Source organism: Rhinichthys klamathensis, unplaced genomic scaffold (assembly GCF_029890125.1).
Source record: "Rhinichthys klamathensis goyatoka isolate OS25496 unplaced genomic scaffold, OSU_Roscu_1.1 h1tg000046l_1, whole genome shotgun sequence".
NCBI classification, from domain to species: Eukaryota; Metazoa; Chordata; class Actinopteri; order Cypriniformes; family Leuciscidae; genus Rhinichthys; species Rhinichthys klamathensis.
This window is the reverse complement of record NW_026606593.1, coordinates 662,441-734,529: the sequence shown is the minus strand read 5'-3', so window position 1 is coordinate 734,529 and position 72,089 is coordinate 662,441. Positions and strand designations below refer to the sequence as shown.

The 72,089-nt window shown below is 40.5% G+C and overlaps 2 protein-coding genes and 1 non-coding gene across 3 annotated transcripts; 2 read left to right on the top strand and 1 right to left on the bottom strand.

The window, feature by feature from the left end:
- Nucleotides 1-16,789: 16,789 nt before the first annotated feature.
- Nucleotides 16,790-19,732, bottom strand: LOC130082423 (zinc finger BED domain-containing protein 4-like). Its single transcript, XM_056247276.1, has 3 exons — nucleotides 19,046-19,732; nucleotides 17,300-18,264; nucleotides 16,790-17,065 (listed from the first exon to the last, which is right to left on the bottom strand). The coding sequence occupies exons 1-3, from the start codon at nucleotides 19,698-19,700 to the stop codon at nucleotides 16,790-16,792; spliced, it is 1,896 nt and encodes a 631-aa protein (XP_056103251.1). The 5' UTR covers nucleotides 19,701-19,732.
- A 20,926-nt stretch (nucleotides 19,733-40,658) lies between these two features.
- LOC130082422 (uncharacterized) lies at nucleotides 40,659-43,955 on the top strand. The gene is made up of 7 exons (XM_056247275.1): nucleotides 40,659-40,978; nucleotides 41,086-41,884; nucleotides 41,996-42,217; nucleotides 42,312-42,577; nucleotides 42,663-42,919; nucleotides 42,998-43,246; nucleotides 43,328-43,955. The coding sequence occupies exons 1-7, from the start codon at nucleotides 40,847-40,849 to the stop codon at nucleotides 43,935-43,937; spliced, it is 2,535 nt and encodes an 844-aa protein (XP_056103250.1). The 5' UTR covers nucleotides 40,659-40,846; the 3' UTR covers nucleotides 43,938-43,955.
- An 18,182-nt stretch (nucleotides 43,956-62,137) lies between these two features.
- Nucleotides 62,138-62,244, top strand: LOC130082552 (U6 spliceosomal RNA). The gene has a single exon (XR_008806781.1). It is a non-coding gene; the product is annotated as a U6 spliceosomal RNA (small nuclear RNA).
- Nucleotides 62,245-72,089: the final 9,845 nt, after the last annotated feature.

The following is a 72,089-nucleotide window of genomic DNA, read 5'->3' as shown; positions in this document are numbered from 1 at the left end:
GCCATCCCCCGCAGAATGCACAGAACTTCGCCCCGTCTGCGGGGGAGGGCGTTTAACACGAGACAAAGAGCTCCTCTCTGTGTCCCACCCATGGTCCCACCGAGACGTCCTATCCTATCGCAGCTAGTAGAGACAGTATAATCTGAGCCGTAGACTCTATGCAAAAGAAGCCTATCACATTTACAGTCACATTTGTTATAAGTGAGTAGAATAAGTGGTTTATCAACTTGCAACCACTAAACCACATCCCTTGGGGTCCTGACAGGCTTCTTTTGCACATGGTCTACTGCTCAAATCTGATATCCGCGTTTCTCACACAATAGGCTCAGAGACCAGGAAACTGTGGCAGTGAAAACACCGTGAAATGTCTAAGAATCACAAAACTCAGAGCAGCCACTAGAAAGATTTGGTCTGACGTCAGGCTCAACGGGGTTGTGCAACATACTTCCGTATTCAGGTCAAATAGGTTGCACCGCTTCCGGTTCAGGTCTTTTGTATGTGTTTCTATTACTTTAAAGATGCCTTTAAAGGAGCTACGAGGATGAGCATAACCGATGTCCATCGCATTTGCAGATTACATTCGGATATTAAAATTGAATAATACGCCAACACTAAAAATAACTAGCTAGGTTAGCTTAACTTAAAAGTCCATAAAAATCCATCACAGATATGCCAATGATGATGGTTAAATCAAAGGGGAGAAAGTACATGTTATGTAGAATATGACTAAAAATGAGCAATAGGGCCCACCAATCCCTGTCTAAACTTATTTGAAAAAGTAATGGGCCCGGAGCCATATATAGTCAGGGTAACCTGAGAGATACAATACAAATTGTTTCAAGTTTCAAATTCTGCTGTAAAGCAGCTTTAACAAGCCAATAGTGTCATTATACAGCTCAAGTGTGTTCTGTGTTTATTTGGTTCTGTTTAATAACGGTAAAGATAATCAATTGTGCATACATACTGTGTATACAATGTATTTGTGCACATACATGTACGTGTGAGTGCCGTGACAAACCCCTGTGTGCTCCACTGCTCACTGAACAAGCAAAAGACACAAGATAGTAGTGTTTTACATTTGATTTGTCATATCCATGTGTAGTTTGGTGTGTATAACGGTTTGTGTGCAGAGTTAGAGTTACTATGCAAAAACACCATTTTTAGAAGAGTTAAAATAGTTTTGAATGAAGTGTTTGCTTTTGCATTAGTGTGTGATATTTTGTGTGTAGAGTTTTGAGAAAAGGAGCCATAGTTTCAGAAATTCAAAAAGCATTTAAAAAAAATAAAATATAAAAAAAACTGTAGATAACACTCAAAAGACACTCACTTGCCGCCATCTAGTGGTGTAATGGTTTTCCAAGTTTTGCCATCACAGGGAATAAATTACGTTTTAAAATATTTTAAAACAGAAAAAACAAGTTATTATAAGTTGTAACAACATTTTACAATTACTGTTTCACAGTATTTTTGATCAAATAAATGCATCCTTGGAATAAAATGTCAAAAAGGCAACAACAAAAAAGTCAAAAAGTCACTCACTTGCACTGACCAAAAAGACACTCACTTGTCGCCATCTAGTGGCATAATTAAGTTTTCCCACTGTCTTAAAAATAACTCACCCTGAGAAATATTCAGTTTTACAAAAAAATAACAATTTACCACTTAGTGGTAAATTATACCGGTACCGATTCTGATGTTATACGAATAATGAATTTGCAAAGACCTTTAAACCGTTTTCAACATTTAGCACTAGTCATATTAAAGAAGACCATTGGCATTATTTGAGGTACGATCAGTCGGCGCTTTTTATTGTGTGATACTTTTACATCTTTTTTAAAGCTTTGTTCACTGCCAGTTTTCACTGGTAATTGTTCACTGCAATTATATTGACGAACGCGAGCAGGAAATTAACAAACAAAAAAAATCTCCTTTTGTTATTGATTGGAGAAACGAAGCTTTTCGAAGCGTTCGTAACGCCACACGCTGGTGTCTAACTATTTGTAACTAATTGTGTCTGTTAAGAGACGATTAACTGCTATTATTACTTTTAATTATACTAATGTCTACTTAAAACGTCTACAAATGTATAAAACTGATCAGAGATCAGGTAAACCCCATAGACACTTGTTCAATGTTTCGCCGCTGGGGGGCGATGATCAGCATGATTCATGAGTAGCCCCAGAGTGCAGTCTGGACGATGGGGCGGGGCGACACTTTTGGGCGGGGCGACACGTGTCGCTCCGCCCACACCTGATTTTATTGGCTTATAATACAGCACTCTTATTGGCGTAGATGCTTAAGGCATGAGCATGCGCATTCCATTATGTACGAGTCTGTGGTAGGAGTTTATGGATGAACTACGACGCTGTTTGGCCATAGCCTACTACAGAAATATTAAGTTATAACCATGGCGATTTCCTATTTCAGTAACGATCAATTGGATAATGTTTTGATGAATTTACGAATCAAGTTAGATGAAGTTCCTGTCAAAATGTATTCGTATAGCGCTCAATTCACATCGTTTCAAAGCAGCTTTACAAAAAGTAATATTGTAAGCTTTATAGGCTATAATATTGAGCAGTTTTAGGGCTAGGCGATATCACGAAATAGCCTATGTTGCTGATGATACACTGTTTGAGATTTAGCCTAGATACTATTGTATTTATTAATTTACCCTGGAGATAAAGTCAGTGCCACTTTTAGTGAGCAATGATCATGACGGCATGAAATTACTGGCATAGAAGGAGAGATAATTTCTATAGGCTGATTTAGGCTAGACAATATTTTTCCGCATTTCATGCAGGGCTCCGGAATTTTACATCATTCGTAAATGCTTCTTCGTTTTTCCATTAGGATCAGTGAATAAACACAAACTCGGGATTTTACACAAATGATGATAAAGCAAAACCACGGTGACAAATAAGACAATGATAGGCTTAGGCTACCAAATAGCATACAAGCCCTGGCCATTGGGGTTTGTGCGTAGGCTACAAAAGGAATAAAAACCGTGCACTGCTGAAATGTGAAAAAAAATATATATATATTTATTTACTAAAACAGATTTATTATGTCGATCTAGGCTATAGCAAATATTATTATTTATGTGCTCAAGAGCGTATTTAAGCAATATGCCTACATGTTTATCACTTCTCTGCTGGGTATTTTATTTATTTTATTATAGGCCTTATAATTGCACAGATTTACAGCAGTGTTTTTTTTATGGTTATGCAGCTAGCCTATATGTGAGTGTTAATATTTAAAACCATTTTTATCCCGTAGCCTATACTACGCAGATTAAAACATGGACACGTAATGCGGGGGTGGATAAATAAATTATAGGATTTTTATAATGTCGCAGTCACAGATAGTTGTAGCTAGCCTACATGTTAACCAGTTGACACTTATTAGAAAACATGAATTTTTTAAAACTATAACATAGGGCTTTACAGAACCATATAGGCCCTCATTTTATTAACAGGTAAACAACAATGAAACATGAGTTTGCCATTAAACATTTTATTTTGCACTTTGTAGCCTACCAAATAATGCACGCATTGGACAACATCTCGTTAAAAAATGAAACAAAAACGGTCGTGCTTTAAAAATTAAAATCAGCTGCTATTAGGCTACATTCTTATAGTGAATTATCATCCTTTGCGTAAAATCCCGAGTTTGTGCTGATCCACCGATCCTGATAGAAGTATAAAGAAGCCAAGTGAATGACGCGCTATAATGTAAAACATCTCACTGAAGTAGGCCTACAGGTGCTGTGTCACCAAGCGTTCGTTTTTAAACAATAACTTAATCAATTCTGTGTCTTAAGTACAATAAAACAGCAATAGATCTTAACTAAAATTACCATGGTAAACCGATAAGATAGCCATACGATTAAAGTATTTAATAGTTCTTTAATACGGCCAAATCATTCATAAAATCGTACTTAAAGGAATGCGCATGCTCAGACCTGAATCGTCTACACCAATAAGATTGCGGTATTATAAACCAATAAAATTGGGGGTGGGCGGAGCGACACGTGTCGCCCTGCCCAAAAGTGTCGCCCCGCCCCATCGTCCAGACTGCACTCTGGGGTACTACTGATTCATGGGTTCACATCGCCCCCCAGCGGTGAACATTGAAATGTTCGAAACAGTTATATGAAATCGCCCACGGGGAGGAGTCGGATCCAGATCCAACTCCTCCCACCTTACATTTACCTAAACCTAGTAGGGCTGTGAATCTTTGGGTAGGCAGCGAATCGATTCGATTCACGATTCATAGGTTTTCACGATTCAATTCGATTCAAGAACGATTTTTGCACATTCAGAAAGATTCGATTCAACGCGATTCACATTAAAATTCGATGCGATTCGATTAATTCGATTCTTAATTTTTTATATGCATTCATAGGATTATTTAAATGCTTCCCCCAATGGGTCTTAGTCAGGGTGTGAATTATACAGCTGCCTTCGGGGGTCAGAGTGGGAACCAAAAAAAAAACAACAACAACGACATTTTGTCTATTGTTAACGTTAGTTCATGTTAGTTTTTAATGAATCTATTATTATAAAAAATATTTCCAAAGCCTATAAATTAGCATTTGTAAAAATGTAAACCAAGATTTAAAAAGGCTTTAAAAGTATAGTTAGTTCATCATGCTAACTATTTTGTAGGAACACAACCTTAAAGTGTTCCTGGTACATTAAACATCCCTCCATTGTGAGACTAAAATACCATGAACTTTCCCAACTAAACCTTAACTAACGTTTCCTCATGGAATAGCTACTCTTTGTTCTCTTTATCCGACTGAACATTTTCCTTGTGATTCTGAAAGAAAAAACGCGCCGGCTGTCTACTTGTGCTATATTAACGATTACGAATGCAACTTTAATGCGCATCTGATTGATGGATTAACCACGCGCTCTTATTTCAGTGTAATTAATGTTGTAGTTATTTCATCAGTTCAGTTTAACGACATTAAGTTACATTTCATTCATCATTCATGATTAATCGGAAGCGTGTGCATTTTAGACACCTATTATACGTTTTCTCTTTCCATGTAATAAATGCGCACCCTTGAATAAGTGGGGTTTTACTTTAACTGCTCAGGACGGGTATGACCCATTTCTGTAAAACTTCAGTATCTTATCTTAAAGAAAATAACGGTGACGTTTCCACGCAACGAACGCGTTGTTTCATAGCAGTGCCCGCGCAATGATATGGCAGCTTTATCAATGGCTTGCTTTCTCGATAGAGAGCTGTCATCTGCTCATGTGAACACCAATGTCTGTCCTGAGGAGAGCTCAAACATGGACTGCTCAAAAATCTGTAGATGAGAGCTATATGGGACCGAGCGCGAGCGAAATCCAGTGAAAGATGGTAAGAGTGCAGCGAGTATGTGAGAGCTGTGAGGACGCGAAATGACGCCGCACAACGCCTCATTAATTCGCGCATGTAGTCATTTAATGTTTATATGTTTTAAAGCACTGAATCGATATAGAATCGCAAATTATTCGATTCTTAGCATTTTAAATCGAATATTGACCGAAATAAACGATTCACTATTCGAAATACATGTTTCAAGATCGATGCATATGCATCGTCAGGATTTGTAATCGATGCATCGAGAAAACGAATGAATCGTTACACCCCTAAAACCTAGGGCTGTGTTGAAAAAATCGATTCACCAATTCTGAATCGATTTTCATATTAATTTCTAAAGATCGATCCGTAACTCAGAGGATCGATTTAATAATAGGAACTTTAACTTGCCGGGAGATCCCTGTATGCGCATTGAAAGGCTTTCACTCAGCGCGCACACTGTTACAACAACGGGCTTTGAGTGAGTCATTCGTTCATTCAACGAACACGTTCAAAAAAGCTGATTCATTAAAAGAGATGTAATGAAACAAGGTGTTAATTATTTTTAACTTTGAGTTCCACTTTTCAAGGCTCAGCTGAGCAGCAATGCGTCGCATGGGTAACGCTGAAGCTGATGCTTCACTTATTAGAGACCAATATGGCATTGATTCAATTAATGTATTTATGGTAAATACCCGTGACGTGAACGCTAAAAGGATGATATGACAAATATTTCGCTTTCCTTTGACACGGCAACCTTTTTCACGAATACATATGACTTCAAAGACAGACGCAGGTAATCGCACGCGCTCTGCCGATCTCTCTCATTCACTGTCTGTGCGAAGCCTCTGTAGGCTACACATCACCACGATAAACGGTCTTGTTTGTTATCATTATGAACTTGTTTAACATTCAATACACATGCATGAAGTTCAAAACAAGCAGTTAAATGTCTATAATAGCCTAATAGTATCAATATGTTGCATAACTACAGTCCTGTAGTTCAGGTAACAGCTGGAAAAAAACTCATATCTAAATCTCGAAAATCGGATCGGATCGAATCGAATAATGATAATCGATTCAAGATCTTGAGAATCGGAATCGAATCGATTCTTGAAATTTGAATTGAAACCCAGCTCTACTAAAACCTAGCCATCTCTGCCCCCTGATCCCTAAACCCACCCCTAATCCTACCCATCTCCACCCCTTGGATCTTGATCTTGATCTCATGTACTGCATTGAGGTGCTACTGTGACTTGGGCAGTTTGATACACGCTCCGAACCACTGATTCGAAACAAAAGATTCGTAAATGTTTCGAAGCTTCATGAAGCAGTGATTCAAAATCGACCATCACTACCTGTAGGACGCGAGTGAAGCCTGCAAGGAAAGTAAAGGAGGAATCGAAGGAAAGCTTATACATTGGAATACTTGATCACTCGAGCGTCACTTCACAGCGTCATCAGCAGCGCTCAAAGAATCTGCCCTTGTGTTGTTGCTATGTAGTTATTTAAGAAATTCATAACAAATAATAATAAAGCAAGATACCCTGTAAAAAATAATAAAGCAAGATACCCTGTCTAAATATGTGAGATGTGTGGTTTATTTAAACTGCAAAGGTAAAGTATAAATAAAAATTATTGTGACAGATGTGAAGGGGGAGGAAAATTTATATGTGCGTCAGGTTTCTCGACAAGAAGGACTTCCGCATAGGACTCGCTCATAACTCCTCTGGACGCATCCTCACCAAAGAGTATAGAAGTACTCTTGGTACTTCTATACTCTTTGGGTGCTTCTCATTTCTTATTTGTGCATCCTCGTTTCCTTTCCTCGCTTCCTTTCCTGGCGTCTCAGCTCCACCCCCTGCAGGATGCGAGGGAAGGCTGCAAGGAAAGAAAATGAGGACGGAGGAATCGAAGGAAAGTTTTTTTATACATTGGAATACTTGATCACTCGAGCGTCACTTCACTGCGTCATCAGCAGCGCTCAAAGTATCTGCCCTTATGTTGATGAAGTTTGGCTATTTAAGAAATTCATAATAAATAATAATAAAGCAAGATACCTTGTTGAAATATGTGAGTTGTGTGGTTTATGTAAACTGCAATGGTAAAGTATAAATTAAAATGATTGTGACCGACGTGAAGGGGGAGGAGAATTGATACGTGCGTCACGTTTCGTCGATAAAACACTTCCGCAAAGCATACAACTGTGCATCCTCGCTCATAGCTCCTCTGGAAGCTCCTCACTCCTCGATCCTCGCCTCCTCACGGTGCAATTAGAGAATTGAGATGTCCTTCAAGATGGCTGAGCTCGATCGGTTTCCAGGCCATAAGGATGGAGGACGGAGGAGTGAGGAAAAGAGGAGGGATATTGAGAAGGAGCCGATTTTCGGTTCCACATAGTTCCGTATGTTCCACGTTCCCAGCGTTGCTTGCCATTGGTCGCAGCGAAGTACCACTTTAAAAAAGTGCATCCCTATATGGTCATGACGTGAGGTTTGTCATTGGTCCTTCTCGAAAGTTCCACTAAGCCTGCATCCTGATTGGCCCGTGGGCGGGGGCCAATGCAGTATATGTACAGTAAATAATGTACAATATTTTGAACATTTTGACCAGATTTTATCAACTGATTTTAAAAAAATAATTTGTTTAAAAAAATGTTTGTGCTTCAAACGTGCATAAAGTAAGAGGTAAGGGCGAACACCTGTTTGCATTTTTATTTTTCGTATTCACACGTACTCCAAAATGTCATGGTTGAAATATGATCATGAATATTAATATGAATCAATGGCTTTGTCGTGTTGATTTATGTTCTTGATCTATAGTTACTGTGTTAAAAACCATGGTTAATTTTCCGCAGTTCTGCGTGGTTTTGTAAGATTTTTTGTGCCTCAAATTAATATTTTCAAAAAATTAAAGCATAATGCCTTTTACTTAGTAGCCTAGTTAAGCAATGGTAAGTTCGTGGTTACAGTACTGTTGCCGTACTGTGTTATTTTAATACACAATAGTTAATACACTCTCAATAGTTACTTTAGTAAAACTATGATTCATTTTTGGAAGGCTGTGTGGTTGTCTATGTGCCTCTTATTATTTGATTATTATTTGCATTAAAGTATTCAAATCGATTCACATTTATTTGTGTAGCGCTTTTCACTATACACATCGTGAAACGCAGCTTTACAGAAAATGCAAGTGTCTAGATTACAAGATATTTTATTTATATATATATACAAGATATTATCTGTTATCAGAGGTGACTGTCATAATAATGTCCATGTCAAAAATGTACAGTTATTATCAATACATTGTATTATCAATGTAGAATAATACAAATCATGCAGTTAGCAAACATCATGTATTCATTTAGGCAGAAGCAATGAGCTTTCTAAAGCAATTATTACAGGTTTTGATCATTCATAATGATTACAATATAAAGAATATTTGACAGTTTTGATTTGATTGTCATTTGTGTGTGTCTTGTAGAAAATGGATTTCAATCCTCAGTTTCAAAGAGAGCCCACTGGTGAGCTCACCCTTAAGCCCTCTTCTGAGGCAGCGGCCCTCGAGAAATCCTACTCCGGGCCGCTCATGGCCTGCTATAAGGGTGAAGGAGGAGGCCATCGCTCGTGTGTCAGCACAAGGAGGTGACGCATCAAGTCACCAGCTCGTGCTGAGCGAGAGCGCCCTGCAGTTCGGCCAGTACCGGGGTAAATCCTTAAAATGGTTGCTATCCAATGATATTGGATATGCATCCATGGTGCTGGCCGTCCATCAACGGGAGCTTGAGGGAGGAGACACCACCCAGTCTGCCATCCTGGGGAACAAGGATGCCTTGCATCAGCGAGCGGCGGGTTCGAGAGGGCACTGGCACACCAGCCCAGGAAGACCTGATGCGAGTAGGCTTCGGCAAATTTGCCAGCATGTCCTTCAAGGACCTTTATGTGGCAGTGGATCGGGACAGAAAAGGGTATGGTTTACATGTCTAACAGAGGATGCAATCAGTTAAGAATTTGGTGTGTTGGGGCTTGATTTAATTGTGTGTGTGTCCCTCCTTTTCAGCTTCACCAAGTGTGTTAGGAAACAGGAAGCCAGACCGGGTACCAAAAATGGATGCTCTGCAGGTCTACATAAGGAGAAGAGATGCTGAGAGGATGGCATCAGCGCCTCCAGGCATGAATCTCACTTATCTTCATTTGTTTGTTTTTGGATTTCATCTTGTAATTCAGCTGACTTGAGCTAAATAATGACACTTATGTCAGTGAGGCGGGTGCTGAATTTACACGGCTGGTATTTTCTGGCAACAGAATACCTGGAGTATTTCAGCGCTTCCACAGGAAGCTGGCCGCGTGGTCCTATGACATCCTGGACCAGCTGGATCCGGCTCAACGCAGGATGTTCCCAGCCATCCTCACTTACCGGTGAGTCATGAAAAAATTATTCTACCTATCTGAAAGTGCCTATGCGTAGTTCTTACCTAATGTTCAAACATTTTTTAAGCGGTTTCTTAAACGAAACAAAAGTGGGGCTACCTCTAATTTCCGTTGGCATACTGTTGCAATTTGTGCAGCCTTTAGGACGTTTTGTGCAAAAGTTGACTTTCTAAATTGTACTTCACAATCCCCCCCGAGTAATTGACCTAGTCCTAGTCTCGCTGTTTCTCTTTTTGATAAAATCCCCCAGGGGTGGTGGTGGGGCCGTTCCATTCATTGATCTATATACAGGTCCTTCTAAAAAAAATTAGCATATTGTGATAAAGTTCATTATTTTCCATAATGTATTGATAAAAATTAAACTTTCATATATTTTAGATTCATTGCACACCAACTGAAATATTTCAGGTCTTTTATTGTTTTAATACTGATGATTTTGGCATACAGCTCATGGAAACCCAAAATTCCTATCTCAAAAAATTTGCATATCATGAAAAGGGTCTCTAAACTAATCATCTGAATCAACTAATTAACTCTAAACACCTGCAAAAGATTCTTGAGGCTTTTAAAAACTCCCAGCCTGTTTCATTACTCAAAACCGCAATCATGGGTAAGACTGCTGACCTGACTGCTGTCCAGAAGGCCATCATTGACACCCCAGGGTTTCCGCGGGGTTGTAAAAGGTAGTGAAAGGTAGTAAATTAAATTATGCCAAATTAAGGCCAGTAAAAAGTAGTAAACGTCATCTGACGAGGTAGTAAATTTTCGAACCCCCATCCAACTAGGCCAATGAGTTTCAATTTGTGTTAAGTGCAGGACTTTGTTCTAAAATTCGCGTGGATTTATTTATATGTTGCGAGTAGGACCTGAGCGATATCATGTGACGTGGTGTTTGTTCGTTCGCGCGCGCTGAAACAAACTGGGTACCCGGCTGGCCTGGCTTGCTGCCCAACCTGTTCGCGATTTCGCTTCTATTTCAGTCATCAGTCGGCCGCCAAAGCCATATTTGATCGGTGAGTAGCCTAATGTAGACGACTGACTGCTGCGTTTGTGACAGGGTGCATGTTAACTGAAAGAAGGAACAGAGAGAGAGCCCCGGCTGCGCGCGCCCACTCAATTCACTCTTGCTCTCTCTCCCTCGCTCATATTACTCAAAATCAATTGACACGACGGAAGTTTCTCGTGGCGCAATTGGAAATTTATTTCCCGCTGTGTGTGAATTGTGATAAAAAAACGTTGCCTTATCTTCTCTGAAAAGCGTTCCCCACATTCAGCTGACATAACCACACTTTCAATAAACGGAAAAATCTATCCTAAAAAAAAACTATTTGTTGACACAAATTTTGTGCGATGTCCTAACTGATGAGATAACCACACAATGCGTACACGTCCGCTAATGACGCGTCACTTTAATGAATGGTTAAAACAACTGATCTGTCCCCACGGGACTTCTGAATCGGTAACACAATATGGTTCCATTTATTAAAATCTAGTTAACTACATTAGTTAACATGAACTATTATAAAACTGCACGTCTACATCATTAATTAATCTTTCTTAATGTCAATTTCACCATATAGCCTACATTATTGAAATCAAAAGTTGTATTTGTTAACATTAGTTAATGCACTGTGAAGTAACATGAACAAACAATTCATGTATGTTGTAAACTACGTAGTATTTTCAGGTTATTTATATTATAATGTGTAGAAACATTGCCTAAAAAAATAATTTAGTTTAGTGAGGTGAAACCCGAAAAAAAGTGCAAAGCAAGTTATCTTCTAGCAGCAATTTTTATTTATTTAATTACAACAACAAAAAATGTATCTGGCAGCTAATTCTATTAAATTTTACAGTAGGCTATATGGTAGAAAATTAGACTTAAAGGTGCTCTACGTAACTTTTAGCGGCCTCTAGTGGTGAAGTTTCAGATTGCAACCAAATTTTACAAGAGCGCTCGTGCTCGAACTCATAGACAATACCGTCTATTCAGGGCTCCAGACTGCGACCAAATGGTTGCATTTTGCGACTAAAATTTGAGAGTGTGCGACTGAATTTTACATCCAGTCGCACATGTGCGACCAGTAAATTTGCCTCACGTTAAACGCATGATTAAGCGTGGAAGGGTCGGGTCAATGAATCCGGAATGAGTGAGTGTGACAAGAATAGAGAGCGCGCGTGTCTGTGGGAAGGAGACGGAGACAAATATCACAAGCTGCGTCTGAGCAATGAGCGATCTATCGACGTTACCAAGCAGCGAATGCAAACAAAATGAAAGTGGAACGAAAATACGCTACTCATTTATGCTTCACGGACCGTTAATTATTCCGGACCAATAATAGACAGAGCAGCGCATAGCCTTTCTTATGTATATCAATGGAGCAGCGCCCCGAACCATTGACAGTAAAATAAAGACCCGAACTTGCCAGTCGCGGGCCGATCTCGCTCACGCGACACTGTTAGGAGATCCAGTGAAGAAATCCATTGAATTCGCCTCAGAATTAATAACATCATCGCTACGAGATCCAGTGAGAAACATTCCGATTCCGCGCAGAGTTCTGTTATAAACCATAGATATCAGATCAAACAGTGCTGACGTGGAAACCAGGAGAAAAACTTATAGAAGGCTTTCAGTCCACAAATCAGCAATATTCACCATGGATTTAGGCTAATGTAGTAAGTAACTAACCATAAATATGATAATGTGACAGAAATAGTCAAACGCAGCCTACACATCTTTTCTAGCACTTCAAAACTATAATATCATATTTAAATGCTTTTTTTAATTTCTTTTTTGTGATGACCAACACATTTTTTGTTCATCCTTCAAAGATTGTCCTAAAACTAAAAATTTTAAGATGTTGGATAACTCTTATTTAAACACTTATTTAAAAAAAAAATACCATTGTAAACAGTAGGATGTTTATTGGCTATGTTCACTCCTTAATATACATTTTTTCACTCCTTTTGTTTTTTAATTAATATTAAGACATTATGAATGATAATAATAACAAAAGTTAATTTCATCTACACCCTAAATTAAGCTTAGTGATTTATTGTCAGCCCCAGTGCTACCAGAATTTTTCTTTTTGTAGAACTCAGTGTGAGTTCTCATTTGAGGTTATGCTGCCCTCAAATTTGAGTCTGGAGCCCTGTGAACTTAAAATAAAACTGCATATCGTAATATCTGTACGTTAAGTCTCTTTATTATTAAAGAATTTGTCAGTATTACAGTTATTTTGGGGGAAATTTGAATAATTGCATTGCAAGCTGATTTAAGGTGTGCCCCTAAATTTTCTGCTTGTGCTCCTAAAATTCAGTCAGGGGCAACAGCGCTCCTAGTAAAAAAAGTTAGTCTGGAGCCCTGCGTCTATTACGCAAATATCTCGGAGAATACTAGACGGATTCGGCGAGCACTGAGCTCGTTGGGACCATCTAGTCGAGCTGAAAAGAACCATATAAGTTCCATAGTTTTTGGTGGTGTTTTCGCGGAGATATTAGCAGAAAACCATCGGGCGCGCTGCAAAATTCCGGACGCCGGTGACGTCACGATCTCAGAAGAAAATCGCTCGTATCTCTGGAACGCAAAGACCCAGAGAGCTCAAATTCGGGGGAGGAGGTCCCAGGGGAACCCTTGCCCCAACGCTAGAGTGGCGGGCCTCGGGGATGCCCCCTACCGGATCGCCGTTCGCTGGGACCCCCGATTTCGAACGGCTATAACTCGGGGAGCCGGGCGAGTTGGACCTCGGGGATGGGCTCGTTCGAAAGGCCCCGTCCAGCACTACGAACGATTAGAGTCTTGGGAATATTGATCAAAGATTGACTGAGATATAAGCCGAAAAACGTGCGCCTTTAACCGGACGTAACTCCCTGACCGTCTACAATAGACTGTATATAAGGAGAGAGGCTCGGGAGCGCGCATGCATGTCACATCCGTTGGATTTCGCGGTAAATCCGACCCGGAGACTTCACATAGAAATAGGAATACTGGCCTTCAGAGGTAATAGCAAAACTCTACAAGTGGATCATTTTAATGTGTGATTACAACCCCTTCACACACAGGCAATAAAAAAAGGATTCATTTTAGTAGAAAAGTTACATAGAGCACCTTTAAATAAACTTTTAAAATAAACTTTTTAATGCTTCGTTTTTATTCTACTTTTTGATATTGATATGATTATACCAAAACAATTATCAGGTCCAGCAAAGAAGAAAGCTATGAAATCAAGTGGTAAAATCAAAGCTTAAAAAAAAAAAAAAAACGGGCAAGAAAGGATAAGTGTCTGTCGGCCACCACCGAAGACATGGCTGTTAAGTGTCATTTGTTTTTAAGTGCCATGGTTATTATTCACCTAATTAGGGCTAAGGGTTAACGTAATGGTTAGGATAACTCAAGGGCTAGGGTTTAAGGGGTCATATAATGCCATTTTTGTACAAGTTAATATGAATCTTTAGGGTCTAAATGAAAACTTTGTAATATACTTTTATTAAAAATTCTCATTAGTATTTTAAGAAAACACTAATTTTACCAGCTCAAAAATAGCTCTGTTTTCAGCACGCCGTTTCAGTGCACATGCCTTTAAATGATAATGAGCTTTGGTCACCCCGCCTCTCTGCGTACACAGTTTTTAATAACACAATAACCATAACACGTTGTTCATTATAAACGTGGGATTGTGAATTATATTGAGAACATTGTAACGTTACATAGAGTACATGTCGTGTTGGTAGTAAAAAATATTGTGGAGGTAGTAAAAAAGGTATTAAAAGGTAGTAAATTCATCTCTATGATTCCTGCATGTACCCTGCACCCTCAAGCAAGAGGGTAGGACACAGAAAGAAATTTCTGAACAAATAGGCTGTTCCCAGAGTGCTGTATCAAGGCACCTCAGTGGGAAGTCTGTGGGAAGGAAAAAGTGTGGCAAAAAAACGCTGCACAACGAGAAGAGGTGACCGGACCCTGAGGAAGATTGTGGAGAAGGACCAATTCCAGACCTTGGGGAACCTGCGGAAGCAGTGGACTGAGTCTGGAGTAGAAACATCCAGAGCCACCGTGCACAGGCGTGTGCAGGAAATGGGCTACAGGTGCCGCATTCCCCAGGTCAAGCCACTTTTGAACCAGAAACAGTGGCAGAAGCGCCTGACCTGGGCTACAGAGAAGCAGCACTGGACTGTTGCTCAGTTTTGCATGTCATTCGGAAATCAAGGTGCCAGAGTCTGGAGGAAGACTGGGGAGAAGGAAATGCCCAAATGCCTGAAGTCCAGTGTCAAGTACCCACAGTCAGTGATGGTCTGGGGTGCCATGTCAGCTGCTGGTGTTGGTCCACTGTGTTTTATCAAGGGCAGGGTCAATGCAGCTAGCTATCAGGAGATTTTGGAGCACTTCATGCTTCCATCTGCTGAAAAGCTTTATGGAGATGAATATTTCATTTTTCAGCACGACCTGGCACCTGCTCACAGTGCCAAAACCACTGGTAAATGGTTTACTGACCATGGTATTACTGTGCTCAATTGGCCTGCCAACTCTCCTGACCTGAACCCCATAGACAATCTGTGGGATATTGTGAAGAGAAAGTTGAGAGACGCAAGACCCAACACTCTGCAGTGTTTCCCCTACCATTGTTTTGGGGGGGCGGCCCGCCCCCCCAAAACGACCCCCCGCCCCCCCCTAAATTGCTGACGAAATCCAGTCATAAAGAAATTTACTGTATAATGCGGAATTTCATGGAATTTGTCAATCTTTTGAGGAATAAATAGAAAGCAGTTCAGTATACACTTGAAATCAAATCGCGATGTAGACAAGTGTGTGTGGATATTAAACCACAAAGACAATTTAAATACGAATCCTGCTTGTTCTGTGTGAATGAATGGTGCAGCCGACGCGCAGTTTCATTTACCACACACACACACACACACACACTGAAGCACGTGTGACGCTTGCGCTGTTTTTTTTGCCCATATGAAGACACAAATGCATAAACTTCCTCTCCAGGCTCTAGATCCACTCCGAAAGTCACTTCGTGATCATTTAACCGCTTCATTTGAGAAAAACTATCATTATGACATAAACACACAAACTCAAAAGGTCTTCACGGCAACTCGTCAAAATAAAAGTTCGGTTTAACTTGACAGAAATATATTACCGTTGTACAGTAGAATTTAGATATGTCCCGATGTAATAATACACTAACACAGATCCAAATAAATTATCATCAAAACTGAATTTAAGGAATAATCCATGTTTTAATTTTAACAGTAAAGCTCATTGTGCAGCACGTTATTTGACAAAAAGTTTATTTAATTTCATATGATTAAAATTGATGATAAATGATACAATTTGTGTTTTATGTCTTCATTTTATTACCAGAAAAAACACAACACAGAATTAGTGTGAAATTTTTTTTTATATATTTTTTTTAAATGTTGTATACGTTTTAGGGATGCACCGATGTGAAAATTTTGGCCGATACCGATAACCGATATTAATATTGCTGTTATGGCCGATACCGATATTTACCGATGTCGATATCTCTATATAGAAAACACATTTTTATGATAATCAAATAAAGAGCTTTTTTCCAAAACACATTTTTATTTTTTATTTTCAGAAATGACTGATATTGGGCACCTTTACCTGTGTGCAAAATATGTCATCAGATTTTCAAAAGAAAAAATAAATATTTATATAAACATTTTTTTTAATAAAGGATACAAGTCCTGAATTCACACTATGAATAAGCCAACCCTGAGTATTCTCAAATCTCAATAAACATCTAACTCACTTGAGACAAAGTTACTGTATTCTGTGAACATTGTACAACAGTTCAAAACTTTAAAGTACAGTAGTAGGCCTTAAATGGCCAAAGCCAAAAGTATTGAAAGGTAAAATGTGAAAATGGAGCCAGAACAAACTGGACTGAACAGACACTGGCTTTTGCAGTCTTCTGAACTGTAAGTACAGTAACTAAGTACTGTAACTACCAAGTACTTTAGGGTTAGGCCTAACCCTTGGCCTTCCCGGGCTTTGGAAGCAGACAAATGTTGTGCTTAACAAACAGGAGCATTTCTGCTCTCTCTGTACCGATCCTATTTCTCTTTTCACTGACAACATTTGAAGCGCCGGAGAAGAGACGTTCACTTTCCACGCTTGTACAGGGAGCTGAAAGGTACTTGCGTGCCATTGGGGCGAGGGCAGGGAAGCGGGTCATGTTGCTTTGCCAGTACTGCAGCGGGCTCACATTTCTGGGGATGGTGGGCTCACTCAGGTAACCATGCACCTACAAGAAATATAGACAAGTGTAAATATACATCTCTGGCAAATCATCAGGAAATTATTATTCAACATTTGTATTCATGACACCAAATGAAATAAAATAACTGTTCATTCAGTTTTTCATGAGATTTTACTGTCAATAAATGATCTGATCACACAAAGAAATGTGAAAAACTTAATTTGAATGAAAGACTATTAAAAGATTATCTGATTCAAATAGTATAGTAACCTAGCCTACCTGCACACTCGTTGAACCTGTTGCCTGTTCATCCTGCTCCTTTTCCTCCAGAATTTCATCGAACATGTCCAGGAACGAATGCCCTTCACTTGGTGTACACATCCTCTTTTCTTGTGGTTCACCTTCTTCTGGCTCAGTGTCTTCTGTGTCTGGTGTAGGCCCAAATGTGGCACTGGCGCTGGTTGTCGCTGACACTGTCATCTTGTCCACTTCTTTCTCTAGCTTGTTTTTTGCCACTTGCTTGAGATCTGCATCAAAGTAGCGATCTTTGTATCTGGGGTCCAGGATTGTTGCCAAGTAGTAGAGTTGCTCGGAGAAAGTGGTTTCAAATCTCTTGTTCATGGCTTCAAGCAGTGCAGACTTGGTCGTTTTGACCCCACTGTCGGTTTCGGCTGTCTTGTTCAGAAAACGCTTGAGTGCCACAACAGACGGGATCACGTCAGCAGCTGTAGCTGTATGCGAGCTAATCTCTCTCGTCAACTCTTCAAAGGGTGCCAGGAGTGTGGTCATTTTCTCAATGAGACTCCACTGGTTTGCGTTGAGAGATACAGGCAGCCCGTGGTAAGCCTCGTACATAACCAGTGCGCGCTTTTGTTCCAGGAGAGTTGTCATCATCAGGAATGTACTGTTCCAGCGCGTTGGGACGTCCTGTTGTAGCATCTTGGTCTTCATTCCCATCTCTCTCTGGATGTCTCTCAGCCGAGAGGTACCAAGGGGGGAGCTTTTAAAATGTCCGACTATTTTTCTCGCTATAGCCAAAGAGTCAACAACGCTTCGCTGGCTTAGTACTGCATCGTGCACTGCTAACTGCCCCAGATGAGCCATACAGCCCAGGCTTTTAACACCACACTCCTCCATCGCCTTCACCATATTTCGTGCGTTGTCTCGAAGGACAACGTGCACATTTTCTTTCCGGATTCTCCATTCTGTAAACATGCCCTCAAACGCACTGGCTATGGCGGTACCTGGAATAAAAGGATTTAAAAAAAAAAGTTTAATCAAAGACATGTTAGCTAGCTGGCACATGATACAATGCGTCTTTTTTCCCAACCAACTTCTGCCATTCCCGCATTCTGATCAGTCACAGCAGAAGTGGGTTGGGTGTATATATTGGCTATCTATAAAGTCTATATCGATTAGCATTACATTATAAACACAAAAATCTATTATTATGAAAATACCTGTTATGGCTCAAAGAACACAGGTAAATCAAATATCATTGCAATCATGTTTACTGTCTTCAAAAGATCTTTATCTGCATTTGGGTATAAATTCAATTAATATTATTCCGGTCTATAGAAATCTAATGTAAACCTATGAGAATTTATAAATGTTTCTCCATATTATATTTCTTTTTTAGCTAAAAGCCCTGAGGGACGTTGTTTTGTCAAGCGCTGTCATGACGACAGCGCAGGAGTTTTTTTTTTCTGAATGAGAGCGGCTGACGCTCACAATTCATATTAAAGTTATCGACACATTTTTTCATTACATCCTGACACAAATAAAGACATAACTGTCGCGATAAGTTTCTCAGAATACAATAGTGGTCAAATACTAAAACTTGAGTCTTATATCGTTTCCTTTTATGATGTAAAGTTCTAGTTTGTCAAGGGAATAACATTAACGTTAAATCTGATAGTATCTTTGAACTATTTAAACAAACAAAAACGCTTCAGTGCGCCCGCACTGGCAACGGTTAACAGGTTAATTTAATTAGCATCTGTCCAAAAAAATAGCCAGGCCTACCTGTATGCGAGCCAGGGAATTCTTGGGCATGTAACACGGCTCTCTTCATCTCGAAGTTGTTATTAATCCACTGAGCTGTGAGGCTCAACATGCTTGTTTGGTTAAGGTCGGAACTCCAGATATCTGTTGTAAAACTGATGTCATTAGCATCGCTGTCGAGTAACTTGTGGACGTGGGTGGCTACGATATCATGTAAGGCAGGCAGGGCGACATCCGCAAAGTAACGACGACTTGGCTTGTCATAGCGGGGCTCAGCGACCTCAAGCATCTCTCTGAAGCCTTCGTCTTCCACTACTGAAAACGGTTGGTCATCAACAGCGATCATCTTTGTTATTGCCATGGTCAATGCCTTTTGCTTCGGGTGGTCCTTGTGGAATTTCTTGTTCTTTTCCAACAAGCGTTCTATGGGGCTACCGACTGGTGCAGCTGCTGTAGTGTTATAAGCATTTTTCTTCTGCTGCTTGTTAGCATTAGCTAGTTTTTCATATTCTGTGTATGCTTCGGGATGCTTGTTTTTTAAGTGGGTGATCAAATTGGTCGTGTTGAACGATTTGACACGAACTCCCCCTCGCATCACCCGGCCCTCACAATTATTGCATACAGCATATCGAGGATCCTCTTCAGACACTTTGAAGAACGACCAGACAGACGACATCGTTGCTCCCTCACCAAAGGCAAAGTTAAACGGACTTTTTTTGCCACCTCCAGCACATTATGTGACGTGCGCTCGTGCAAAAACAAACATCCCCGCCCCCGCACTCACATCTACACGCAGGTCAAATACACAGGAATGATTATCGGCCTGTTCACATCGGCCCTATTTTGACATCGGAACGATACCGATGTGTAAAAAATTTACCATATCGGCCGATATTATATCGGCGGCCGATATATCGTGCACCACTAATACGTTTAAATAACACCATACCACACAATAACACCTCAGCAGTGGCACAGGCTGATTGCCTCCATGGCACGCTGCATTGAAGCAGTCATTTCTGCAAAAGGATTCCCGACCAAGTATTGAGTGCATAACTGAACATAATTATTTGAAGGTTGACTCTTTTTTTTGTATTAAAAACACTTATTTTATTGGTCGGATGAAATATGCTAATTTTTTAATAAAGGGATTTGGGGTTTTCATGAGCTGTATGCCAAAATCATCAGTATTAAAACAATAAAAGACCTGAAATATTTTAGTTGGTGTGCAATGAATTTAAAATATATGAAAGTTACATTTTTATCATTATATTATGAAAAATGAACTATCACAATATGCACATTTTTTGAGAAGGACCTGTATATAGTATGTTTTGTCAAAAATAAACTAATCAACTGTTATAGTGTTTGTTCCAATGCAAGCTATATAAAAATAATGAATCCTTAACTTTGAAATATGTATGATAAAATGTATTGGCCTACTTTAAAAAAATTATACTTTTATAAGATATTTATGGAAAAAGACAATTTTCTTTTTCAAAAAGATGTTTCCTACTCTAACTTTGAACCAATTCTATAGAATGGCCCATATAGCCTATTTGAAAAGGATTTGTTTTCAGGTATGACTAAAAATGTGCTTTTAAAGGGATACTCCACTTTTTTTGGAAATAGGCTCATTTTACAACTCCCCCAGAGTTAAACTGTTGAGTTTTACCGTTTTTGAATCCATTCAGCCGATCTCCGGTTCTGGCGGTACCACTTTTAGCATAGCTTAGCATACATCATTGAAGTGGACAAGACCATTAGCATTTCTAAAAAAAAAAATTACCAGAGTTTCGATATTTTTCCTATTTAAAACTTGACTCTTCTGTAGTTACATCGTGCACTAAGACCGACGGAAAATGTAAAGTTGCGATTTTCTAGGCTGATATGGCTAGGAACTATACTCTCATTCCTGCGTAATAATCAAGAAACTTCACTGCCGTACCATGAGAGCAGCAGGCGTAATGATATGACGCAGCGCCTGAAAATAGTTCCGTTGTGTTGACGGAAGGTGGCCTATTTTCAGGCGCTGCGTCATATGACGCCTGCTGCTCTCATGGTACGGCAGTGAAGTTTCTTGATTGCCACTGGTCGAAAGTCAAAGGTATCCTGCGCATGCGCGTGTGGTCTGTGTTTGTGTTTGTAGCTCCGTCGAATTGATTCATTAATCCTTGATTTTCTTCTTTACCACTCATTTATAAACAAGCACTTTCTATTTTTACATCGTGTGAACTTATCCTCGATACTATTCCCTATAAAAAACAATCGGATTGCTTTGATATCGCTACTTAGATCCAACTTCGCGAATCTCGGCTACTAGCCTTTCAGCCCGCTAGCATTTCACGTGTGGCCTCGCGCCTATTGACCGTCTGATTTTACACCCGTTTAACTGAAAGGATACAGGTTATATCTAGCATTCCAGTCCTAAATTAGTAGTGATATTGGTAGTATCACTACTAATTTACTGTTCATCTGTTATAATGGCGAACATATCGGATGTGTGTCTAACGTTACCTCTGAGTGCAGGTGAGGACACATTCGAGCTGATTTCGGTACGATTGGAGCTGGAATCGGTGGAGAAACAGATCCGTGGTCTGCTAGAGAGGCAAGCCGAGCTGCGGGATCGGCGATCAGCGCTTGAAACGTCACGCGCCGATGCTCATAAGTCAGTGGTTAGTAATTTTTTGACTCCGACTTCGTCTACTCCGTGCGTTTCTCTGCCCAGGAGGACGCGATCATCTCTGGCTTCATTCACTCTGGCACCTACACAACACCATGGACCCTGGGTGATCCCACAGCGGAAGACACGAGCCAGGACCAGAGCAAGAACCTCTCCGCCCCTCCCGGTCTTCGAGATCTCCACCCGGAACCGCTTCTCCCCTCTTCGCGAGTCGGAACGCGACGACGCCGTGATCATCGGCACTTCCATGGTCCGTCATGTCCGTGCTACCTCAGGTAAGGGTAAGGTGCGCACTCACTGCTTTCCTGGTGCTCGTGTTCTTGATGTCGCCGCACAGGTTCCCGAGATCCTGAACGGTGAAGAGCGCGTCGGAGCTGTGGTGCTGCACGCGGGAACGAACGACATCAGGCTGCGGCAGACGGAGGTTCTGAAGAAGGACTACAGGAGCCTGATCGAGACAGTACGCAGCACAGCGCCTGAGGCAACGATCATCGTGTCTGGACCGCTTCCCACGTACCGACAAGGACAGGAAAGGTTCAGTAGATTATTTGCACTAAATGAATGGTTAATGTCATTGTGTAATGAACAGAAACTGCTCTTTGTAAATAATTGGAATCTGTTCTGGGAGCGACCTAGGCTCTACCGTGCTGATGGCCTGCACCCCAGCAGAATCGGAGCGGCTGTTCTGTCGGACAACATCTCCAAGACGTTACACTCCATCTGACTAGTAAGTCAAAGTCCAAATCACAGTCTTTGCTGTCCCAACTTAATTGATATAAGTACTGTAGAACATTATATAGAAACTGTGTCTATTCCTCGTCTAGTGAGGCCAAACAATAAATCTAGTGTAGGATCTAGGAAAAATCTTATTGTAATTAAACCAGAAAATCTAAATATCAGTGAACAAAAACAATTTCTAAAACTAGGTCTTCTAAACATTAGATCGCTCACACCTAAAGGCTCGTACACAGCGGGACGAATATCCGCGCGCGTTATTCGCCAGCGTTTTTCAACGCGTTTTTTGTGTTCACACCCAAGCGATATTCGCTGACGATGAGCCGAGTGAACATGCAAATTCATTCCCTGACATTAGATGGCGCCCATTTTCTCTGCAATACCACTCCATAACATTCTCTTTTATCAAGATTTTTGTAGTCGCTGTCGCGTTTGTCATATAGTTCTTTATGTTCCGACACCAACGAGACCAGCAGCTCTACATTCATCTTGCCTCGCATCTTCCTCGTCTTATTTCTTCCCGGCAGTGTAGACGCTTGGCGTATATCTTCTTCGCCGTTACGCATGTGTGCTCGGCAAGACCGTTTTGTGTTTGAGCGCCCCCCAAGTTGTGTTTTACTGTAACTTCAGAAGCTCCAGACACGTGAGCAAAAGCGCCAATCTCATTGGTCGGATAGTTTTTGACACGGTGCGTCAAACTAAAAAAACGAACCCGAGGCGTTTTTTTAAAAAATGACGCTTTTACGCGTGCCGTTTTTCGCGTCGGTGGGCACACTCACATTGGCGCCCTTTGTTTAGTCACGAAGGCGTTAAACGTCGGCGAATATCGCGCGTGAAATTCGTCCCGGTGTGAACAGGCCTTAAGGCGGTTATTGTAAATGAAATGGTCACAGATAATAGCTTCGATGTACTTTGCCTTACTGAAACATGGCTTAAACCAAATGAGTATTTCGGTCTAAATGAGTCTACCCTGCCAGGAAACTGTTATAAGCATGAGCCCCGTCCGATCGGTCGTGGCGGCGGAGTTGCAACAATCTATAGAGATATTCTTAATGTTACTCAGAAAACAGGTCACAGGTTTAATTCGTTTGAAGTACTTGTGCTAAATGTTACGCTCTTAGATGTAAGAAAGAAATCCCTATTATCTCTAGCCTTGGCTACTGTATATAGACCTCCAGGGCCATATGCTGAATTCCTAAAAGAGTTTGCAGACTTTCTCTCAGATCTATTGGTCAATGCCGATAAAGCAATAATTGTTGGAGATTTTAACATACACGTCAGGGGCGTCACTAGGCCCTTTTTAGGGGGGCTTCAGCCCCCCTAAACTTCTGCCAAGCCCCCCTAAAAATGTGAGATTAATGTAGGCTACACAAATTCGTGTTCGCTTCAGTCTTGTTATAATCAGATTCAGCATGTTCTCAATCCACAGCTGCGCCGTGCAGAGAGCACGTCAGAAACAGAGGACAGGGTGTGTGTGTTCATTTGTGTGTTCATCTGAGCCTCATTGGTCTGTCACTGCTCGTCAATGTCAGAGACGACCAATCAAATCAAAGTAGGCGGGCTTTATGTTCACAGACGCTGCTGAGCGCGAATTTTAACAGTGCGAGTGCGACACGACCATTTTTTACAGTCTATGGACTCGACGCGTACGGTCAAGTGCGAGATAAGATGTAAGTAGCTAAACTTAACATTTCATATTTTACTTTTTTTAGGTCATAAATGTTAAACGAATGACAAAAAATAATCAGGCAAACTAATATAGTTTTGTCTAATTTCGCCATTTTGAACTGAAAATAGGCCTATACACTCATGTAACTCATGTAATGTAATAATTAGTTTACAAGAAACATTAACAAAGCCGTTTTCATCATGTTAGGCACAAGATTAATAATGAATGTGTACATATTGAGAATATAATACAAATTGTAGCCTTTAGTAAATTAAAAAAGCTCAGCTTTAGGAGGGGAAGAGAAAGGGAGGAAGAGACTGAGAAAAAAAGGAAGAGTGATGGAGATGAGAAGAGAGGAGGTATTGACAAATAATCTGCCCACTGACATGGTTTTAAAGCTATTTCTTATCCTTTTTTTTTGGTCTTCAAACGTCTTGAAATGCACAAATCAGAAATACAAAATTTGAACCCCCTACCAATCTCAAATTTAGGACCTCTGTGATTATAAAGCCCTGTCTACGGCCCTGTATTAGGCATAAGATCAATAATAAATGTGTAGCCTACATATTGTGAATGCATTTAATAAACTTAATTACCTTTAGTAGCTTTCAGTAAATAAACGCGTCTGAGAAAATGATTCATAGGCAAAATCAACCTATCAGTTGACCCTATGTTTACTTTCTTCACTGACAGACAAAAATGAAAAGCCTATATCAGTCAAAGCTCAGCTTTAGGAGGGGAAGAGACAGGGCAAGAGAAAAACAAAGAGAAAAAAAGTGATGCTGCTGATGAGGAGAGAAAAATTGTCAGCTGCCCACTATCCAAGTTTTTTGGCCTTCAGAACATCTTAAAATGCACATATGTAGATCAGAGAAATCCACATTTTCTCGGGGAGACCCCGAACCCCCCTATTTGCCCTGCCTCACATTTGGGACCACAGTTATTATAAAACCGTGCCTTTGCATCGTAATGAAAATGGTAATAGTGATCTTTAGATCCTAAACTAAAGTGTTACCTTTTTTTATAATTTGTTTAAAAATCATATTGGGGGCTTAGCCCCCCTAAAATGAAAATCCTAGTGACGCCCCTGATACACGTAGATAACACAAATGATGCGTTAGGGACTGCGTTTACAGATTTATTAAACTCCTTTGGGGCCAAGCAAAACGTCAGTGGTCCCACTCATCGTCTAAATCATACACTAGATTTAATTATATCATACGGAACCAATCCAACCGATATAGATATTATACCGCAAAGTGACGATCTCACTGATCATTACATGGTAACTTTTATACTACGCACTGCTGAAATTTGTCATGTTGCGCCACGTTATAGACCAGGCAGAACAATCCTTCCGACCACTATAGATAGATTCTCAAATAGCTTACCTGATCTATCTCAGCTGCTAAGTGAACCCAAACAAACAGATGAACTAGAGGAAATGACTAGCAGTTTGAGCACCATTTTCTCTAGTACATTAGATATTGTTGCACCAATTAGATTAAAAAAGGTTAGAGAGAAAACTAAAGCACCATGGTACAATAGTACTACACATGTTATCAAGAGAGAAACTCGTAACTTAGAGCGTAAATGGAAACAAACTAATTTAGAGGTCTTTAGAATCGCGTGGAAAGACAGTATGTCACGTTATAAAAAGGCTCTAAAAGCAGCCAGGGCAGAGCATCTCCGCAAACTAATAGTTTTTATTGAACACTGTGGCTAGACTAACAAATAAACAGACATCACCAGAGCAAAATATTCCGTTACAGTATAGCTGTAATGATTTTATGAATTACTTCAATGAGAAAATAGAAAGCATCCGAAACACAATTGTAAATGTACAATCCTCTATGGTGTCTTATGATTCAGCCTCAATTATGGCCCCTCAAGAACAACTACACCGCTTTACAACTAAAGGACAGGAAGAGCTAAATAAACTTATCATTGCATCTTAACCAACAACATGTTTATTAGATCCAATACCCACTAAACTACTGAAAGAAGTGTTACCTGTTGTGGAAGAGCCTCTTCTCAATATTATTAACTCGTCTTTATTTTTAGGTCATGTTCCAAGAATATTCAAGCTGGCAGTAATAAAACCTCTCATTAAGAAACCGCAATTAGATCCAAATAACCTAGCAAATTACAGACCCATTTCAAATCTTCCATTTATGTCTAAAATACTAGAAAAAACTGTGTCCGCTCAATTGTGCTCTTTCTTGCAAGAAAATGAGATATATGAAAAATTTCAGTGAGGATTCAGACCGCATCATAGCACAGAAACTGCGCTAGTTAAAATTACAAATTTACTTTTAGCTTCTGACCAAGGCTGTATCTCAATACTAGTTCTACTCGATCTTAGCGCTGCGTTTGACACTATCGATCATAAAATACTCTTGGATCGACTACAAAACTACACTGGTGTTCAGGGACAGGCATTAAGCTGGTTTAGATCGTACTTATCAGACCGTTACCATTTTGTCTGTTTAAATGGGGAAAAATCGATTAATAGGTAATTTTTTAGGTAATTTTCATTGTCATTTAAGTGAAACTACTGAACTTAAATATACAAGCTTGATAAAAATGATCATTCTAGAAGAATATTTCAGATGGCACTTAGAGGCTTTTGCATCTGAACTCTTCATATATATATATATATATATACAAACAATCAAAATATAAATGAAAGCCAAAAGCACATTTTTAGTCACACCTTTTAGCCATCCACATACCATTTTTAGCCATCCACCGCGGTAAAAATAAACCAGTCGCATTTCAAAGTCGTACGCGAAATGACCGCCAGGCGGCGCAAAGGGACATTTAGCAAAACGTAAGTTAATGTCTATTAACAGAAGCCTAAGGATGAAATACTACAAGTTATGGTGATTTCCAAATAAGCCTACAACAAATTGTTGGTCATACAGATAAGATATAATCTTTTAAAACTGTAAAAGGCTAAAGTAGGCCTACACTCACAGGCTAAAGACAAAACGTTTTCTCGCTCATGTGAGAAACAAACGTTTGGGTATTTCTCAGTGAGAAAATTCATAGCCGAGCGGTAGAACGACTTTGCATCTGTATAATAATAGGCTACCAATCGTAATTTCAAAAGCAGTTCTGTAAAAAAATAAATTATATATAGCCTATATATATATATAGGCTATATATATATATATTTGTTTGATTCCAGGCTCTCACGCCACACCCCCGATTTCTCACGCTGAAGTGTCAACCCGGTCGGTCAAATTCCTTGAAGATATAGTTTATCTATAGATCTACCTGTTGAGCCACTCGTGATCGACTAGTTATACCGCAAATTAGTTAAAATATCCCGTAATCTATCTAGAGCGAGCGTGCATGCGAGACAGATATTGTGCTCCAAACTAGAGGCCTGCATTTCAGCCCGAGCCCGACGGGCCCCGACTTATTTATGCTCCTAGGGCCGGGCTTCGGGCCAATTTTCACGTCATAGTTCACACGCGGGCCGGGCCTCGGGCCTGTTTTAGGCTTATCTTTTTTATAGCCTATTTTAGACATTAATTAAAATAAAACATGAGAAGATGACGATTGAAAAGCAAACATAGAAAGACGTTTTATAGCCTATCACACTGACATATGACTGACACATGACAGTCTGCTCATGCTCACGCTCACACACACAGGTTTCCCGGCGGCGCGATCTGAGATTCGCGCGACCGGCTCGTTCTAGTGTCCCACTATGGTAGCGAGCGTGACTTCAGCGCAGCTGGAAAAAGTACGACTGGATTAAAACCTTCCACTGTGGATGCTGTGCTTTTTCTTCACGATGCTCTGAGACTGTTCTTAGCCATGTTAGGAGGAGGTTGTTTTTTGTTTGATTGGACTTTATTTTCATGAGTCTGTTGGAAACTATTGGAAATGGCCATGTTCTGTAGTGAAGACTTGATTTTTGAGGTAAGATAACCTGCATGTTTGTTTTTAATGTAATTTATTTGATTTGTTTAGATTGCATTCTCTGTATTGTAGCCTATATTATAAATTCATTTAGTTTGCGAGCGCTGTTGCGACTGAGCAGCAGAGCAGTTTGCCTCAGCTTTTCAAAAATGACAATAAACGTTTAAACTAACGTTAACTGTCTGTGTGATATGCTTAAGTTGTTTTATATCTATGGATTTTATTGTAGCCAAGTAAAGTGTTGATTTGAGAGGCTATAAATCAATCAATGGATCAAACATGTTTAACTCGCTGTCGGCTGCTTGGTCGTCATAAATTTTTGTTGTTGTTTTTTCTTAATTAACTGTATAAAGAAATGAAAATAAACTTACCGGTAAATACTTTGCCATTGAAAACAAAATATATCTGGTTTACTGACTGCAACATAGGTCAGGCTGTTTATCTATTTTTTTTTTTTTTTTTTTTTTTTACGGGCTCGGGTCGGACTCGGGCTGATCATTCTGATGAGCTGTCGGACACGGGCCGGGCTAGGGCCTGAGCGTCTCGGGGCAGGGCCGGGCTAGGGCCTAGATTTGAGGCCCGTGCAGGGCTCTACTCCAAACCGTGCACGCGCATGGCAGAGAGGTCTGTTCCCTACAACCTAGAGTTTTTAAAAACATGGTTTTAAGTAAAGTGTGATTTGCCATGGGGGACTGGGATTTCCTTCTGGTCTAAACATCCCTGCTTCTGCTGAATTATTTTAATCCCCACACACCCCTCCCTCCACAGCTAATCAATGCTATAGGCTACTTCACCAATATAAAATATATAAAATAGAGATATGCAACAGGCACGTTTAAACGACAAACAATAAAATCAAAAACAGCGTTTCAGTTGTTCATTAGTTCCAGTGGCCTTAATGCATGCACGGCTTTTCAAAATTTCACAAAGCGTGTTGAGATTATTTTGAATGAAATATTAAAGTTTGTAATTAAGTGTTCTGGCACACCACGCCGAGTGGCCCTATGCATTTTTCTAAAGTCGGGTTTTATTTTGGCATGGTGAGTTAGTGTTCGACAAACGCGGCGGCGCGTTCATTTAGATTAATTTATTTTTCTCATTATTACAGCTAAAATAACTTAATAGGCGACTCCGTAATTTTTTGGTCATACAGATAAGAGTAGAGTAGCTTACATCGTTCAAAACTGTAAACTTGTATTCATATATAGGCTAACGACAAAAACAGTATATCTGTCGTCTCTCCGTCTCCGGGAACTGCGCGTCACAAAAATGAACCGAAAGCCACTTCAGCTCAGTCACGATAAGAAATCGGCTATGTCTAAAGCCTTTATGTCTAAATATTTAGGCTAATAAATGTTATCTGATTATGTAGGCTAATCCATATGAAAACGAGAGGTACTAGAGGATCTACTCAAACATGTATCATATGTAAGCGCTTCCCAATGAGAAAATGACAAGACAAGGGTGAAAATCGCTCTAATTAAATATAGGCTAAATCGCCCTGAATTAAAATGTAAAAACAGATCAAATAATGTATTTGTCGAAATGATGCGATATTGTTTCATTTAAGTTCATAATTATTCTATAAATGTTATTTAATTTAGCAGCATTACCACGAAGCACCGTGTTTCGATATTTATTTGAATAATACAAAATAAAATAAAAACTTCACAAATTGCATGCCTGGTTGTAAGGATCCAAAGATCTTGTAGACTTTAATATTGAGCTGAACATTTTGTTCATGACAACAAATTAACAAGTGTTTTTTCAGATTATATTTAGTTTTGCTTGGAAAAAGCTGCCCCAAACCAGTTTTATTTCATCAATTATTGAAATAATGAAATATTTAGTAATAAACTTTTAATGATAGAAATATATAGGCTACATGTAATTAAATCATTTAATTCCTTCATTATCAACACTGTCTAGAATAGCGATTTAAGTGTGAATTGCGACTTCTCTTTGTGTTAAGTCAGCCTCAGACTCCGATAGCTTGTGGGGGGTTGGAGGGACAGTTGCTGGACAAAGGTGTTAAAGGGATAGTTCGGCCAAAAATGATATTTAAACCATGCATTACTCACCCTCAAGCCGTTCGAGATGCATATGTCAATCTTGTTTCAGACGAACACATTTTCAGTTATTTTAGAAAATGTCTTAGACCCTTCAGTGGATATAATGTGAAGCAATGGGGTCCACCTCCTTCAAGTCCCAAAATGTGCATATATCCTTCACAAAAGTAATCCATCCGGCTCCAGGGGTATAAACGTGGGCCTTATGAGGGTAATCCGTGCGGTTTTGTCGTAAATATATACATATTTAAAACTTTATAAATGAAAATATCTGACTTCCTGCAACGATCGACGCGCGTCCACGGGTGATGGAAGTCGGCGTACGAGGTAGGACGTAGCGTCGTGACGTAGAACGAACGCGCCCGCGCAGCCAGAGAGCAGAGCAAAACATCACCCGTGAACGCGCGTCGATCGTTGCCGGAAGTCAGATATTTTCATTAAAGTTTTAAATATGTATATTTTTACGACAAAACCGCACGGATTACCCTCATAAGGCCTTCGTTTATCCCCCTGGAGCCGGATGGATTACTTCTGTGAAGGATATATGCACATTTTGGGACTTGAAGGAGGTGGACCCCATTGCTTCACATTATATCCACTGAAGGGTCTAAGACATTTTCTAAAATAACTGAAAATGTGTTCGTCTGAAACAAGATTGACATATGCATCTCGAACGGCTTGAGGGTGAGTAATGCATGGTTTAAATATTATTTTTGGCCGAACTATCCCTTTAATGTTCCTCTTTCATATGGAGAGTGTCGGATAGCCAGCCTTAAATCTGTGTCCAAATGTAGGCCCCATATCTTATTAAATTATAAATATTGTAGTTTATTTATTGTAGCCTATTTAAAGTTTTTTTCACACAAAATTTCAATTGAAGTTATTTTAAGGTGAATTCAACAAGGCATGCTGTGTCTTTGAAGCAACAATTAAAGGCTAAATAATTATCATGCATTGATCATATCATGCATGCGCAGCGAGGGAGACTAAATACATTTGTTAAAAAGAGATCCAGCGCGAGAGAGGCAAAGAAAAACGCATGTTTTTAATTTAATTATGTTTCTTTGGACAATTTTCGTTTTGTACTGTTTTAATTGTTTAATTTAGCTGTAATTTCTTTGGCAATACAAATTTAAAATGTCGCAATAATAAGATAATAAGAAATAAACTCTAAACCCGATGTAACCCTGTTTTAAATTAAAAAAAAAACTGTCCCGACACTTTATTTAAACCTTGAAATGTTCGAACTTGGTTTCAAACTTAAGTAATTTTAGTGTTCTTTTACATTACACAATAATTTAGCAGACTAAAGACGAGCTTCTTCATTTTCATTTTCTGACGCAATCGGCTGACAATCTTCCTTCATCAGTTTTTGTCGTTTGTGCAGCGGCTGCGGTTCTACAGGAATGTAGCAAATTTATGTTGTAATGATAATTAAACAAAACTCTTGACTTTAAATAAGTAAACCGTTATAAACAGTTAGCTATTTAAGCATCAAGGTGGTAAAATATAAACGCTGTAGGCCAACATCGGTTAACAACATGTATGCTACATTGAGATTCGATCTCGGGTCAGTTGAAGCTCCTCGAAGCTCGTGTTGTTGCGTTGATCACTGACCTATCGTCTGTACGCTGTTTAAGTTGTAAAGCCTCATTGATGTAGCCTAAATGTTTTTAATGCAATGTTTTATGTTGAAATGTTTTCATTATTTATTCAATTACATTTCAGTAGCCTAATTTCAGTATTGTGATTATGAATTATTTTAACCACGTTTCACTTGTTGAATTCATCTGCTACCAGCCGCAACCGGAATAAACGAACCCTTTTCAGAGTCTATGATTGTAGCGCCTCTTAGCGGTAAAAGGCAGCAAATACACCACACATTTTACCGCCACGGTGGAACGGCTGATGTGGGCGTTGTCATGGCTTGCCGACATTTGCGTTTGAATAGCGCGCGTCCTCCGTGGGCGTGTCAGATTAACGCGTAATGAAGTGTAATGAGCTGGGGGAAAAAATACTGACAGCACTCTCTTTTCATACAGATTGCATAAACTGAGAATATTTGTTTTTTATATACATTACTTCATTTAAAAGAAGAGAATTCAAGCTTCATAAAGAAAAACCTCTCGTGCCTGTGTGACAAGTAATCGCGGAGTTACAGTTAATCTTAGGACGCGTTTCAGAATGGACTTCACTGACAGAGAGAACGCAGAACTCGCATCATGTTTGTTTTTCTTTATTTGGTGAAAAGCACACTTTGTTTTTATTGTGAGTATCCACAAAAAAAATAGAAACTTAACAGGATCGATTGATGTATAACATTTGCCTGTATGACAAAAATCAACTGAGTTATTTGAGTCTCTTTTGCACTGATAAGAAAAAAAGCGAGCAGATCACGCCGGCGTGATTGCAGACCCCAGAGGGTTAATGGATCTTCTATCGCCCTACAATCCATCGCGTTCTTTAAGATCCCTAAATTCGAGGCTTCTGGTCATTCCTAGGATATCTAAGTCCACTAAAGGAGGGAGGGCGTTCTCACATTTAGCTCCTAAACTCTGGAATAGCCTTCCTGATACTGTTCGTTGCTCAGACTCGCTCTCCCAGTTCAAAACTAGATTAAAGACGCATCTCTTTAGCCAAGCATTCACATAATGCTTACCTTTTATACCACTGTTGAATCAGATCGAATGCATTAATATTATGAACAGCAGCTACGCTAATTATTTCCCATCTGCTTTTCTGCTGTTATCTCGGGACGCTAGTCCCGAGGTAAATAGCGTTCGTCAGCTCCAGTCTGTATCCAGCCTCTCACGGAGACTTCAGATGCCCCAACACCTGCGATGAGACGACTCGACGCCTGTGAAGAGACGACTCAACGCCGGCGATATGTTATGCCCTAAATTAATACATGATGATTAACTAACTGTATTTTTCTATGTACATTTCTGAAATGCACTTTCTGTAAAGCTGCTTTGAAACAATATGTATTGTGAAAAGCGCTATACAAATAAATTTGAATTGAATTGAAAGTCATTCAGCTCGCTGGGCCTGTTCTTCTTGGGGTCTGGAACGATGCAGGATGTCTTCCAGAGGGTGGGCACTCTCCCTAGCTGCAGGCTAAGGTTGAAGATCCGTTGAGGGTGGGGGTGAGGGTGGGGGGGGACAAGGGCAAGGGCTGGTTAAACCTATTGAAAAAGTCATTCAGCTCATTGGCCCTCTCCATTGTCCCCCCTGTAGTTCTTGGCGTAAGGACCACCACAGGTCACAACACAAAGACATCCCAGACTTCCCTCATGTTGTTCTCCCTCAGCTTCTCCTCCACCTTTCTCCTGTAGTTGTCCTTAGCTTCCCTCACACAGTGTTTCACCTCCCGCTGTGCTGCCTTCATGGCCTCCCGGTCCCTACTCCTGAAGGCAGCCTTCTTCCTGTTGAGGACAGCCTTGACCTCCCGTGTTACCCATGGCTTGTTATTAGGGTAACAGCGGACAGTCTTGATGGGGGAGACCACGTCTGCACAGAAGTTCAGGTAGTCCGTCAGACAATGTGTCATCCCCTCTATGTCCTCACCATGCGGGTCGATCAGCAAATCCCAGACTGTGGTGTTATAACAGTCTCTCAGGGCACTTTCCATCTCAGGGGACCACCTCCTGGTGGTGCGAATTGTCACCGGTTGTTTTTGGACCAGGGGAGTGTACAGTGGCTGTAGGTGAACCAGGTTGTGATCAGATTTCCCCAATGGGGGAGGGGAGTCGCTCTGTATGCATCCCTCACATTAGCATACAGGAGATCAATTGTCCTGTTGTTTCTTGTAGGACAATCTACAACCTGGTTAAAAAACGGCCTAAGTAGAGTCCAAAGTTACATGATTAAAATCCCCCGAGATGATCATAAAGGCCTCAGGGTGCTGTGTCTGCAGCGCTGCTGTGACGGAGTGGATCTTCTCACAGGCAGCGTCTGCGTCCGCTCTCGGAGGGATGTAAACACAGAGCGTGATCACATGGCTGAACTCCCTCGGCAGATAGTATGGCCGCAGGCTAACGGCTAGCAGCTCGAGGTCCCGGCAACATGAGGCTGTCTTTATGGAGACATGTCCTGGGTTACACCAGCGACTGTTGACATACATAATGAGTCCTCCACCTTTGCTTTTTCCACTTGCATTGTGTGTCTCTATCTGCTCTCACGGCAGTGAATCCAAGCAGGTCCACGTTAGCATCTGGTACAAGGTGGTTTAACCATGTCTCCGTGAAGATGAATAAGCTGATCTCATGGTAAATCCACTGGTTGTTCAGCGCGGACAGCTTGTCGATCTTATTCGGCAGCGAGTTCACGTTCCCCATGATTACGGAGGGAATCGATGGCTTGTAGCGCCTCCGATTCTCCGCTAGCTCGGCCTTTAGCTTAGCCCCGGCCTTGCAGCCCCTGGGTCTCCTCCTCAGCTCCGCCGGTATAGAGTGCCGTATCCCTGCTCGTCCCTTCGTGCGCAGAGCCAGCAATTCCTCCCTTGAATGAGTGAGAAAGCTAACTCCTGGTTGCATTTTAAGATTGGAAATATCCATGGTATATATAGAGCACACGCTATCTTCGCACGAAGAATTAAAAAAGAAGATAAGAAAACAGTGAGTAAAAAGAGCTAAAAACTGTAGAGCTACTGGAGAGGCAGCCGTCTGCCACAGCGCCACACAATCCACAAACATGAGCGCAAACATTTTGCGCAAGATAAATGTAATAATTTTGTTTGGAAAAAATTTTTCGGCTTGCATGTTAATCAATGAGTGCATTCACACCGCGAGGAGGAGGTGAGCAGCAGTGAAGCGAGGATTCGGCGCCGAGTTGTGCTACTCACGCTCATTTAAAGTGAAAGCACACTTTTGATGGAGAAAATAAATATGATTTCACACAAAAAGTGCCCAAAATGCACAGAATTTGCATGTCTAGTCACTAGTGTGTTTTAACAAGAACTGGAGTAGGCTATGTCAGAAAAGAAAATGAAGACTCAAATATTTATACTAGATTTAGCCATTTAAACTTGTCTTAATTATTCAGTTTGTGTAAAACTAGGCCTATATGTTTTATTAATAAATAAAACGAGCAAACTAGTCAGAATCTTTCTTTTAGTTTGTGTAATAGCCTACACAGGTACATGCCCAAATCAAACCCGAGTGTAGGCTATTTGAATGTTTTCTGTTGTAAACATATCGTATGACTGAAAAGACAATATCAGAGCTGTTTTCTTGATTGTTTTTGTTGTTTACCATTTACATGCAATTGTTGTATACCTCCCATCTTAACAAACTTCAAGAATCAAGTTTATTAATGACCAACTTCTAAAAAGAGAATGTTTCTTTGTAAAGAAATGCGCGCGCACACACACGACTTGTTTAAATACATTTATGTTGTTAATAAATAACAATAAATTGTTGTTGTACCAGCATTATTATTTATATTTATGATTGTAAAGCGCTTTGGGTGTACAGTAGTACATATGAAAGCGCTATATAAATGCCTCATAAATGCCTCATTCATTCATTATTTCCAAATTTTGTTTTTCACTGTAGAAATTTTAAATGTCATGATTTGCCAAAGCAAGAGAGTACTGGCACCTTTTTTCCCCCACTTCAATCACTGGATTCATGTAATGTAATAATTAGTTTACTGTGATTGTGAGGTGACAAGAAACATTAACAAAGCCGTTTGCATCATGTTAGGCACAAGATTAATAATGAATGTGTACATGTTGAGAATTAATATAAATACAATTTGTAGCCGTCAGTAAATTAAAAAAGTTCATTTTTCGGAGGGGAAGAGACAGGGCAAAATGAGGAGACTGAGAGAAAAAGAAAGAGACGGAGAAGAGAGAGCAGGTATTGACAAATAATCTACTGCCACTGACATGGTTTTAAAGCTATTTCTTATCCTTTTTTGGCCTTCAAATGTCTTGAAATGCACATATCAGAGAAATAAAAAATTTGAACCCCCTGACAACCTTAAATTTAGGACCTCTTTGATTATACAGCCCTGTACGGTCCTGTATTAAGCATAAGATCAATAATAAATGTGTATATATTGTGAACGAATTTAATAAACTTAGTTAGGCTACCTAGCTTTCCTAGTAGCTTTCAGTAAATGAACGCGACTGAGAAAATGATTCATAAATCAACTTTGTGAGTTGACCCCATGTATACTTTCTTCACTGACATAAGGAGAGAAAAATAATCAGCTGCATGACATGTTTTTAAAGTTATTGTTATCCAATTTTTTGGGATATGTAGATCAGAGAAATAAAAATTCTCTCAAACCCCCCTAACTAGCCTACCTCACATCCGGGACCTCAGTAATTATAAAACCCTGCCATCTGCATGTTAATGAAACTAGTTAATAGTGAGCATTAGACACAAAACTAAAGTGTTAACTTTTTTAGTCATACCCTCATTGGGGGCTGAGCCACAGACTGATTCATGTTCCATACTGGTCACACAAATTTCAGTTCAGTTAGAACCAGATGCATATTTGTATTGATGATTCTAATTTGATTATGTTATATCCAATTGTTGATATTTGTGTTTTTAAAAAGTTTTTGATTGATGTTTTGACTCTTAACCAATTTTCTACATTAAAAAATTGTCTTTTTATTTGGGCTAGTAAAATTCATTTCGGGCTACCAAAATCTGAAGAGTGCCTGCCCCAAGGGCTACCAGCGATTTTGACATTTTGCGAGCCCTGATCATGTCAGAAATAGTGAAGTTGGATTTAGCATAAATAAAATGATTCTGTCAAGTTATAATCAAACCTTACATCCAGTGGCGTAACGAGCCAACACCGGGCCCTTATGCAGGATTATCAAGGTGGGCCCCCCTACTACAACACGTGATGACGCAATGTCCACGAGCAGGCTAACATGAATAGGACAGGATAGGATCATAGAGACACAGGCAGCATATAAGAGATGAGATGACTGAAAAATCAGGAGTAGCCTACACGCACAAAAAAACTAAACAAAACACTGCTGGTGACGGCGCACCTTGACACATTGTTACTCACTGCTATGACTACACACACATAGGCCTAGGTCCAAATACATAAAAAAGATGCTCATGCACTTACATTATAGCGGCATTTTACGGGTTTCCTCTGTGCAAAGTTGTCGAATTAAATCCTTAAGATCTAGATGGCGCGCACAGGCATTCTCAATTGACAGTATGGCAAGTCGCTTCACTCTCTTGCTCCATCTCCATCTCAATCTCGATCTCCCCCTCCTGTGTCATCTTTTTAAAGAAGCTTCCTATTTTTGGTAATTTATTAATTAATTTGTCAAATTCCTCTTTTCGTTTGCGCTTTTGAAAGCCACTTTTGTGTTTGTAATTTGCCGACTCCATATCTGTCTCAAGTTTTTTTTTACTGTTTTGCACGCAATACTCATGTTCACCCGGGGATTCCCCAGTCCCAATTCGAAACAAATTACACCAAAATCCATCATTCTTCGTTTCAAACATGTATTTAATGATCAGTAAAATATGTTGTCATTATTTATTCAAATAAATTCGCAAAAAATTAAAATGCGATCAGACTAAAAGTAGTAAAATGCGATAGGGGGCCCCGCCCCCGGCTGTCAATCAATATCTTCCAGTCACGCGGGCCCCTGATTGGTCCGGGCCCGTAAGCAAGCGCGTACCCTGCTTACCGATAGTTACGCCTGTGCTTACATCAGAGCCTGGTGAGAACTTAGAGGGAGGGGAATTCTGATGGCCACGGGCCTCAGGACATTTGTCGTCGGTGGGGGTGGCTGGACCAGATGACCCAGATCCGGGTGCGTCAGCTCGATCGTCTGACTGGGCTTCTGCTGTTCAGGTTGAGGACGAGGCCGTAAGAGGAGGATCGGGGAGGTGGATGGTCGGGTCGTCATTCTCCGTCTCCTCCTCAAAGCCCTCCCTCGACAGCATCAGCCTCATCTGGAGTGTCGGGGTCCAAGCTGACAGCCTGCAGCACTTTGTTGGTTTGGGCATAAAGGTACTCCACCCCAATGAGTTCCCCTGTAACATGATGGAAATTCTCAGGTTAAAAAACTAACAACATGAACAAACCCTCACTTTCCACACTGATATTACGATGCAGTTGATATACCTGTGTATACGCCAGGCTTTGTAAAGTCCTCAACCTGCCCTGAGCCAAGCACGCATTGGCTGAGATGGTTGAGGAAGTGCTGCAGGTGGCCACTGTAGCAGAGCAGAGGTTGCTTCTCTCCCTCCTTTGCTGCTGCGGCGCGGTTCTCTCATGCGGCGAGGTGCTCTCATGGCTAATAAGGATGCCTTTCTTCAATATGCCTGCACATTTGAGATGGTTGCAGAAGCCATCAAAGTGCGCAGGCAGAGAGAGGGCACGTTCCCTGGCTGTGAGGGTGACTGTCTGGTGGGCTTTGGGGTCCACAAGAAGAGCACCTACAAGGAGCTCTATGAGGCTAAGGACAGGGAGAGGAAAAGGTAACATGTGCTTCTGTTTGCTTGTTAATTGTATTGCTGTTTTGTATTTATTTTACTCTTATCATGTACACTATTGTGTGTCTTATGTAGCTATGTGGAGTTCATCCGGAACAAGGGCACCAGTACAGGCAGCAAGATGGATGCCTTGAAAAAATACATCTTGCTGAGGGACCAGCAGAGGAAAAAAAAAGTCATTTTCTGCATCCCAGCCTGCTGTCCTGCATCCTTCGCGTTCGGCTTCTCCTCCTCCCAGCCAAAGCTCCCATTCCCAGCCAGCCACAGCACACGGTGAGTTTTTAGATCTATAAGTGGAGTAATTCTATGGATGTTCTAATGGAATTATGAATAGCATTGCAATTTTTCTGCCCTCAGAGCCAACAGATGAAGATCTGCTGGCTTCAGCCATGGAGGTGGAGCCACAGGGTGAGTGTTTTGTTTTCTTTTGTGTGTAAAAAAAAAAAAGATACTCACCTGATCATATGTGATCACTAATACATTTACTAACATCATATAGCATTGTTATGTAACCACAAATGTCTTCAAATTATGAAATCATTTAGTACTAATTACAAAATTAAAATGATGTGTTCTTCACAGCACTTGCACCACCACCTTCAACGCCGATCCGCTCACCTCGCTTAGAGCAAAGAGCCGCTCAAAGGCTGGTGTCAGCAGCTTCTGAGGTACAGTTTTCACACCAGAAGTTTACACATATATATATATATATATATATATATATATATTATAAATTAATAATAATACATATATTCATTTTGTTTTTATTTATATATAAAATTGTGTGTGTATAGGTTGTTCTCCCTGAGACCTGGAAGCACTCCCTTCCAAAAGAACAACACGACTGGATCGGCCGCTCCCTCTTCCGGCGCCAGGGTGGAAGGGCAGCGCTGACAGATAACCTGCAGATGTGGTGGTACCCTCCCCAGCCACGCCTGCAGTATCATCAGCCTCCAGCGTCGCCGGACGTGTTCTTCACCTGGCCGCTGTGTTTGTGGATGCCCTACAGGATGTGGTCCTACAAGCTGATCTGCAGCTCGCCAGACTGCAGACGGTCTGGTCAGTGACTGACATCATGTGGGCTCTACAAGACAGCGAGGCGGGTGCTGAATTTACACGGATGGTATTTTCTGGCAACAGAATATCTGGAGTGTCAGCGCTGCCACAAGAAGCTGGTCGCGTGGTTGTTACGTGCCCACCAAATGAATTGAAAGGGAACATCATAACATATAAAGACCACAGAGATTCAGTAACCATGCATAAATTATTTATTATAAATGATTTAAATCGTGAACAATTTGTCACAAACGGAGCATGGTGGTAAAAGAAAATAACAAAACACACAGAAAGAAAACCCTGCCTACACATCTCTTCTGGAGGAATAACACTTGCCTGCCTCCCGTCCGAAAACAAAAGACAATGTTCTCCGTGAGTCTTCCGGGTCCTCTGACTGCTACCCTAACTAATCATAAACTAAATAACATGAAAACCCATCACCGATTACCACCAGCTCTAAATAAAGTTATAAAGTCATGAACAAATTATTTGTATTTCAGGTGCAATTAACTACTAACATGTTACACCTTTAACTAGGCTGTAATGGTAATAATGTAACTTAAACGACTTAAAAATTATATTTTTGTTAGTACTTTTTCAAAATTAATTACACGTAATTTGTACACAAAACAAGCATTATCTTGCTTTTGTAGTTTTTCACAAGACACTGTCTGCCAGCAAAGGTTCTATACAAAATGTGTGAACGACCCACCCCCATTGATCTTTGTTTGACCTTTCAAAGGTGTCAAACTTAGAACAATAACATTCCAACACCTTGAGACACCTCGCCTGACAGCTGAGGTTCTATTCAAGATGTGTTAACGGCCCCCCATTGAGCCTTGCTTGACCTTCTATAGATGTCAGACTTATAACAATATCAAAGTCTGTACAGTTTTTTATCTTTTTGTATGGGAAACATCACACATTTTTTATTTATAAAGAAAGAACACTTTAAAGGAACTTTAATAAACTTTGCCTTTGTCTGTGTGTTTCACAGGTTCTCTTGTGATATGCATGTGGCAAAGTTGATGAGGGAGCGCTCTCTCAGCAACAGCGTCTCTATGCTATATCACAAGCTGTGTGAACTGCATAGTGAGGAATGGATGGAGAGGTCCCTGCGATACCTCTCTGTGTGTGACCGGTTCCGGGGTACCACCACACAAGCCCATCTCACCTCCACCACCCATGCCGCCTGTACCGACCGCCAAGTGGCTCCTCTCTGTCCACGCAGAGGATATCCGGTCCCGGTATGGTGAGCTCAAAGCCAGGGTCACCTCTGTCTTTGGGTCCATCCTGAAGATGGACTCCACAAAAAAGGTAACACATTAATCAAATATTAGATATACCCAAATGTGTGTGTACAGGTGTATATAAATATATTTTTTTTGTTTATCTGTACTGAATTTTCTGTTTTTCAACAATAGGTGGCCAAAAAACTGGCGGGAGCCGCAGCTGGGACCGCAGCCTGGGTCACCAATGTGGGCAATGAGCACGGACAGGTCCTCATGTCTGTGCTCACCTCACATGAGGGTCAGGGACTGCTGCCCATGACAAATGGCCTGGTAAAAAGGTACGAGGTGGCTGGAGTCGCTCCCCCTACTCTCCTGTATGTGGACAGAGACTGCTGCTCTTCTGTGGGCACATCAAGAGGAGGTGCCATGTTCAGCGGCTGGAGTGACATGGTGGTCCGTCTTGATGTGTGGCACTTCATGTGGCGCTTCGCCGCAGGTCTGCACACTGACAGCCACCCACTCTACGGTCTGTTCATGGCGAAGCTCTCCGCCTGCATTTTTGTCTGGGACGAGGGAGATGTGGCTCTACTGAAGGAGGCAAAAATGAGGGAGCTGGAGCAACAGCAGGCCATCAGAGGCCTCACTGATGACCAGCTAACCAGCAGGCTCACCTCCAGACAGTTGGCGCTGCACTGTCGCCGCTGCACACGTGGCGTGGAGGAGACGGAGCAACTGATTGGTGCGTTGCTGGAGGCCTTCATGGACGCCAGGGAAACCATGGGCATCCCCTTGGTGGACCAGGAGAGGATGGACGTCATCTGGGACACCCAAAGACGCCACCTTCCCTGCATCCAGGACCCCCCCGGTGTGCAGCTGTACACCCAGACAGGAAGTACGACAAAGGTAGGGATAATACTTCCTGTCTACCGCTGCGCTCGGGGTTCCACTTCCCTGGAGTCCTTTCATAACCACCTCAACCGCTTCATACCCGGTAAGATTACACACAATCACCTCGAATGTTTTTTTTTTTGTGATGTGATGGTCTGTTTCATCTCTTTTGTAATTATAAATTAGTGTTAATGTTTGTTTGTTTTTTAATCAGGAACAAGCGCTAACCTGGAAAATTTCCAGGCTTATCTGCTTGAGGGTTTGGAGCGGTGGAACAAGGACCGCGCTGCGGCTGCTTCTGCTACCGTCACGGACGAGGCCCCGTCGTCCCTGCGCTGCTACAGTGCCTCGCTCCAGCACAGCCTCAGTGAGCTCAGTCAGCGTCTTCTTGGCTGTAGTCTTGTACAAGACTATTCAAAGCCAGGACAGTACACGGGTATGTGTCTATAATGCCATGCTTTGTTGTTTTCTTTGTAATGCACAGGTGTCTGTTTTAAAACCTTGTTTTCTATTTCATTTTATTTCGTCAGGTGAGCTCATCGGGGTGGAGTACCTGTGCTCGCAGCAGTCCTGGGAGTTCAAGGAGAACTTTGGGCGGGACCCAGATGCTCCGGACAGAATCCCAGACGACTTGGGGGAGGCAGAGGATGAGGGATTTGGGGATGAGGCAGTGGAGCAGGACCACACCATCTCCCCTCTTTCCTTAGTGTCCACCCAGGAAGCTGTACGCTCGTCTCGGGATTCGGCATCGCCCTCTCAGTCCTCCCAGGACCTGCCACCTGAGTCCCAGGCAGATGTATGTATGCATGCAGGCAGGCCATGTCATCATGTGGTGGACTTTTTTTTATCCATCCACTAATTTCTTCTTTTTTCTTGTTTAGGTGTGCAGAGGACCAGACGGGACACCGGGTTTTGATAGAGTGGTGGACCTGGCCAGGTACCTCGTCGAGCTGAGAGAAAAGCCTTGTGTCTCAGATAGGGAAGCCAATGGCATTGTTCGGCTGTGGGACAGACTGCCGGACAGTGACAAAAAAGGTGTTTCCTATCTGCCGAGACACAAGGACAGACTCTTACAAGGCAGGTTCAAGGCCACCCACTCCAAAACCTCAACCTGCCATGGAAAGGAGAGCCTGAAGCGGTAAGTTAAATAGTTGCATACAGAGCTTTAATAATATAAATGACTATATGCTTTATAATTCCCTATTTTATTTTACAGGTGTGTGCTGGGGCAGGGGTCGGGTCCTGCCCAGTGGCCCAATATTAGTCGAATTGTAGAGGCAGTATGTCTGGAGCTCTGCTCCATTCATCCAGCGGGGAAGGTGAAGTGGGGTGTTTCACTGAACCGCTGGGCTGCCGTTCTGCACGACTACCAGGCCATACGGAGGCTGGTGGGGAACTGCCCAGCTCTGAGGGGACGGGCAAATATTCAGCTGTTCGAGGTCAATCAGCGGACGCTTTCTGTCTGGTAAGTCAAAAGCCAGCTATGAAAGGGATTTTACTGTTCTTATATTCTGTTCATCCGTATTAATTGTGCCATTTTTAACAGGTACAACAACTACAGGAAGAAGCTGGAAGCAGACGTGCTGGCTCTGAGTGTGCCCTTGCCTCAGATCCGCATGGTGTCTCACATGCTTCTTCCTGTAGCCAAGCAGAAGGTGTCAGTGCCCTCGGCAGCTCAATCAGCACTTCCACTTTTCCCCTTTGTTGTAAACCCTGACCTGTCAGGTCAGGCCGTACGGCGAGGGCAGCACCATCCTCCCCCCGCATCAGCAACCGCACTCTCCGCTCCACCGTCAGCATCCCTTTCTGCTCCACCGTCAGCATCCCTTTCTGCTCCACCGTCAGCATCCCTTTCTGCTCCACCGTCAGCATCCCTTTCTGTTCCACCGTCAGCATCCCTCTCTACACCTTTGAGTAGAACAACTTTGTGGAGGAAGAGGAAGGCTGAGGAGTTTTTAGCCCAGAAACAAGGGCTGCCCCCTCCACAGCAATATGTTCGAAAACAGTACACATGCAGTCGATGTGGGCAGCTCAGAAAAAAAGAGTTTGGGCACACCAGGGTGGGCAGCTTCTTCTTCTGTGCCACAGCAGAGGGAAAGACTGTGGAAGAGTGGCTGCAGGAGAAGAAAATTAAGAAAATCCTTAATTGTAAATAACTGATTATTTGTAAATATCTTTTGTTTTAAATAACTTTATTTGTAAATATCCTTTGTTGTAAATAATACAAATATCCTTCATTGTAAATAACAATTTATTTGTAAATATCCTTCGTTGTAAATTACAATTTATTTGTAAATATCCTTCGTTGTAAATAACAATTTATTTGTAAATATCCTTCATCGTAAATAACAATTTATTTGTAAATATCCTTCATTGTAAATAACACAAATATCCTTCGTTGTAAATAACAGTAAAAAAAACCGCGTCGATTTATCACTAGGTGGCGCTATAACATTAAAAAAACATAAAAGGGGGTGTGGCCACCTGACCGTTAGTCCGATTGACTTGAAATTTGGTATGCAGTGACTTGGACCAAGGTGCCATGTATGTGTAAAAGGATATTGGCGTATCTCAAAAAACATGGCCGCCATCGGCCAATGAAGTTTAAGCACCTATGAGACGAGGTTAACGGAGGCCAATCGGAACGAAACTCGATGGGCATGTTCGACTCATGGCCCAAGAGGTCTGTAAGAGTTTTGAAAGAAATCGGCCACTAGTTGGCGCTAACGAGTTTTACGGCTCTGTAATCACGTGGTGTTGCACACATCCCCACAATATGCATATCATTTGATAGATCTCCTCATGCTGAACAACTTTGCCTCTAGAACCATTGCTGACAATCAAACCGTTCATTAAATATTAACGAGTATGTTAAAAACCTACTTTTGCGAACTTGTCCCTGGTTTTTCGCCCGATCGGAACCAGACCAGTCTAGGACAACTCTCTGGACTCTCTAGATCAATAATTATCGAAAAAAAGTTTAACTTTTTTATTTTTCGCATGGTATTAAATGGTTAATTAGAAAAGGGGCGTGTCAAAACACACTCAAAAGCCTATAAATCATGAATAAAAACTCAGAACTTCACAAAAATTGGTGAGCATATGTGACATAACATCATGAACAAGCATGCAAAGTTTTATGGAGATCGCACCATAGGTGGCGCTATAACTGTTGAAAAGCTTTAAAACCATGTATTTCCTATGGTAAATTGCCTGTATTGGCTGTAAATGGTGTTTTCCATCTATTATCATATAATCTTTATATTATAATGTTCAAAATCAGTGCAGTACAATTCTCTGGACTCTCTAGATCAATAATTATCGAAAAAAAGTTGAACTTTGCCATTTGGTTCATTATAACAGGATCATTAACAAAAAAGGGCGTGTCAAAACACACTCAAAAGCCTATAAATCATAAATAAAAACTCAGAACTTCACAAAAATTGGTGAGCATTTGACATAACATCATGAACATGCATGCAAAGTTTTATGGAGATCGGACAATAGGTGGCACTATAACTGTTGAAAAGCTTTAAAACCATGTATTTCCTATGGTAAATTGCCTGTATTGGCTGTAAATGGTGTGTTCCATCTATGATCATATAATATTTATATCAAAATGTTCAAAATCAGTGCAGTACAATTCTCTGGACTCTCTAGATAAATAATTATCAGAAAAGTTATAACTTCTTCATTTGGATGGCTATAATAGGGTCACTTCAATATGTAGCCTTGACCAAGAAAGCCTATATCTCTTCAATGAATGCTCAGATCTTCTTAAAAACAAGTCAGAACATGTGACTCTAAATAAGATAAGAAATAATGCATCTATAACAGTTAAAAAGGTGAAAATTATAACATAATGGCATATTAAGCCAATAATTGGTATTCTACTGCCCCCTGCTGTCATTTTGTCATGCTACTAACTAATAATATTCTATAATTCTTATTTAGACTTTATAAAATCACTATTTTAACATTTACACTCACATTTTGTCAAAATGCATCTATTGAAGTATTACTATTGACCATTGTGTCACGGACAAATGTTAATCCTGAATGAGACAGTTCAAATCACTTTATCTACAACAGAATGTGTGTGTGTAGTCCCATGTTTCTGAATAAATCCTGAATAATCTGATTAATAGCTTGCAAAGACATATTTTAATGGTCTATAAGCATTTCATATATTTTCATAATGACTTGTGTGTGTGTGTGTGCTAGATTCATGGTAAATCATACCAGAGCGTGGTAAATCATGGTAAACGATGGTAAATTATGCTACAACAGGGTAAATCATGTAAAGCATACTAGAACATTGTGAATCATGCTAGATTCATGGTAAATCATACTAGAACATGGTTAATCATGGTAAAACTATGGTAAATCATGCTAGTATCATGGTAAATCATGGTAAACGGTTTTCCATCTATTATGTCAGTGGTTACATGCTTGCTAAATGTCTTTAATGCTTATGTGCTAAAAGGGCTTAACTGCTTGAACACCGCTAAATGCTGCTTGAACACCATTAAATGCTGCTTTAATTATATTTGTATTTGGCATTTTGTTTGCATTTATCTATTTTTTTTATCCTTTATCTATTTAATAAATCTTTTATTACCTTTTTTAACTTTTTTGTACTCTTTCTACTGTTAATTTGTTTTGTTTTAATATCTGCATTTTGATTAAATTTATATATTTTATTTTTTATAGTTCTAGTGTGTTTGTCATTGTAGAGATGGTTTTTGCAAATTTAAAAAGGACGGCCTCGCAGCAGCTTCTCCTGCGGGCCTCCGCTGCTGCGAGTGCCAAAAAGCCGGAGGAGGTGGAGAAGGAGGCCCAAGCCCAAGTCGTCTCCAAGGGCGGGGACCCTGCCACAGCATCCAGTTTGGTAAGTACTAGAGATGCACCGATTACAATTTTCTAGGCCGATCCCGATTCCGATTTTTCCTTGAGTTTGACCTGCCGATACCGATTTTAGCCGATTCCGATTTCATTTTTTCAAACCACTTTACAGCACACACAAATATTTATTTTCTATCTTCTCTTTAATAGAACATTTTGCATAGAAATTTTTTTGGAACAGATAATCGCTATAAAATAGAACCATATAAATTACTCCTGGTGTGGGAAATTCACACACATCTAAAGAGCAGTGTTATGGAAGAACCATTTCCTTTTCACATCCAATATCCAACTAAAACAATTTGATATTTAGCAAACTAAACTTCTGTATGAACACAGGTAATGACAATAAAATTATATATAAATAACAAATAAAAATGAAATAAATATTGCCTTGCAGTATAAAGATATTTCTCTCTTTCTTTCTCTCTCTCACACACACACACACACACACCTATTACAATCTTGTACATCAATGGCAAGTTATATTTCTCAAACAGTTCTTCTCTCATCTGACACATGTCCAGCCAAGCTAAACAGGACAAGTGGGGCATGTGCAGGGAAACGATAGGGAAATAATAAAAACAAGTTTATATGGGTAAATTTTCTATAAATATTTTTCTCTCTTCATTTTCTTTCTGACATAGCCTAGCCTACTTCAGTTCTTGTTAAAACACACCAGACATGCAAATTCTGTGCATTTTGGGCACTTTTTGGATGAAATCATATTTATTTTACAATAAATTAAACATATTAACTTGTACAAAAATGGCATTATATGACCCCTTAAACCCTAGCCCTTGAGTTATCCTAACCATTACGTTAACCCTTAGCCCTAATTAGGTGAATAATAACCATGGCACTTAAAAACAAATGACACTTAACAGCCATGTCTTCGGTGGTGGCCGACAGACACTTATCCTTTCTTGCCCGTTTTTTTTTTTTTTTTAAGCTTTGATTTTACCACTTGATTTCATAGCTTTCTTCTTTGCTGGACCTGATAATTGTTTTGGTATAATCATATCAATATCAAAAAGTAGAATAAAAACGAAGCATTAAAAAGTTTATTTTAAAAGTTTATTTAAAGGTGCTCTATGTAACTTTTCTACTAAAATGAATCCTTTTTTTATTGCCTGTGTGTGAAGGGGTTGTAATCACACATTAAAATGATCCACTTGTCGAGTTTTGCTATTACCTCTGAAGGCCAGTATTCCTATTTCTATGTGAAGTCTCCGGGTCGGATTTACCGCGAAATCCAACGGATGTGACATGCATGCGCGCTCCCGAGCCTCTCTCCTTATATACAGTCTATTGTAGACGGTCAGGGAGTTACGTCCGGTTAAAGGCGCACGTTTTTCGGCTTATATCTCAGTCAATCTTTGATCAATATTCCCAAGACTCTAATCGTTCGTAGTGCTGGACGGGGCCTTTCGAACGAGCCCACCCCCGAGGTCCAACTCGCCCGGCTCCCCGAGTTATAGCCGTTCGAAATCGGGGGTCCCAGCGAACGGCGATCCGGTAGGGGGCATCCCCGAGGCCCGCCACTCTAGCGTTGGGGCAAGGGTTCCCCTGGGACCTCCTCCCCCGAATTTGAGCTCTCTGGGTCTTTGCGTTCCAGAGATACGAGCGATTTTCTTCTGAGATCGTGACGTCACCGGCGTCCGGAATTTTGCAGCGCGCCCGATGGTTTTCTGCTAATATCTCCGCGAAAACACCACCAAAAACTATGGAACTTATATGGTTCTTTTCAGCTCGACTAGATGGTCCCAACGAGCTCAGTGCTCGCCGAATCCGTCTAGTATTCTCCGAGATATTTGCGTAATAGACGCAGGGCTCCAGACTAACTTTTTTTACTAGGAGCGCTGTTGCCCCTGACTGAATTTTAGGAGCACAAGCAGAAAATTTAGGGGCACACCTTAAATCAGCTTGCAATGCAATTATTCAAATTTCCCCCAAAATAACTGTAATACTGACAAATTCTTTAATAATAAAGAGACTTAACGTACAGATATTACGATATGCAGTTTTATTTTAAGTTCACAGGGCTCCAGACTCAAATTTGAGGGCAGCATAACCTCAAATGAGAACTCACACTGAGTTCTACAAAAAGAAAAATTCTGGTAGCACTGGGGCTGACAATAAATCACTAAGCTTAATTTAGGGTGTAGATGAAATTAACTTTTGTTATTATTATCATTCATAATGTCTTAATATTAATTAAAAAACAAAAGGAGTGAAAAAATGTATATTAAGGAGTGAACATAGCCAATAAACATCCTACTGTTTACAATGGTATTTTTTTTTTAAATAAGTGTTTAAATAAGAGTTATCCAACATCTTAAAATTTTTAGTTTTAGGACAATCTTTGAAGGATGAACAAAAAATGTGTTGGTCATCACAAAAAAGAAATTAAAAAAAGCATTTAAATATGATATTATAGTTTTGAAGTGCTAGAAAAGATGTGTAGGCTGCGTTTGACTATTTCTGTCACATTATCATATTTATGGTTAGTTACTTACTACATTAGCCTAAATCCATGGTGAATATTGCTGATTTGTGGACTGAAAGCCTTCTATAAGTTTTTCTCCTGGTTTCCACGTCAGCACTGTTTGATCTGATATCTATGGTTTATAACAGAACTCTGCGCGGAATCGGAATGTTTCTCACTGGATCTCGTAGCGATGATGTTATTAATTCTGAGGCGAATTCAATGGATTTCTTCACTGGATCTCCTAACAGTGTCGCGTGAGCGAGATCGGCCCGCGACTGGCAAGTTCGGGTCTTTATTTTACTGTCAATGGTTCGGGGCGCTGCTCCATTGATATACATAAGAAAGGCTATGCGCTGCTCTGTCTATTATTGGTCCGGAATAATTAACGGTCCGTGAAGCATAAATGAGTAGCGTATTTTCGTTCCACTTTCATTTTGTTTGCATTCGCTGCTTGGTAACGTCGATAGATCGCTCATTGCTCAGACGCAGCTTGTGATATTTGTCTCCGTCTCCTTCCCACAGACACGCGCGCTCTCTATTCTTGTCACACTCACTCATTCCGGATTCATTGACCCGACCCTTCCACGCTTAATCATGCGTTTAACGTGAGGCAAATTTACTGGTCGCACATGTGCGACTGGATGTAAAATTCAGTCGCACACTCTCAAATTTTAGTCGCAAAATGCAACCATTTGGTCGCAGTCTGGAGCCCTGAATAGACGGTATTGTCTATGAGTTCGAGCACGAGCGCTCTTGTAAAATTTGGTTGCAATCTGAAACTTCACCACTAGAGGCCGCTAAAAGTTACGTAGAGCACCTTTAAGTCTAATTTTCTACCATATAGCCTACTGTAAAATTTAATAGAATTAGCTGCCAGATACATTTTTTGTTGTTGTAATTAAATAAATAAAAATTGCTGCTAGAAGATAACTTGCTTTGCACTTTTTTTCGGGTTTCACCTCACTAAACTAAATTATTTTTTTAGGCAATGTTTCTACACATTATAATATAAATAACCTGAAAATACTACGTAGTTTACAACATACATGAATTGTTTGTTCATGTTACTTCACAGTGCATTAACTAATGTTAACAAATACAACTTTTGATTTCAATAATGTAGGCTATATGGTGAAATTGACATTAAGAAAGATTAATTAATGATGTAGACGTGCAGTTTTATAATAGTTCATGTTAACTAATGTAGTTAACTAGATTTTAATAAATGGAACCATATTGTGTTACCGATTCAGAAGTCCCGTGGGGACAGATCAGTTGTTTTAACCATTCATTAAAGTGACGCGTCATTAGCGGACGTGTACGCATTGTGTGGTTATCTCATCAGTTAGGACATCGCACAAAATTTGTGTCAACAAATAGTTTTTTTTTAGGATAGATTTTTCCGTTTATTGAAAGTGTGGTTATGTCAGCTGAATGTGGGGAACGCTTTTCAGAGAAGATAAGGCAACGTTTTTTTATCACAATTCACACACAGCGGGAAATAAATTTCCAATTGCGCCACGAGAAACTTCCGTCGTGTCAATTGATTTTGAGTAATATGAGCGAGGGAGAGAGAGCAAGAGTGAATTGAGTGGGCGCGCGCAGCCGGGGCTCTCTCTCTGTTCCTTCTTTCAGTTAACATGCACCCTGTCACAAACGCAGCAGTCAGTCGTCTACATTAGGCTACTCACCGATCAAATATGGCTTTGGCGGCCGACTGATGACTGAAATAGAAGCGAAATCGCGAACAGGTTGGGCAGCAAGCCAGGCCAGCCGGGTACCCAGTTTGTTTCAGCGCGCGCGAACGAACAAACACCACGTCACATGATATCGCTCAGGTCCTACTCGCAACATATAAATAAATCCACGCGAATTTTAGAACAAAGTCCTGCACTTAACACAAATTGAAACTCATTGGCCTAGTTGGATGGGGGTTCGAAAATTTACTACCTCGTCAGATGACGTTTACTACTTTTTACTGGCCTTAATTTGGCATAATTTAATTTACTACCTTTCACTACCTTTTACAACCCCGCGGAAACCCTGGGGTGTCAATGATGGCCTTCTGGACAGCAGTCAGGTCGGCAGTCTTACCCATGATTGCGGTTTTGAGTAATGAAACAGGCTGGGAGTTTTTAAAAGCCTCAAGAATCTTTTGCAGGTGTTTAGAGTTAATTAGTTGATTCAGATGATTAGTTTAGAGACCCTTTTCATGATATGCAAATTTTTTGAGATAGGAATTTTGGGTTTCCATGAGCTGTATGCCAAAATCATCAGTATTAAAACAATAAAAGACCTGAAATATTTCAGTTGGTGTGCAATGAATCTAAAATATATGAAAGTTTAATTTTTATCATTACATTATGGAAAATAATGAACTTTATCACAATATGCTAATTTTTTTTAGAAGGACCTGTATATAGATCAATGAATGGAACGGCCCCACCACCACCCCTGGGGGATTTTATCAAAAAGAGAAACAGCGAGACTAGGACTAGGTCAATTACTCGGGGGGGATTGTGAAGTACAATTTAGAAAGTCAACTTTTGCACAAAACGTCCTAAAGGCTGCACAAATTGCAACAGTATGCCAACGGAAATTAGAGGTAGCCCCACTTTTGTTTCGTTTAAGAAACCGCTTAAAAAATGTTTGAACATTAGGTAAGAACTACGCATAGGCACTTTCAGATAGGTAGAATAATTTTTTCATGACTCACCGGTAAGTGAGGATGGCTGGGAACATCCTGCGTTGAGCCGGATCCAGCTGGTCCAGGATGTCATAGGACCACGCGGCCAGCTTCCTGTGGAAGCGCTGAAATACTCCAGGTATTCTGTTGCCAGAAAATACCAGCCGTGTAAATTCAGCACCCGCCTCACTGACATAAGTGTCATTATTTAGCTCAAGTCAGCTGAATTACAAGATGAAATCCAAAAACAAACAAATGAAGATAAGTGAGATTCATGCCTGGAGGCGCTGATGCCATCCTCTCAGCATCTCTTCTCCTTATGTAGACCTGCAGAGCATCCATTTTTGGTACCCGGTCTGGCTTCCTGTTTCCTAACACACTTGGTGAAGCTGAAAAGGAGGGACACACACACAATTAAATCAAGCCCCAACACACCAAATTCTTAACTGATTGCATCCTCTGTTAGACATGTAAACCATACCCTTTTCTGTCCCGATCCACTGCCACATAAAGGTCCTTGAAGGACATGCTGGCAAATTTGCCGAAGCCTACTCGCATCAGGTCTTCCTGGGCTGGTGTGCCAGTGCCCTCTCGAACCCGCCGCTCGCTGATGCAAGGCATCCTTGTTCCCCAGGATGGCAGACTGGGTGGTGTCTCCTCCCTCAAGCTCCCGTTGATGGACGGCCAGCACCATGGATGCATATCCAATATCATTGGATAGCAACCATTTTAAGGATTTACCCCGGTACTGGCCGAACTGCAGGGCGCTCTCGCTCAGCACGAGCTGGTGACTTGATGCGTCACCTCCTTGTGCTGACACACGAGCGATGGCCTCCTCCTTCACCCTTATAGCAGGCCATGAGCGGCCCGGAGTAGGATTTCTCGAGGGCCGCTGCCTCAGAAGAGGGCTTAAGGGTGAGCTCACCAGTGGGCTCTCTTTGAAACTGAGGATTGAAATCCATTTTCTACAAGACACACACAAATGACAATCAAATCAAAACTGTCAAATATTCTTTATATTGTAATCATTATGAATGATCAAAACCTGTAATAATTGCTTTAGAAAGCTCATTGCTTCTGCCTAAATGAATACATGATGTTTGCTAACTGCATGATTTGTATTATTCTACATTGATAATACAATGTATTGATAATAACTGTACATTTTTGACATGGACATTATTATGACAGTCACCTCTGATAACAGATAATATCTTGTATATATATATAAATAAAATATCTTGTAATCTAGACACTTGCATTTTCTGTAAAGCTGCGTTTCACGATGTGTATAGTGAAAAGCGCTACACAAATAAATGTGAATCGATTTGAATACTTTAATGCAAATAATAATCAAATAATAAGAGGCACATAGACAACCACACAGCCTTCCAAAAATGAATCATAGTTTTACTAAAGTAACTATTGAGAGTGTATTAACTATTGTGTATTAAAATAACACAGTACGGCAACAGTACTGTAACCACGAACTTACCATTGCTTAACTAGGCTACTAAGTAAAAGGCATTATGCTTTAATTTTTTGAAAATATTAATTTGAGGCACAAAAAATCTTACAAAACCACGCAGAACTGCGGAAAATTAACCATGGTTTTTAACACAGTAACTATAGATCAAGAACATAAATCAACACGACAAAGCCATTGATTCATATTAATATTCATGATCATATTTCAACCATGACATTTTGGAGTACGTGTGAATACGAAAAATAAAAATGCAAACAGGTGTTCGCCCTTACCTCTTACTTTATGCACGTTTGAAGCACAAACATTTTTTTAAAGAAATTATTTTTTAAAAATCAGTTGATAAAATCTGGTCAAAATGTTCAAAATATTGTACATTATTTACTGTACATATACTGCATTGGCCCCCGCCCACGGGCCAATCAGGATGCAGGCTTAGTGGAACTTTCGAGAAGGACCAATGACAAACCTCACGTCATGACCATATAGGGATGCACTTTTTTAAAGTGGTACTTCGCTGCGACCAATGGCAAGCAACGCTGGGAACGTGGAACATACGGAACTATGTGGAACCGAAAATCGGCTCCTTCTCAATATCCCTCCTCTTTTCCTCACTCCTCCGTCCTCCATCCTTATGGCCTGGAAACCGATCGAGCTCAGCCATCTTGAAGGACAGGATCGAGGAGTGAGAACAAACACAAGGGGTGCTTCTCAATATCCCTCCTCGTCTCCTCGATCCTCCGTCCTCCATCCTATGACCCGGAAACCGATCGAGCTCAGCCATCTTGAAGGACATCTCAATTCTCTAATTGCACCGTGAGGAGGCGAGGATCGAGGAGTGAGGAGCTTCCAGAGGAGCTATGAGCGAGGATGCACAGTTGTATGCTTTGCGGAAGTGTTTTATCGACGAAACGTGACGCACGTATCAATTCTCCTCCCCCTTCACGTCGGTCACAATCATTTTAATTTATACTTTACCATTGCAGTTTACATAAACCACACAACTCACATATTTCAACAAGGTATCTTGCTTTATTATTATTTATTATGAATTTCTTAAATAGCCAAACTTCATCAACATAAGGGCAGATACTTTGAGCGCTGCTGATGACGCAGTGAAGTGACGCTCGAGTGATCAAGTATTCCAATGTATAAAAAAACTTTCCTTCGATTCCTCCGTCCTCATTTTCTTTCCTTGCAGCCTTCCCTCGCATCCTTCAGGGGGTGGAGCTGAGACGCGAGGAAAGAAAGCGAGGAAAGGAAACGAGGATGCACAAATAAGAAATGAGAAGCACCCAAAGAGTATAGAAGTACCAAGAGTACTTCTATACTCTTTGGTGAGGATGCGTCCAGAGGAGTTATGAGCGAGTCCTATGCGGAAGTCCTTCTTGTCGAGAAACCTGACGCACATATAAATTTTCCTCCCCCTTCACATCTGTCACAATAATTTTTATTTATACTTTACCTTTGCAGTTTAAATAAACCACACATCTCACATATTTAGACAGGGTATCTTGCTTTATTATTTTTTACAGGGTATCTTGCTTTATTATTATTTGTTATGAATTTCTTAAATAACTACATAGCAACAACACAAGGGCAGATTCTTTGAGCGCTGCTGATGACGCTGTGAAGTGACGCTCGAGTGATCAAGTATTCCAATGTATAAGCTTTCCTTCGATTCCTCCTTTACTTTCCTTGCAGGCTTCACTCGCGTCCTACAGGTAGTGATGGTCGATTTTGAATCACTGCTTCATGAAGCTTCGAAACATTTACGAATCTTTTGTTTCGAATCAGTGGTTCGGAGCGTGTATCAAACTGCCCAAGTCACAGTAGCACCTCAATGCAGTACATGAGATCAAGATCAAGATCCAAGGGGTGGAGATGGGTAGGATTAGGGGTGGGTTTAGGGATCAGGGGGCAGAGATGGCTAGGTTTTAGTAGAGCTGGGTTTCAATTCAAATTTCAAGAATCGATTCGATTCCGATTCTCAAGATCTTGAATCGATTATCATTATTCGATTCGATCCGATCCGATTTTCGAGATTTAGATATGAGTTTTTTTCCAGCTGTTACCTGAACTACAGGACTGTAGTTATGCAACATATTGATACTATTAGGCTATTATAGACATTTAACTGCTTGTTTTGAACTTCATGCATGTGTATTGAATGTTAAACAAGTTCATAATGATAACAAACAAGACCGTTTATCGTGGTGATGTGTAGCCTACAGAGGCTTCGCACAGACAGTGAATGAGAGAGATCGGCAGAGCGCGTGCGATTACCTGCGTCTGTCTTTGAAGTCATATGTATTCGTGAAAAAGGTTGCCGTGTCAAAGGAAAGCGAAATATTTGTCATATCATCCTTTTAGCGTTCACGTCACGGGTATTTACCATAAATACATTAATTGAATCAATGCCATATTGGTCTCTAATAAGTGAAGCATCAGCTTCAGCGTTACCCATGCGACGCATTGCTGCTCAGCTGAGCCTTGAAAAGTGGAACTCAAAGTTAAAAATAATTAACACCTTGTTTCATTACATCTCTTTTAATGAATCAGCTTTTTTGAACGTGTTCGTTGAATGAACGAATGACTCACTCAAAGCCCGTTGTTGTAACAGTGTGCGCGCTGAGTGAAAGCCTTTCAATGCGCATACAGGGATCTCCCGGCAAGTTAAAGTTCCTATTATTAAATCGATCCTCTGAGTTACGGATCGATCTTTAGAAATTAATATGAAAATCGATTCAGAATTGGTGAATCGATTTTTTCAACACAGCCCTAGGTTTTAGGGGTGTAACGATTCATTCGTTTTCTCGATGCATCGATTACAAATCCTGACGATGCATATGCATCGATCTTGAAACATGTATTTCGAATAGTGAATCGTTTATTTCGGTCAATATTCGATTTAAAATGCTAAGAATCGAATAATTTGCGATTCTATATCGATTCAGTGCTTTAAAACATATAAACATTAAATGACTACATGCGCGAATTAATGAGGCGTTGTGCGGCGTCATTTCGCGTCCTCACAGCTCTCACATACTCGCTGCACTCTTACCATCTTTCACTGGATTTCGCTCGCGCTCGGTCCCATATAGCTCTCATCTACAGATTTTTGAGCAGTCCATGTTTGAGCTCTCCTCAGGACAGACATTGGTGTTCACATGAGCAGATGACAGCTCTCTATCGAGAAAGCAAGCCATTGATAAAGCTGCCATATCATTGCGCGGGCACTGCTATGAAACAACGCGTTCGTTGCGTGGAAACGTCACCGTTATTTTCTTTAAGATAAGATACTGAAGTTTTACAGAAATGGGTCATACCCGTCCTGAGCAGTTAAAGTAAAACCCCACTTATTCAAGGGTGCGCATTTATTACATGGAAAGAGAAAACGTATAATAGGTGTCTAAAATGCACACGCTTCCGATTAATCATGAATGATGAATGAAATGTAACTTAATGTCGTTAAACTGAACTGATGAAATAACTACAACATTAATTACACTGAAATAAGAGCGCGTGGTTAATCCATCAATCAGATGCGCATTAAAGTTGCATTCGTAATCGTTAATATAGCACAAGTAGACAGCCGGCGCGTTTTTTCTTTCAGAATCACAAGGAAAATGTTCAGTCGGATAAAGAGAACAAAGAGTAGCTATTCCATGAGGAAACGTTAGTTAAGGTTTAGTTGGGAAAGTTCATGGTATTTTAGTCTCACAATGGAGGGATGTTTAATGTACCAGGAACACTTTAAGGTTGTGTTCCTACAAAATAGTTAGCATGATAAACTAACTATACTTTTAAAGCCTTTTTAAATCTTGGTTTACATTTTTACAAATGCTAATTTATAGGCTTTGGAAATATTTTTTATAATAATAGATTCATTAAAAACTAACATGAACTAACGTTAACAATAGACAAAATGTCGTTGTTGTTGTTTTTTTTTTTGGTTCCCACTCTGACCCCCGAAGGCAGCTGTATAATTCACACCCTGACTAAGACCCATTGGGGGAAGCATTTAAATAATCCTATGAATGCATATAAAAAATTAAGAATCGAATTAATCGAATCGCATCGAATTTTAATGTGAATCGCGTTGAATCGAATCTTTCTGAATGTGCAAAAATCGTTCTTGAATCGAATTGAATCGTGAAAACCTATGAATCGTGAATCGAATCGATTCGCTGCCTACCCAAAGATTCACAGCCCTACTAGGTTTAGGTAAATGTAAGGTGGGAGGAGTTGGATCTGGATCCGACTCCTCCCCGTGGGCGATTTCATATAACTGTTTCGAACATTTCAATGTTCACCGCTGGGGGGCGATGTGAACCCATGAATCAGTAGTACCCCAGAGTGCAGTCTGGACGATGGGGCGGGGCGACACTTTTGGGCAGGGCGACACGTGTCGCTCCGCCCACCCCCAATTTTATTGGTTTTTAATACCGCAATCTTATTGGTGTAGACGATTCAGGTCTGAGCATGCGCATTCCTTTAAGTACGATTTTATGAGTGATTTGGCCGTATTAAAGAACTATTAAATACTTTAATCGTATGGCTATCTTATCGGTTTACCATGGTAATTTTAGTTAAGATCTATTGCTGTTTTATTGTACTTAAGACACAGAATTGATTAAGTTATTGTTTAAAAACGAACGCTTGGTGACACAGCACCTGTAGGCCTACTTCAGTGAGATGTTTTACATTATAGCGCGTCATTCACTTGGCTTCTTTATACTTCTATCAGGATCGGTGGATCAGCACAAACTCGGGATTTTACGCAAAGGATGATAATTCACTATAAGAATGTAGCCTAATAGCAGCTGATTTTAATTTTTAAAGCACGACCGTTTTTGTTTCATTTTTTAACGAGATGTTGTCCAATGCGTGCATTATTTGGTAGGCTACAAAGTGCAAAATAAAATGTTTAATGGCAAACTCATGTTTCATTGTTGTTTACCTGTTAATAAAATGAGGGCCTATATGGTTCTGTAAAGCCCTATGTTATAGTTTTAAAAAATTCATGTTTTCTAATAAGTGTCAACTGGTTAACATGTAGGCTAGCTACAACTATCTGTGACTGCGACATTATAAAAATCCTATAATTTATTTATCCACCCCCGCATTACGTGTCCATGTTTTAATCTGCGTAGTATAGGCTACGGGATAAAAATGGTTTTAAATATTAACACTCACATATAGGCTAGCTGCATAACCATAAAAAAAACACTGCTGTAAATCTGTGCAATTATAAGGCCTATAATAAAATAAATAAAATACCCAGCAGAGAAGTGATAAACATGTAGGCATATTGCTTAAATACGCTCTTGAGCACATAAATAATAATATTTGCTATAGCCTAGATCGACATAATAAATCTGTTTTAGTAAATAAATATATATATTTTTTTTTTCACATTTCAGCAGTGCACGGTTTTTATTCCTTTTGTAGCCTACGCACAAACCCCAATGGCCAGGGCTTGTATGCTATTTGGTAGCCTAAGCCTATCATTGTCTTATTTGTCACCGTGGTTTTGCTTTAAAATAAAATAAAACACACTTTTGGATTTATACAATGTTTTACTGAAATACAGTTATCATCATTTGTGTAAAATCCCGAGTTTGTGTTTATTCACTGATCCTAATGGAAAAACGAAGAAGCATTTACGAATGATGTAAAATTCCGGAGCCCTGCATGAAATGCGGAAAAATATTGTCTAGCCTAAATCAGCCTATAGAAATTATCTCTCCTTCTATGCCAGTAATTTCATACCGTCATGATCATTGCTCACTAAAAGTGGCACTGACTTTATCTCCAGGGTAAATTAATAAATACAATAGTATCTAGGCTAAATCTCAAACAGTGTATCATCAGCAACATAGGCTATTTCGTGATATCGCCTAGCCCTAAAACTGCTCAATATTATAGCCTATAAAGCTTACAATATTACTTTTTGTAAAGCTGCTTTGAAACGATGTGAATTGAGCGCTATACGAATACATTTTGACAGGAACTTCATCTAACTTGATTCGTAAATTCATCAAAACATTATCCAATTGATCGTTACTGAAATAGGAAATCGCCATGGTTATAACTTAATATTTCTGTAGTAGGCTATGGCCAAACAGCGTCGTAGTTCATCCATAAACTCCTACCACAGACTCGTACATAATGGAATGCGCATGCTCATGCCTTAAGCATCTACGCCAATAAGAGTGCTGTATTATAAGCCAATAAAATCAGGTGTGGGCGGAGCGACACGTGTCGCCCCGCCCAAAAGTGTCGCCCCGCCCCATCGTCCAGACTGCACTCTGGGGCTACTCATGAATCATGCTGATCATCGCCCCCCAGCGGCGAAACATTGAACAAGTGTCTATGGGGTTTACCTGATCTCTGATCAGTTTTATACATTTGTAGACGTTTTAAGTAGACATTAGTATAATTAAAAGTAATAATAGCAGTTAATCGTCTCTTAACAGACACAATTAGTTACAAATAGTTAGACACCAGCGTGTGGCGTTACGAACGCTTCGAAAAGCTTCGTTTCTCCAATCAATAACAAAAGGAGATTTTTTTTGTTTGTTAATTTCCTGCTCGCGTTCGTCAATATAATTGCAGTGAACAATTACCAGTGAAAACTGGCAGTGAACAAAGCTTTAAAAAAGATGTAAAAGTATCACACAATAAAAAGCGCCGACTGATCGTACCTCAAATAATGCCAATGGTCTTCTTTAATATGACTAGTGCTAAATGTTGAAAACGGTTTAAAGGTCTTTGCAAATTCATTATTCGTATAACATCAGAATCGGTACCGGTATAATTTACCACTAAGTGGTAAATTGTTATTTTTTTGTAAAACTGAATATTTCTCAGGGTGAGTTATTTTTAAGACAGTGGGAAAACTTAATTATGCCACTAGATGGCGACAAGTGAGTGTCTTTTTGGTCAGTGCAAGTGAGTGACTTTTTGACTTTTTTGTTGTTGCCTTTTTGACATTTTATTCCAAGGATGCATTTATTTGATCAAAAATACTGTGAAACAGTAATTGTAAAATGTTGTTACAACTTAAAATAACTTGTTTTTTCTGTTTTAAAATATTTTAAAACGTAATTTATTCCCTGTGATGGCAAAACTTGGAAAACCATTACACCACTAGATGGCGGCAAGTGAGTGTCTTTTGAGTGTTATCTACAGTTTTTTTTATATTTTATTTTTTTTAAATGCTTTTTGAATTTCTGAAACTATGGCTCCTTTTCTCAAAACTCTACACACAAAATATCACACACTAATGCAAAAGCAAACACTTCATTCAAAACTATTTTAACTCTTCTAAAAATGGTGTTTTTGCATAGTAACTCTAACTCTGCACACAAACCGTTATACACACCAAACTACACATGGATATGACAAATCAAATGTAAGACACTACTATCTTGTGTCTTTTGCTTGTTCAGTGAGCAGTGGAGCACACAGGGGTTTGTCACGGCACTCACACGTACATGTATGTGCACAAATACATTGTATACACAGTATGTATGCACAATTGATTATCTTTACCGTTATTAAACAGAACCAAATAAACACAGAACACACTTGAGCTGTATAATGACACTATTGGCTTGTTAAAGCTGCTTTACAGCAGAATTTGAAACTTGAAACAATTTGTATTGTATCTCTCAGGTTACCCTGACTATATATGGCTCCGGGCCCATTACTTTTTCAAATAAGTTTAGACAGGGATTGGTGGGCCCTATTGCTCATTTTTAGTCATATTCTACATAACATGTACTTTCTCCCCTTTGATTTAACCATCATCATTGGCATATCTGTGATGGATTTTTATGGACTTTTAAGTTAAGCTAACCTAGCTAGTTATTTTTAGTGTTGGCGTATTATTCAATTTTAATATCCGAATGTAATCTGCAAATGCGATGGACATCGGTTATGCTCATCCTCGTAGCTCCTTTAAAGGCATCTTTAAAGTAATAGAAACACATACAAAAGACCTGAACCGGAAGCGGTGCAACCTATTTGACCTGAATACGGAAGTATGTTGCACAACCCCGTTGAGCCTGACGTCAGACCAAATCTTTCTAGTGGCTGCTCTGAGTTTTGTGATTCTTAGACATTTCACGGTGTTTTCACTGCCACAGTTTCCTGGTCTCTGAGCCTATTGTGTGAGAAACGCGGATATCAGATTTGAGCAGTAGACCATGTGCAAAAGAAGCCTGTCAGGACCCCAAGGGATGTGGTTTAGTGGTTGCAAGTTGATAAACCACTTATTCTACTCACTTATAACAAATGTGACTGTAAATGTGATAGGCTTCTTTTGCATAGAGTCTACGGCTCAGATTATACTGTCTCTACTATAGGATAGGACGTCTCGGTGGGACCATGGGTGGGACACAGAGAGGAGCTCTTTGTCTCGTGTTAAACGCCCTCCCCCGCAGACGGGGCGAAGTTCTGTGCATTCTGCGGGGGATGGCGTGTAACGCAAGACAAAGAGCGTCTCTACGTCACACCGAGACGTCCTATCCAAACTAGTAGAGGCAGTCCTTACTTTGCATATGGTCTAGAGAGAGCTCAGATTATACTACGGTAAACCTAAACATAACTGCTGATTTGAAAATATCATGGTTTTTATAGGTTTACAGGTACATATCACCATGATTTACAGTCACATTTGACACAAGTGAGTGGAATAAGTGGTTTATCCTCTTACCAGCACTGCAGCACATACCTGGGGGTCCTGGCAATAAATAGCTCTCCTCGATTCTCTCAGTTCGTGCTTGCTTCGGCAGCACATATACTAAAATTGGAACGATACAGAGAAGATTAGCATGGCCCCTGCGCAAGGATGACACGCAAATTCGTGAAGCGTTCCTCATTTTTATTAATTATTAGTTATTAATTATGAATTAACTGTAAATATTCACACTGTACACTGTCTCAGGTGAAAAATCCAGTGTTTAAGCGTGCAGTACGCAGCCTCCACGCTAGAGCGCAGCACCGCACTGCAGTCTGGCGCCAGAGCGGCTCGCTGGAGCTTACTGAGTTTACATCTTTAACACGACACAAACATTTAGTTTCCGAGCAAAAACAATATTTTTAGTATTTGTAATGATTTCATAACATTCTAATGTTTCCTCAGGCGATTTTAATCAACCGTCTCTTAATCTGACAGTATTGGCCACGTAATGATCATTCTGAATCTTCGCTCCCTTTTAGTCTACTCAAACTAGCAGATATCGACACGAATTTATCAAATATGTTTATATAGACTAAACGCTAATGTGAAAAGTAGTTGAAATTCACTTACCATGCGTTGTTTTAGCTGTCTTGGTTGACAAATGTGCGTCGTTTTTCTTGGTGAATTATTTTTCTAGTACCTGAAAACACAGAGCGAAAACAATAATTATAGCCTAAAGTGTATTTTAATTTTCACTCACCACAAACAAAACTTTTCAAAAAATGTCTTCACATAGGCTAAATGAATTTCTTGCTTCGTAATTGAGAGGAATTGCAGGACAAACGCTTTTCGCAGCATTCAGGACAACTTTCTCCTTTCGAGCATCATCTGACAGATCAAACTGTCAAGAAACATTATACAAGTCGATGTTCAAAACAATATTATGCTAGAGTGGAGACTGAAAGGTTGTGTACGGCTGAACTAAACTGAAGTACTTCAACGTTATAGATGTAACGTTAGGCTAAATATGACTGGATATCATGTCAATCGTTGTATTTCTCCAAACGTCAGTTTAAACATTCATGACTATTTTCTGCAATTGTTAGCGTATTGAGTGAAAAGGACAAATACAGTTTGAGATTTCTGAGACTTCATAAAACATAAAAAAATAATCGATCACCACGAATCTCATGTGTTTGTTATGTGTGCAGGATTTGCAACGTAATTGCAACAACACACAAAGACCAACATGCCATATAACGCAAAACCAGCAACAACACACAAAGACCAATATATGCCATATATATAACGTAAAACCAGCAACAACACACAAAGACCAATATATGCCATAACAGAGACCAATATATGCCATAACAGAGACCAATATATGCCATATACATATAACGGAAAACCAGCAACGACACACAGAGACCAATAGGCCATAGGCCTATAACGCAAATATAGTGCGCAACGCGCGTGTGCCCAAAATGTCAACAATACCTATTAAAGTTTATGCAGGAGGCAAATGCCTGCTGGCATTTTTCTTTAAGCAGTCATGACAGGACTTTTCCAAATAATCACATTTCACCTCGTTAAATTACTGTTGCTTGCAAATCTCTTTACACCATTTTCTTATGTGCGTAAAACACACACAAATGAAATGTCCGCGAGCCCATTATATTATATTATTATATAGCCCATTATACATCAGCAAGGTTCAGCATCTTAAATAACGACTAAAGAGCAAATAAAGCTCGCTTCAGGCCTTCATCGCAGCAAGCTCTTAACTGCATCCTCTATTTCGATTCTCTGAGCCAGTTCATGTTCTATGGAGATTGTTGCCATTGATTGTTTCAACTTTGAGAAACTGCGTTCTCCTGAAGCCACTGTAACGGGAAGCAATGTCACTGGCTGAGTAAGCAATCTCCTCCTGACCTGGTGATGGTGGACTTGACGGTAGATAGCAGGCTGATGTTAGCACCTGCTGTAGAAATTTCGATAACGTTAGCTGTGCTAGCGATAGCGGTCTCGTGGTTCAGTGGTGGACTTGAAGGCGTGTCATCCTTGCAAATACTTGGATCAATATATTTCAACAATGAACCCCTCTGTTGTTGGTGTGCTTTCTCCTTTATAAGTCGTCTCTTTTTATATTCGCAACCAAATAATTCATTTCGTTTCGACATCCTGCTGCATTAGTCCCTGACAGGGGATTAATGAACGATCTGTTCATTTCGTATGTCACGTGACGCAATGAACGGATCACCCATATGAACGTAAGACTCGGAAGGTAAAGTAATTATTTATGTTCCCTGTAAATAATTTTTTACTGCATTATGATTTCTTAATTCAGAATATGATCAACATTGCGTAGGTGGATGTGATCGGGGAATTTGGCTGTTAAAAGTATAACATTTAAAGCCACTTAAATAAACGACATGACTCAAGAGAGTCAGTAAAATGATCCGAACTTCCCATCACCCATTCATGACTCGTGAGAGCAGGGCCGCGCCGGCGCTGCGGGGCGGCGCAGCTCAGTAAATCGTATAAATAACCTATTTTGTGATTTGTTCATTCCCGGTTGGCACACATTTTGCCGCCCTTACTCTAGAAAACAAATCAATAAAGCCATGGCTTCATATTAAAGTTCATGATCATATTTCAACCATGACATTTGGATTAAATGTAAATACGAAAAATAAAAATGCATACATGTGTTCGCCCTTACCTCTTGCGTTATTCACGTTTGAAGCACACACAAACAAACAAATTATTCAAAAATCAGTTGATCCGTAATAAAATCTGGTTATAATGTTCAAAGCACTGCGTAGTAGGCCTACTGTTGAGCAATACCTCCCCCACTTCGTCAAACGCGCTCGGTAGCGGCCCCGCCCACAGGCCAATCAGGATGCAGGCTTAGTGGAACTTTCGAGAAGGACCAATGACAAACCTCACATAATGACCATATAGGGATGCACTCACTGATCTATATAGAATGACATTATTCATTCTATAGATCAGTGGATGCACTCTAACCAAAGGGTTGAACTTCGCTGCGACCAATGACAAGCAAGTGGACGGGCCAATCAGAACGCTGGGAAAGTGGAACGTGGGGCATGTTCAAGATCACAACGGTGCGCAACACCTGATGGATCTTCTCTGCGGGCCCCCTGTGCCCCCCAGAGCCACAGGAGAGCACACAATACCCTGAATTCCAGGGTAATGCTCCCCAAACCCCAATGGGGTCATCTGTGGGGTTGTGGAATGCTTGTACAGCTTAAATGAGACAAATTGCTGAATTTGGCATAATCTGGGGGCAGAGTTGGCAGGGTGATTGAGCCTTGCATATTAAGTAGCCATGTGTTTCCTGAGGCATGCATGCCTTTCAAGCAAGAACCTGATGGATCTTCTCTGTGGGCCCCCTGTGCCCCCCAGAGCCACAGGAGAGCACACAATACCCTGAATTCCAGGGTAATGCTCCCCAAACCCCAATGGGGTCATCTGTGGGGTTGTGGAATGCTTGTACAGCTTAAATGAGACAAATTGCTGAATTTGGCATAATCTGGGGGCGGATTTGGCAGGGTGATTGAGCCTTGCATATTAAGTAGCCATGTGTTTCCTGAGGCATGCATGCTAATGAGTCACAGTATCATTAAAACACATTAATCTAAAAATGTATACAACATTTAAATAATGACTGTAATATTGAAATTAGATGAAATATTTGTGTATTTACATTTTACATTTATTCATTTTGCAAACGTTTTTATCCAAAGCGACTTACAAATGAGGAATAGGTCGTGAAAAGACAAAAAAACACACAAGAAGTGCTCAAAATACAGCTTCAGACATTGCTTAGAGTAGCATAAGCTAGGGAGGGATTAAAGGAGAGTGAAAGCAAATAATGTTTTTATTATTATTCTAATGATGCGTTTTGATGCATCTAATGATGATCAGTTTTCTTTTGAATGTTGCCAGGGATTCTGCATTCCAGATGAAGACAGGGAGATCATTCCACCAAGCAGGGAACAGAGTGAAGGGAAATGTTCTGGAGAGTGATTTTGTGCCTCTCTGTGATGGTACGACCAGCCGTCACTCATTTATTTGTTACGTAAATAAAATAATAATTTAAGTACTCTATTTTTGATATTGTGTATATTTACTTCAATTTTATAAATATATTGCTTTAAAAAATAAATGTTACATGAAATGCTGATATGATATCTGATATTATATTTTTGTATTATATTAAAATAGTATATGTTTTTATTTCATTAGGAAATAAAAAAATGTTTTATTTAAAATACTCAATATGATGCCTGTCTCTTGTTTTACAGTAGGTATTGCACAAATGTCTAACAAAACAGAAACATACACAGACATGAGAAAAGAACTATTTATTTATGAACAGATATTAACTAAAACATATTTATACAAAGTGAACTATTTATTATGAATGATTATCAATGTATTATTATTTATTTTACAAAACATACTTATGCATTATTGTTTAGCACCCTCTCCTTTCTTAATTTCCTCCATCCACTGCCCCACAGTCTTCCCAGAGGCCTTTGCACAAAAATGGACACCCCTGAACTGGCTGTGGCCAAACTCTTTAGTTTTTGGGTGGCCAAATTTTTGGCAAAGGTACTGTTCCGGGTTTTGCCTTTTTCTTCGCGTCAACCCTTGTGCTGCAGCTACTGCAGCTGCCTCTGCTTGCTTTTTTCGCCGCCAAGCTGTCGTCTTAGGCAACTTTTGGTCAGGTGTTGGTACAGCAGCGCGTGCATGTGTGTGTTCTGGTGGGGGTGCAGGAGGTGCTGCAGTATAGGTGAATGGATGAGGATGATGATGATGAGGAGGAGGATGATGATGATGAGGAGGAGGATGATGATGATGATGATGAGGAGGAGGAGGAAGAGGAGGAGGAAGAGGAGGAGGAGGAGGAGGAGGGTGGCCTCGAACATGCTGTCTTGCCAGTCCAGATGCATCCTCGTTGATGGTGAACTTAAAGGATGAGTGCACATGCTGGACTGGTTTTGTAAGTTTTGACAGCATGGGTGGTAATTGTTCCGAGGCTACCAAGGGAGCAGAAAACGGCTGGATGTTTTGCTGCAAGATCTCCTTCTCCTGCCTCTTCTTTCTGGCATTATGCCTGTGTACAGAAAAGACGACAATTAGCATATGTAGGTAGAGATGGGTGGAATATGCAAATAGACAAAAATTAACTATTTATTCCTGAACCTACCACTGGGAGAGTGTGAGCTGGTTTAGCTCAAAGAGCTTTAATTTCGTCCGGGCCATGATTCCAGGGCTGTCCAGGACTACATCCCTGATCAATCTATAGGCCCGGAGTATGGCAGCCCACCGGTTCACCCTGACTCTGGCTATAGTCTGACCAGCTGGGTAAATGCGACAGAGAGCCAGGCAGATGGCCTCAACCAGGCGACTCGCATTGGGCCACTGAGCTGGCCCACTGCCTTCACCAAGGAAGCATCTGGGAAGTGAGGAAGGGAGAAATCAGTATTAATCTGATTATTTGAAGAATATGGGACAAACAACTGAATAACACTGTAATGTTGTGAGATACAACTAATAGTGTATATAGTTAATCAACTAATAATCTAGCTCTCTCCAAGAAATAGACAGCTCCAACTACAATAAAAAAATTCTCTTGACTTTATTTTTTATCTAATTAACTTAAAGTGCAAAGAAAAGAATAATCTGCAAGAAAACTATTCCATGAAATACTGTCTTGAAACATACGAATGTTATGTTGTTAATTTGGAAACGTACCGCTTCAGACTTTCGATGCCTGGGGTCACACTGGTTAGCAGAGTGGCTGGCCTTGAACCTGCCCTTCAGGACTCTGTCACGGTGGCGGGGCGGGTAGATGAGAGGGCCCTTGTCATGCTCTGATAGGTTGTCCCAAAGAGCGACAATCTCATCTACCTTGTAATGTGTGACAAAGGCCTGATGGCGCAGGTCAACCAGACTGTTGGCCAGTGTGACAACATGCTGATATCCCGGTCTGCCATCTGGTCCCACACTCTCCACCTGTGCATCAAAAGAAATTATTACACATCTATATTATCACAGTCATATCATTCTCCAATGTCAAAGTAACATAATATTTCATGTCCATAAGGTCATTTATTTGGTATATGTAGCAGTGAAATATGCAAAATAATCTATATTCATTATTAAAAAAAGAACACCCTAAATGAAATGATCAAAATGATCACCCCATAAAACCTCATAATGGGTATTTATTTACCTGGCTCTGAGTGGCTGTCTCGGGCAAGGAAGACTCTGATGGACCTCTCTCAGATGATGAAAGACCAGGAGGTTGTGGGGCCGCCATCTGTTGGTGAATGGCCTGCAGGGGTTTGCAGGTGAGCTCCATAAATTCAAAAGGAACATCGAAGCTCAAATCTTCAAACCCCTCATCCCCCTCCAGATCGCCCTCCCGGTCTTCATCCTGAAGCCCATCTGGGATGTCAGGATCAGCAGAGTCTTCCTCGAGAGCTCTATTGGACTTGGAATACAAGTATTCCACACCAATGAGCTCTCCTATAGAAAAACAGAGTGTGTAATACAGATGTTTTAACAAAACATGGGTGAAATACAGCTGCTACCCATAAGTAGCATGTGCATGACCACCATACCTGTGTATTCGCCTGGGCTGGTATAGTCCTGAACCATCCTGAAGCCCAGAAGCTGTTCACTCAGGACGTTCAGGTACTGCTGCATCTGGCCGCCATAACAGATGCTTTCCCTGCTGCCACCTTCAACCGCAGCAACGCCACGCGCTTCGTTCCACTGCACCAGCCCTTCGAGCAGGTACACTTGAAAGTGCAAGGCACTTGCACTTGTACCTAAAAACAAAGGCAGAATTGATCACTAAAAAAAAAACACTGAGTGTGCACACAAAAACAATGCACATTATTTTTGTGTAATGCAAACCTGGCACGAAACGATTCAGGTGCAGGTGGAACGACTCCAGGGACGTTGTGCCACGTGCACAGCGGTACAAAGGCAGAATGACCCCTCCCTTGGTCACCTCTCCTACCTTCCTGTACAGCTGTACACCTGGCGGGTCCTGGATGCACTTGATGTGGCGCTGCTGGGTAAGCCAGATCTCCTGCATCCTCTCCTGGTCCAAAACCTTGATCCCCATGGTGTCTGTTGCCTCCAAGAAGTCCTCAAGCAGCTTCTCTATGAGCTGCTCAGTCTCACGGGCCCCACGAGTGCGGCGGCGGCAATGTCTCGCTAGCTCTTTGGCGGTGGGCTCGCAGCCTGTCGCCCGCTTGGCCTCCTTCAGCCTCTCCACATCTGAAGCATCCCACTCAAAGATGCATGCAGAGAGGCTTTTCATGAAGACACTGTACAGCGGGTGGCTGTCTGTGGTTACACCTACGGCAAATCGCCGCATGAAGTGCCACACATCCAGCCTGACAAGCAGCTGGTCCCACTCTTGGAACATAGCGGCTGCCTTGCCTTTGCCCGTGGAAGAGCAACAGTCCCGGTCCACATACAGGACCTCTGGAGGAGCTTCCCCGGCTCTGCGGTAGCGCTCCACCAGTCCGGAGCACATTGGAAGCAGACCGTCACCCTCAGCCTCCGTAAGGACACAAATGAGGACCTGCCCAAATTCATTCCCCACGTCCGTGACCCATGCTGCTGTTCCAGCCGCCTCACCAGCGAGCTTTTTAGTGACCTGAAATAGGATTTTAAAGAAGCGTTGATATGGAAATATTGCATAGCCTGTGTCTGTGTGGCTTATCTCTACTAATATTGAAGTTGTGAGTTTGTGTCCTCTTACCTTTTTTGTAGAGTCCAACTTAAGGATGGAGCCATAGATGGAGGTCACCCTGGCCTTTAGTTCCGGGAGACACACACAAACACAAATGACAAATGACGAAACCGTTACATTTTCTTTATATTGTAATTGTGTAATCATTATGATCAAAACCTGTAATAATTGCTTTAGAAGGCTCATTGCTTTTGTCTAAATGAATACTTGATGTTTGCTAACTGCATGATTTGTATTATTTTTGTATTTATTTGTATTGTATTTTTGTACATTTTTGACATGGACATTATTATGACAGTCACCTCTGGTAACAGATAATATCTTGTATATATATATCAATATAATATCTTGTAATCTAGAAACTTGCGTTTTCTGTAAAGCTGCTTTGAAACGATGTGTATAGCACTATACAAATAAATGTGAATCAAATACTTTAAATTAATGCAAATAATAATAAAATAATAAGATGCACATAGACATAGTTTTACTAAAGTAACTATGTATTAAAATAACACAGTAAAACATCAGTAAAGTAACCACAAACTTACCATTGCTTTAATACAGTAATTAAAATGTATGGCATTATGCTAGCATATTTTTTTTCTTCAAAATATTAATTAGAGGCACATAAAATCTTACAAAACCACACAGAATTGCGGAAAATTAACCATGGTTTTTAACACAATAACTATAGATCAAAAAAATAAATAAACACAACAAAGCCATTGCTTTCATATTAATATTCAAGATAATTTATCAACCACATTTGGATTAAATGTAAATACGAAAAATAAAAATGCAAACGGGTGTTAGCCCTTAGCCTTACCTCTTACTTTATGCACGTTTGAAGCAAACAAAACAAATTAAACAAGCTAATAATTAAAAAATCAGTTCATCCGTATTAAAAAGCGTTTAAAATGTTCAAAGCACTGTTGAGCAATACCTCCCCCACTCCGTCAAACGCGCTCGGTAGCGGTCCCGCCCACAAGCCAATCAGGATGCAGGCTAAGTGGAACTTTCGAGAAGGACCAATGACAAACCTCACGTTATGACCATATAGGGATACACTCTAAGTGGAACTTCGCTGCGACCAATGGCGAGCAAGTGGACGGGCCAATCATAACGCCTGGAACGTGGAACTAGTGGAACTTATGTGAAACCGAAGATCGTCCGGGCGTCTCTCTTCCGGGAAACTGATGGATCTTCTCTGTGGGCCTTCTGTGCAAGTGTGCATCCCCAGAGCCACAGGGAGAGCACACAGTGACCCTGAACTCCAGGTGAATGCTCCTTAAACCCCAAATGGGCTCATCTGTGGGGTTGTGGGATGCGTGTACTACTTAAATTAGACAAATTGCTGAATTTGGCATTATCTGGGGGCGAATTTGGCAGGGTGTTTGGACTTGCATATTAAGTAGCCATGTGCTTTCTGAGGCATCAATGTTAAGTAGCCATGTGCTATGTGCTACTGCGCCTTGCCTCGCCTCGCCTGAAATGTATGTGAGAGTAGGCGGCTGCAGTGAGGAGAGGAGTGAAAAAAGTACAGGCAAGACGGACAGATCTCTCGAGTCATCATCAGACACCTGCGAGATCAAAGGCGGATATCGCGGGATTCACGGTGTTGCTAATAAACTGGATGTAATTTAAGTTCTGTTGCTTTCATATGAAAATAAATATAATGAACAAGACACCCAAAGTACTTATTTAATTCTATTTTAAATAGACCTACGTGTTTATCAATAATTTTCTCTTTAATACAGATGTTTTTATGAAAATGGTTTTAATAAAAATTACATCCCATAACCCAGATCACACTGTCAGAGAGTTTGGGCCCACACATAATTTATACACATAAAACATGATATCAGAGTTTTAAAATCAAACATTTTAAAAGAGAACAATACATCACGGTTGTTTAAACTGTAAGTACGTGTTGTTATATTCCCTGTTATGCATGCTGTTATGAAGTGTTCACTAAAACCAGAGGCGGACAGAGTACAGAGCTTTGTTACTTGAGTAAAAGTACAGATACCCCTTGCTAAATTTTACTCAAGTACAAGTAAAAGTACTACATTCAGATGTCTACTTAAGTAAAAGTACTAAAGTACTTGTTTTTAAAAGTACTTGAGTATCAAGAGTACAAGAGTAGATTTTCTAAATATTGCATTACTAATCTACTGCCACAGTGCTTACATTTATGCACAGAAACGTCCTACATGGAGTTATGAAAAATGTTAATGT

What these genes read in the sequence shown, in the direction of transcription:
- LOC130082423 (XM_056247276.1), bottom strand. Translation starts at nt 19,700, where the DNA reads ATGTCGTCTGTCTGGTCGTTCTTCAAAGTGTCTGAAGAGGATCCTCGA. An exon ending in ATTCCCTGGCTCGCATACAG is followed by an intron (nt 18,265 to 19,045) that starts GTAGGCCTGGCT and finishes CTTTTATTCCAG; the next exon opens with GTACCGCCATAGCCAGTGCG. An exon ending in CAGGTTCAACGAGTGTGCAG is followed by an intron (nt 17,066 to 17,299) that starts GTAGGCTAGGTT and finishes TATTTCTTGTAG; the next exon opens with GTGCATGGTTACCTGAGTGA.
- LOC130082422 (XM_056247275.1), top strand. Translation starts at nt 40,847, where the DNA reads ATGCCGCCTGTACCGACCGCCAAGTGGCTCCTCTCTGTCCACGCAGAG. An exon ending in CCTCAACCGCTTCATACCCG is followed by an intron (nt 41,885 to 41,995) that starts GTAAGATTACAC and finishes TTTTTTAATCAG; the next exon opens with GAACAAGCGCTAACCTGGAA. An exon ending in CACCTGAGTCCCAGGCAGAT is followed by an intron (nt 42,578 to 42,662) that starts GTATGTATGCAT and finishes TTTCTTGTTTAG; the next exon opens with GTGTGCAGAGGACCAGACGG.